This window comes from Leptinotarsa decemlineata, unplaced genomic scaffold (genome assembly GCF_025532065.1).
Source record: "Leptinotarsa decemlineata unplaced genomic scaffold, Ldec_3_MD MMD2_tig00026351_RagTag_RagTag, whole genome shotgun sequence".
NCBI lineage: Eukaryota > Metazoa > Arthropoda > Insecta > Coleoptera > Chrysomelidae > Leptinotarsa > Leptinotarsa decemlineata.
Window position 1 is genome coordinate 41,603 of NW_027412699.1, and position 72,089 is coordinate 113,691.

A 72,089-nucleotide genomic window follows, 5' to 3' on the forward strand; every position below is an offset into this window, starting at 1 on the left:
CTACCATCTTTATCCGTATAGGAATGTGTATAGAGATGTTTTGTGAGAGAGATATATTTCTCATTAGTTTGTGGGATGACATCCACTTTATCTTTGTTTTTATACAATTCCTTCATGAATAAGTGACAATCATATCCACTCAGATTGTGAAAAATGATAGGAATGAAATTTGGTAATTTTGAATTCAAATTACATGATGAATGAGCAGCAGGGGACCTTTTTTTTCCTGTGAGATAACAATGATCCCTCACTTCAACTTCCCCATCATTGAATTGTTCATAAATATTTTTCAAATCATCTTCAGTTTTGCTGACGGATTTCTGGGCTGCATCCACACCCCTATACAATACAAATTTTGACAAATCATCATTGTATGAACATTTAATCAAATAAGCAAATGAATAAGGCTCATGTTTGAATGTCTTGATCGAATACGAGTATTCAGGATTTGGCTCAGTGGTTTGAATCGGCTTAAGTATTGATTCAAAATCAGCATACACTACAAAAGGTACCTTCATTTGTTTCTCGAAGTTTTCAAACATTAGTATATTTTCAGGTACCATTTTCCCATATTTATTGACTTTGAAATTGGTTGATGGTGTTGTAGTACTCAAGTGATTACAATCATTTATCTTATAACGCAATAGTAATTGCTCATTGGAAAAATATAATAAACATCCATCACAAAAATATTTCTTATGTTCATGAGCTGATAATTGGCTTGAAACTTATCTTGAAAGATTTTTGATCCAACAATAATGACTATTACCGAAATCATCTGTGATAAGTAACAAATTGACATGTCTCCTAAGTCTTCTCTGAGAGTAACGTAATGGTCCAATTAATTCATACACTATTTTACCCCTCTCGAATTTACTTTCTAAACCGTACACATTAACTGAAATATCATTCTTGTCCTCAAATTTCACAATATCCTCCAAATTTACCGGAAAATTCATATCTGTTACATCTATGACAGTATTGAAATGTGGATATGATGAAACTTCTGACGTTCTATCGATTGCAGCATGTAGTGCTGATGTGATAGCCCATGCAAAACAATGCTGATCTTCATTACGGACATTAACCACGGCCTTCCAACGCTCTATATATTCAGGTAGCTTCAAATATGAACATCCACTCAGCGGGCTGTATTTATTGATGTTCACCTCCAGAAACATGATTTTTTCACAAGTCCAACCTCAAATACAAATCAAAATTACTGATACATCCAATAACTTGATAGAAATGCTTACCTGAATCACGTTCCTGGAATTCTGTTGTTTAAGCGATAATTTCATTTCGAAATCCATCAAATAAGGAATTCAAATCAGTAGATTGGTCAACTGTTCTATTCTGAGAGTTAAATGATTTGGTTCCCTTCAGTTCTTGCGTTTGCAGAATATAACTCCCAAATACTTCCATATTCACTTTTATGATTTTGAGAACCCTGATAGCTGATTCCAATAATTCAATAACTTTCTGCCTGATTTCGTTAAAGAATAACATGTAATCGGTGGAAACAATGGAAATCTGCACCCTGTATGTAGCAATCCAACGCTTGAAAGCACTATTTATAATTTCAAGACCATCACTGAATTGTACACATGCATTATTCTTATGTTGCAGACTTCTATTGGGAGAATTCACTTGAATCAATGGAATCGTCACATTACAACAATTACAAGTGTACATAGGTGCTGCAGCGTCATCTAATCTCACTCGTTTCACTGATGGACCTCCTTGGCAACTCTGGAGCTGATGACGACGAAGGTTGTCACTACGAGTAAAAGATTTACCGCATTCACAAGAATACATTTTCTATGATATGTTTTCACTAACTCACTCGATGAAAACTGACATAACCAATACTCGCCCGCTTCTTGAATAGCACAGTCCTCGCCGCCTGCGCATCACCATCGGGAGTGTGGGTAGAGTCATGCTTTACGTCACTGCCATCACCACATCGAGGGAGGTAAGAGCACATCGATGGATACGCATTACTCAACCACCCGCCTTGGAGTGCACATCTAGCTCTCCTACCGTTGAACGGTTGCTGCTGGGGTAGAGCGATGCGTTACGTCACAGCCTTCTCTAAATCGAGAGAGGTGAGGGCAGACCGATGAATACGCATTACTCAGCCACACGTCGTGGAGTGAATATCTTGCTCTCTTACCGATGAACGGTTGCTGCTGTGTCGTCACACCACTACTAACTTGATGGAACATTTATTACTTGGAGGATCTTCGAAGTATGTTTGTACATAGACAAGCACATGATGAAACCCTGTACCGTACATTCCCACACACACACACACAGTCTCATATGAAAAAAAAATCACCAGACACTTCAAGGTCACATTGCCTCGACTTCACTAAACAACAACAAAAAAAAGCAATTATTACGTCATAGTTGTGGGGGGAGGCTTAGAACCGGCTCAAATCTCCTACTGTACGAATAGAATAAGAAAAAAATATCCGATTAATTTCATTTGTCGATATAAAAAATCAATAACAATTTACAGTTGTTTTTTTTATTCATAATGCACTTATCTAACCATTTTTAAAATTGAACAATCTTTAAACTTCTTTTCGTATTTTGAGAACGCATCCAATAATTTTAAAACTCCATAGCTTATCGATGAGATTCATATTTTTTTTTATAAATATGAAGAAGTAGAAAGCCAAAGCTTCTCTCAACTAGTACTTGATGCATCAGATTGATGTATGAGTAATTGTTTGTGCAATGGGACAATCCCACGAAGACTGTGGTCGCACATTATAAACGAAGTCTCACGAAAGCTTTCTGATAATCTACAGATTAACTGTCAACAACTGACAGCGGAAACTGTGGATCATTTCTAATCCGAATAAATAACTGTTTAATACCCACAACACAACTTTGACACGGAAACTGTGTTTTGAAACTTTTTTAATTCAAATACTGTAAAGAATTTATAAACGCCCTAAGAAGCCATCTTATGGCGAAACACGTGTTTCGTTTTGAGAATCTGTTAGGTGAATATCTCACTCTGAAGTGATTTTGAATACATAAACTTTGAAACATTTGAAATTTACAAAAAATCAAAGTTGTTAGCATGTGTTAAAAGCGAAAAAATATACGTTTCTGATTCGGTAAAAACATAAAGTTCGTACAACACTTTTTCTTTCTTTGAATTATTTTATTTTTTCATAGTCGAACAATTTTACATGCAAATATATAAATTTTATGTAAGTCCAGTTACTGCGCTGGTGGAAGACGAATCAAAATTCTGTAAAGAATTTACACACGCCCTAAGAAGCCATTGTATGGCGAAACACGTGTTTCGTTTTGAGAATCTGTTAGGTGAATATCTCACAATGAAGTGATTTTGAATACGTAAGCTTTGAAACATTTCAAAATTACAAAAAATTAAAGTTGTTAGCATGTGTCGAAAGCAAAAAAATATACGTTTCTGATTCAGTAAAAACATAAAGTTCGAACAACACTTTTTCTTTCTTTGAAATACTTTATTTTTTCATAGTCGAACAATTTTACATGCAAATATATAAATTTTATGTAAGTCCAGTTACTGCGCTGGTGGAAGACGAATCAAAATTTCACAATCCATGATGATTGTGATGAACAACAGCATGATGAGGCTGTTGTTCTCCTCATAAGAGCTCACTAAGGAAACTTAATCACCTTGATGATTACTTCTGCCATGATTCCAACTAACGAATCGTAGGCATATAATAGTAGTGGTAAGAACACTGACACTATCAGTTGAACACAATCAAAACACTTTTACAACTGGGTCCATGTTCCTGGAATATCTTATATATGCTTGTACAACCCCCTCCTGTGTCATTAGAGTACCTGATTACCAGAACCAACCCTGAGCACAAATACCAACCATAAGATTACAAAAATAGGAGTATATTGAACCCATTCGCAATGCAGCAGAATCGTTCGAAAATTTGGGAGTATCATAGAATGAAAACAATCATATTCAAACATTTCACTACATTACTGAAAATTTTTCACAACACCAAACTGCTATTTTACCACCTCGACACCTTCAAGAGTAAGAGGAAGCTCAGTAAATTAGTATGCCAAACTAGTTCTTTATAGTAGTTTCATTGCTCAGTAACCAACTAGATACGTGCTTTGAGACTTACGCGGGTATAAAAATGAAAAAAACAGTTTCTGATTACCTTATCTTGAAATAACAAAATATATTTTTTCAAATGATAGCTTAACTTATGGTGATTTTGGCAAGAGTTGCAAAACTTTCTTGCATTTCGATTGTTTGAATTTGATAGCTGAAAAAATGTAGGGAAAAAGTTAGTGATGTGCCGATGTGTTAGCGGTTTTATTCAAGTCAGACTCGATTCCTGCTTTAGAACTCGCCTACTCGAATACCAATTTATTTTGATTCGAGTACGCCAGATTCGATTCCGGTACTCGAGTTAGGAAGCATCGATTCGTACTCGCTAACCCGAGTCCAACTGACTCGAGTCTCGTATTCGAATGTGTTAACTCGCTTGTACAAGCGTTTCCAATCGTACTAATAAAATAAGTAGTATAGCTAACGTGGTTCTAGATACAATGGTAACCATGCCATCGAGCTGTCCATCGATAGCGTAAGGGGTGCGGTTGTTTGGGATGAAGAAGTGTGTCAAAAAGGCCTTGTTGGCGAAGAACAATGGTGTTGACAATGTGTTCTTGAGCAACCCTTGTTCTTGTAGATCGTCAATGACCTGAGGGTTGTAAGAGATGGTCAATGACCAGAGGGTGTTGTAAGAAGAGGCCTCGGCTGGTGTAGATAAGCCGTGTCGTATTAGAGACCTTTTGGCTCAGTGAATCGTCTTCGGCCAACCCTCTTCGGCCAACCCTTTTCGGGCAACCCCAGTTCGAAAACCCTCATCAGGCGACCCCTTTTCGTTAAAGCATGTACCCAGGCGTACGCCAATGTGTTTTATTCGATGACTTTGTCGGTGCGCCAGTTGACCTTGAGACAACTTTGTTGCAGTTAATTAGGATATTTTCGTTGCATTTCGTTGGAATACTTGTTGTTTGCCTGATAATAAACCAGATTAGCTGACCTTAAGGTCATATGTATAAGTAAACATCAATACTTTGTTGCACTTAATTAGGATATTTTCGTTGCATTTTGTTGAAATATTTGCTATTTTACTGATAAAAAACCAGATTAGCTGACCTTGAGGTCATATGTATAAGTAAGCATGAATACTTTGTTGCACTTAATTAGGATATTTTCGTTGCATTTTGTTGAAATATTTGTTATTTTACTGATAGAAAACCAGATTAACTGACATTAAGGTCACATGTATAATTAAACTTGAATACTTTGTTGCATTTCGTTGGAATATTTGGTGTTTCACTGATAATTAACCAGATTAGCTGACCTTAAGGGTCATATGTATGATTGAACATGAATATTGTGAAAAAGGAAATACGTAATTTATTAACGTTTATTAATTAGTAGGTATTCACAATGTATGGGTTATTTTCAAAAATTCATCTTTTTTAGACGACAATAAGTATACATAACAAATTTCTGGTAGAGCTAAATATTTTTTGAGATTAATATTTGCATATTCATAAAAATCTTTTACAGTTGTCCACCAGAAACCTCTGTAAGTTATGGATTGTTTATGAAATTGTTCAATGCTATGATGTCCGCACATTAATCGGCTTTTGAATGGAACAATGGGATGAAAGTTTTCGTGTGATCCAATAACGTATCCGCACCTATACTTTTTTCCTTTGTCCTTACATGTTACCGTAGAATCTGAAAAAATGGAAGAATAATTACAAAAATGTTTGAGGAATATTGTTCGTTTATCTTACATAACGGTATTGATTTTTCAGAGTAGAAAGCTGGATATTCATTCAAAATAATCGTATCTAGATGTACTTCCATTAATAAAAAGCTACCATTTTTCCAACTTGTATGGTGTATTGATATAAATAACTTTTGAAGTTAGGATGTTGCAAATTTGTGAAAGTAGAAGAATAATGTACAACAAATACATATTTTTATCGTTGTGCGTGTGTGTGTGTTTCTTTGAAAGCAACTCGATTACTACTACACGTAACAGTTGTATTAGGGATGTTTTATACCATATACGTCACGTGAAATCTGTTCAACTATACATTCTAAACATAATATATTCGGATAATTTGTTTCTCCCCCACATTTAGTACACTTATATTTCACTGGTACAGGCATAATGATGTTAATGATGCTATTGGTTACTTACGAATGACTCCACGATTGTCTGCATAACGTTTATCAATTCTCAGATGCTTCGGTGATTATAATTCAAAAACGGTTTTCTTTTTGCAATTTTCACAATACTGTCTTGTACTTCTTTTCGATACTTCCTTATTGTCTTTTGGAGTATCACACAGTTTTCAAAATAATACGTTTTTAATGGATTCTTTCGTTTTAAGGTTTATATTTTTTTTTCTTTTTTCTCTTTACAGAGTTGTAGTAAAGTTTTTTCCATATCTTCACATGCTTTCAATAAAGTGTCCTCGAATAAATCGCTAAAATTCATCTTTTGATTTTCACTGAAACAGAAAGTGTGCAATGTTGGAGGTCAAAAAATTAAATTCCTCATGTGGTTGTTGAATGAATAATGAACAGTTGAAGCGGTTATGATGGTTATGCTGTCAGTTGTTGTCTCCTCAACTGACTTCTCGAATCCCTCTCTTTCCTTATTCTTTGTCTATAGGACCCAGAATCCCGACGTTGATGACAGGGTGGGCAAAAGTTATATTCTGATGAAAAACTTTCATAAACTCTCAAACATCTCCTGTCATTACACCGATACTTTGAAGGACCATTGACTTGAGGAAGTTCGTTTCCATTAGTGCTACTAATAATATTTTCCTGGATTGCTTTGTTCATATTGCTCTGTAAAATCACAAATCAATCGGAAAAAGAACTCAAGATAGAAACGTTTTTTCCATTGTGTTAAAATATAAGTTGTAAGTTAATCAATTGTAAAAATGAATATTACAAGTGTGGATTAAATTTTGAAACCCCAAGGCAATGTATCACTTGATAAATAATTTACAATTCGTTTGTCTTCGAAAGGAGTTATTGCAACTTTTCTTTGATTTATTGTATATACCTCATGTTTTTTACTACGAATCAGATTTTCCGTTACTTCAAAATGTTCATTTCCGAATAGACAATCGTAGTAATTTTGAAAATTTATTGTTTTGAGAGAGGCTCTGGTGACACCTTTATCTATTTTAATTATCAAATTTTCCCCGTCACTATCCATGTTCTACTTTTATCGCATACATTTCCGACTTTAAGCCAATGAACTCTTTCATAATTCTTCCATTGTTTTCGTCTTTCGTCAAACCTAAAACTTTTTTATTTACCAATGGAATTCCGAATTGTCCTCTTTGATATGTGCAAAAATGTCATCGGTGAAAAAGTGGTAAATCAATGAATCAGTATCTGTATACAACAATTTCGCATTTTCATTGAATTTAGGTTTGATATAATTATAATGAAAGTCATATAAAATAATTTTTGAAATTTCCAAAACACTGAAACCCACATAATTGGGTTTATTCAGTTTTATATTGACTCTTTTCATTTCAATGATTACCATATCATCATCAAAAATGGTCAAACTATGAAAATTCGGTTTTGATATGTGACTTTTTGCTCCGTATCTACCCTCCCACTTAGTACATAATTTAATATCTTTATATTTACGACAGTTTTCTATTGTTTTCCTAAAGATACTATTGTTCATTAACTTATAAAAAATTTTCTCAAATTCATTTTGATGATAAGGGTGGAATCATTTTTTGAGGACATAATGGAAGATCTTTATGAACATTTTGAAGTTCTAAAGGATAATCTAAGTCAACTTCTAATATGTAACCATATTCAGAATCATTAGGTGTATTAAATATATCTTCAGAATAGAAATCAGTATTATTTTTCCATTCTGATAATTCTGATTATTTCTGATATATTCTGATAATGCTGTACCATACAAGTTATTAACATCGTAGTACATGAGATATGATGAGGGTTGATCAGGGTTAACTCGTTTTTCATGTAAATATTATTAGCTTTACCATATCTATTGCTACATTGAGATATTCCTCCTCTTATACCCCTTTCAATAAACATTAGCTCATCTACATCATCTAATAATTCCAAAGTAACCTTTGAAATGTTTAAACAACTTGCATAAGCTAGACCTGGTGCAGTGTAATATTTCAAACATTCCAAATCGTATGTTTTCATACATACTTTTCGAAATTTTTCAAAAACGTCAGCCAAAAGTAATACATCTGTTTTCAAATATAACTCCGTATATTGTTGTGAATTTTGAATTTCAAAAGTATCCCATACTTTAACAGCGTGTGAATACTCATCTTCTGTTACACCACACTTTCTCAATTTATTGAAAAAGCATTCGATCGGTGGTAATTTGTCAATGTTCATTTTATCCCAACTATCAAAATAATCATATGGAAATATACCTTTCTTAGATAAAAGTTTAAATTCCTCTTGATTTTTACAGAAACTTTTTGTGATTACCTTTTCTGAATGATTTAAATATGAACTCAATTTATCTAGACTACTTGCCATGAAACGAAAAGAGTCTAGGAATCGATATGTTATACTTGTATTGTCAATTTGTTTACTAAATGATATATATTTTTCTTTATTTACTAGTAACAATCTGACAGCACCAGAAACCTCTTTCGGTAAAGCTCTAATAATGAAATGGCTATCGTAACCAGATAAATTATGAAAAACAACAGGTATCATATTATCATTCTGATAGTTAATGTTGCAAGGGGTGGAATGGGCTGCTCCACGAAATTTTCCAGATATATGACAATGGTCCTTAAACCTTGATCTGATCCTCTGTGAATGGTTTTAGACAAATATGACAGTTAGTGGCTGAATCGAAATCGTGTTTTTGTTGAGGTGATAGCGGAATCATTGGAACCACATTGGAAAATACTGGATTTAATTCGAAAGCTAGCTGTTGTAAACGTTTGACGAACCAGCTGATACAATCGTTACCAGTATATAATTCGAATTTTTATTTTGAATTGTCGAAAGTACACAATAAGTAAAATGCTACACTACATGGAATATGTTTTTGAAATATTCGAATTTTCTTACTAGGTTTCACATCCTCATATTTTTCCAAAATGCTTTCAATGTCTGAATAAATCACAAACGGTACGGGTTCTTTATTTTTGAAGTCTGTGAAAGATAAATTTTTTTTTTCAGATGGTAGAGTTATTTTGGTTTTATTCATTTTTCTACCGGTAAATATACACTGTGTCCGTAAAGTATGGAACAAATTGATTTTTAGCTAAACAGGTCATTTAAAGAAATAATCCTGAAACACGTCGATTTTTGATGTTAATTTACCGTATTTTAAAATAATAATCTAATATACAGGGTGAATTACCTTCGAGTAATGACGTCACCGTAATTTTTTTTAAATGGAACACCCCCATTTTGTCTCAATTTTCGGATTACTCTAGCTGAGCTGATTCCAAAAATGTATCACATGTTGATTCCAATTGGTACAGGGTGGACAAAAATACAGTAGTTGTGTGTTGTAATAAAGTAACGCGTAACATTCTTTATTAGGTAAATTAACAATATTATCAAAAATACTTATTGTCTAGCGGACAGAATATGCTGGAATAAATGACTTTATATTGAATGTTCGAACTGCAGCCCTTGCTGTATTTGACAGTAACCCAAACAGTGTACAAATTCTTATTGAACCTTGTGTATGGTTTCTTGCGTAATATTGTTTATTTCTGTTCGAATTTTCACTTGTACATCTTCAATATTTGCTGGTTTCTTTTTATAAATAACATTCTTCAGAAGGCTCCACAGAAAATAATCCAAAGGATTTAAATCTGGTGACCTCGCTGGCCATTCAGTGGGTCCACGTCTACCAATCCACCTGTTCGGAAAAATTTCATCTACGTACCTTCTAACATCTACATCATAATGTGGAGGTGCACCATCCTGTTGAAACCATAAACTTTCATCAAAACCTCCAGGATTACGTCTGCTGGGAAATAAATTACGTAAAGTAGGTACGAGATACTCCCTTAAAAACTCAAGGTACTTTGCCTCCTTTAAATTACCTTCGATAAAGTAGGGTCCAATGATTCAATTTCGTACAATTCCAGCCCATACATTTACCTTTTGAGGGTATTGTGTATGATGCTCACGCATCCAGTAGGGGTTTTCTTTTGCCCAGTATCTACAATTCTGACGGTTAACCTCACCATTTAACGTGAAAGTGGACTCATCAGAAAAAATAACGTTTTGTTACAAGAGAGGGTCTCGGTGACATTTATCCATCATTTCTTCGCAAAATTGGAGTCGTCAATCGGGATCATCTTCGTTTAATTCTTGCACAAGTTTGATTTTATAAGGATGCCATTTTTCAAGCTTCAATAGTTTTTGTACCGTTGTTTTGCCAACACCGATTTCGCGACTAACTTTACGAACAGAATTGTGCGCATCTTCTTCAAAACTCAGTAAAACATCTAATGCTGTATCAGCATTTGCAGGGGGACGACCTGATTTGCGTACATTTGCAACCGTACCAGTTTTTCGAAATTTCGTTTTCAGCTTACTGACTGTTGAACGCGTTATAGGTCTTTCTGGATATTTATCATTAAACAAATTGCACACTTCCATCTGAGTTCGCGATCTGTCTCCATACCCAATCATCATGAGTATTTCAATTCTTTGTTTTACACTTAACTCCATTTCTACTTCCAATTGAATCTAAGCAATCATTCGAATATTCACGAATACCAAAAATATTGTAGTACTAAACTGTCACTGAACATCAATAAATTACTAAACAAATAATGATATTTCACAAAAAACTAGACGGCTATGTTTTTTATAAATGTAGATAAGAAATAATTTCTTTCATATTCTGTCTGCTAGACCACAAGTACCAAACATGTTTGGAAACAGCTCATTTTTATTACTCTAAACATGTAGCAAACTACGGGGTGTTACATTTAAACCAATTGCCGCTAGACAATAAGTATTTTTGATAATATTGTTGATTTACCTAATAAAGAATGTTACGCGTTACTTTATTAGCGCACACACAACTACTGTATTTTTGTCCACCCTGTAACAATTGGAATCAACATGTGATACATTTTTGGAATCAGCTCAGCTAGAGTAATCCGAAAATTGAGACAAAATGGGGGTGTTCCATAAAAAAAAAATGACGGTGACGTCATTACTCGAACGTAATTCACCCTGTATATTAGATTATTATTTTAAAATACCATAAATTAACATCAAAAATCGACGTGTTTCAGGATTATTTCTTGAAATGACCTGTTTAGCTAAAAATGACTTTGTTCCATACTTTACGGACACAGTGTATGGTTGTTCAATACTTCCTGTGAATAGAAATGGTTGAGACATTTGGTACAATAAAACTTTTCGTGATTTATGTCACCACTTTGTCCACACAACAACCGCGTCATGTCTTTTATTAGAGCAAAATGATAAATAGTTTTGAAATTATTCACATTTTCATCTAAGTCCATCAATTCCTCTTCATCACATGAATCAACATCATCGAAATCATGTTCGGTTTGAAGTATTAATAAATTAATTGTTGTTAAAAATTCAAGATTACTCAAACGGATAGGAACGATTTCCTTTTTTTCAATACCGAAAACGTTTATTGACATATTATTCATTTTCTCAAAATTTGTTATATCTTTAATTTTGAGTGGAAATTCAATCCCTTCATATTTCAATATATTAGAAAAATGTGGATATGATGATTTTTTACAGACATTAGTTGCACATGGATGAAGAACTGCCACAATAGACCAAAGAAAACAGTACGGATCATTATTTTGAATGTTAAGGACAGCCTTTTTATTTTGAATGAATTTAGGTACTTCAATATATGTGGAAATACCTACATTTATTGGTGTATAGTTATTAAGGTTCACCTTCAATTGTAAAATTTCATAAAGACTCTAACCGCTGTCTTTTGAATGCGCGCTATTTCCATAATTTAGAGGTCATCTTTTATATGATTATGTAAATCATGAACTTTAAACGTCTGTTTATGGCAATGAATTTCTTAATGGAAAAATTACATCACGTAATTGATACATGATAATGCACTCGCAAATCATGAACTTTACACGTGTGTTATGGTAACGCGGTATTGATATTTATTAATAGAAAAATTATATCACGTACTTGATATATGATAATGCACTCGTTTATCATTGCATGAACAACATACGTTCGATGTTATTCATTTTTTTCAGCACAATTTCACAGTATAAATTGACGGATCTATGTCTTTGGAAAATCATTCTAGTTACGAGTGAATCGATACAACAACAAAAATGTCAACTATTCCGACAACTTTAATTATCAATATTACAAATACAAAAATGTTGCCCGTCAATATGGCAATGGTGGTGCTTAAACAATTATTCAGGTAAGTCATTTTCAAATAATATTATTACTTGTGTTTGAACAATTTTTCATATTGTTATAGATATGGTGTGAAGCAGATCGTAAAAAAATCTGAGGACTGTATTTTAGTATATTTAAAATACAGTCCGAAGATGGTTACTTTGACTAAGAAATTTGGTAATTTGCCAGTGAAAGTAACCCGGGCAATGGCTGAAAATGAACAGGAATTGGGGTTTCTGGAAACAGCAGTGAAACGGTTCAATTTCAATATACAAGATGATGATGACGTGGACGCTATTCCATCACCTCCACCACCAAAAAAGTTGAAGGCTTCATCATCATCATCAAAAGAAATTCTACCCCTTCCAACACGATCACTATCTCCTGTCATAATCGAAGATTTTGAAGAAGAAAACTCTCAACACCCTACTTATTTCCAAGAATCCCAAGATTTTTTGTGATTGTGAAAATTTCAATTATTATAGTAAAATAAACAAAATTGAGAAACATATTTTTTTATTTATGCAATGTAGTAAATATCACATGTATAATAAGAATGTGTGAAAAGTAAATATTTCATTTTCTATAAGAACAAGAATTCAGAATTTATTTCTTACAGTGTGAATACCAATATTTCAATAAAAAAACATTTTCTAGTGCACAATTCAAACTGTTATTTAAATGATTCATACAATGGTGTGACTTGAGAAAACTTTTCAAATTTTCTATTGCAGGACATCCTTCTTCATACAAATCGGAAATTTCATTTTGAATGAGTTGACTTAACCATTTTTTCTTTTCACAACCTTTCACACTTATAACAGCATCAAAACCAACACAATTATTGATGAACTCCGAAATTTGTTCGTAGTTGATGGTTGCTACTGTTGTTGAACTTTGCTCATGCTGCCATGACAATCCATGTAGATTATTTGTACACCAGTTCATATGTTTTTTCACATGAGGCATATATTGATTGATGCCTATTGGTAAATTAATCATTCGATGGTACCATACTCCATTTTCAACATTCAAAATTGCAATTGTTATATTTTTCCAAAATATGCTTCAATACATTAAGCCACTTATAGTTACCCTGAAAATTGAATTCTTTATACATCCAAGACTTCATTGTTCTATTAAATCTCTCAATTATTGATGCTTTCTTTCCACTGAACGTACTATAATGATTAACTTTATATTTTTTCATCAACTTCTTAAATTCTGAGTTGAAAAATTCTTTACCTGAATCAGTTTGTAAATTTTATGGTGATTGTTTACGTAAAACTTCTTCCATAGCTTTGGACACAGCATTAGCTGTCTTATTCTTTAAAGGTAGTGCCCAAGCAAACTTCGAAGAACAGTTTATCACAGTTAGAATATATTTATATCCTTTATTCACTTTAGCATATGGTATCATCTCAACTAAATCATCTTAAAAAAGGTCATCGAAAACCTTAATGATTACTCTTCGTCTATTGAAATTGATTCGGGCTTGTTTATGAAGTTCTTCAATAATATCCCTTTTAACATCAGTTTGAAAGTTCATGGTATGACAGTCAGAAGAAAACTCAAGAATATTGATGAAATTTTATTAATACATACACTATATCTGTCATACATTTTTCATAAAACAATGGTACTCATTTTCTAATTCCTGGATCCTTTGGATTTTTGTTTCGATATATTTGATTTGGTGGTTTTGCTCTCCTCTTCTGAAGAATTCTGGAAGCTTTGATAATCAAACGGTTTGCTTCGGAAGACACTTTATGCTCTTCCATATCAGGACAAAGTTCTCTGATCAAGTTTTTGGTATACTGTTCAATGTCAATTTGATCATATTGTTGTGTATTCATGTTTGAGATAAAACGTTATTAGTAACTAGAAATCCAATGAATCTATTTATACTTTTCTGTTATCAAAACAAGGAATAAGATTAAAATTTTCCAAGCTCTTCTTCTTCTTCTCGAAATCTTTGGTCGAAAATTTTTTGTCTATGTGATTTTTCTAGAATTGGATCCATAAAAGCTGAACTGCTCCGAATACGTCGCTGGAAGCGTGTTCGATCAATGGCAAAAAATTCCCAATAAGTTTTTCTTGCATTTCTATAGGCGAAACTCCAAGCAAATATGTAATGAACTTCATTTTTCTTTTCATCGAAAGTTATTCTATTATTACTACTCATCATAACTCACTCTAGAATTGTTTCACAGAATTTGTTAGTGGAGTGTATCTGACTAAACGATCGTGTAAAATCAAACAAAATGCTGATGTATTTGCAGGAATATTTTCACTGGCTTCGAAGTCGAGTCTTATATCTTGCACTCCTACCTTTAAGCTATCATTTTGTCTACTGCAATCAATAACAAATAGAATCGCGATATCGTGAAACTTAGTCAATGTAAGACACGGCTCTCCAGAAGTTTTATAATAGTTGGATTCTTGAAATTGGGCGAAGAGCTCGTAAAGTAATGCAAACTGGTTTTTCTTGAAGTTCAAATTCATATTATCGTAAGGGTATACATCTGAGTTGAGGTGGAGTTTGATGTTGGTAATATTACAATGATCGAAATGACTAATATTTTTCTTGATCTGATTTTTCCTCTGAGTCTGAAAAGCTACAATGATGAATCGAGGTTTTTCCAATTGATTAGATGCTTTCACATTCCAAGAATGAGTCATTGTTTGTTGTAAAAGTGGATATTCGTGTAGTTCCCAGCTCCTGAATGCAATTTCTAAGTCACGTCCTTTTTCAATGTACTTGAGTAATCGCAATTTTTCTGTATCGGAAACTTGAACATGAGGAATTCTCCAGAGAATTTTAGTTAAATTAACTTTAGATTTTTCATTATCCTTTGTTGATATTACAGAATTTACGTCACTACTTGTTCTAATGAGTACCAATTCTTGGCGAATGTTTACGATTATTTTCTTGAAATCTTCACAGAAACCCAAAAGGTGTTTCAGGGGGATGTAGACATTGAAGTATCCATTCGAATTGAATACTTTTGGATATTCCAAATGATTCCAACAGGCATTATTATTTCTGTCACATTCGCTACTTGTATAAGAGATGTATCCTTTAATAGATGATGTTATACCTGGGTTCCTCACCCTGTCCACTACCGTGCCTCCTATCTCATATCTTATCTGATCGAACAGAAATGCCATACCATTATTCACAAAATTTAATGTTATACTAGGTTTATTTTCAGCATCAGTTAATCGTCCTTCGATATAAAGGTAACTTTGGGATGGCAATGTATAAATATCTTGAGTTTGAATAATAGGAATTCTAATTTCATCAGAATTATTGAATGTCGTATTTGCATAAGGTGGATGACTATGCATCTCGTAATTAGTTATAGAATCATCCATCAATACAGGTTCACCAATATTCAATGTATTAAAGCTCATTTTTGCGTTTTTTTTCCTCCTTTTTCCACTATCTAGTATTTTTGTTTTTCTGCTACTTCTGCTGCTGCTGCTTCTGCCACCGCAAGAACACTTGAAAAATAATAAAATTTGTCTGAATCTTGAACTGATGTTGACTTTGAGGTTACACCAAAACTCGTAAAAAGTAGCCGTTTTGACACTTTGACACTTAAAGTACTCGAAAACCAAGTGCAAGAAGAAACTGTCGATTTTCTGATGTTAACCATTTAACAGCACTTCCTATAGTGACACATTCTCCAGGATCCTTATCAATTATACTATGTGCTGTTGTTGATGTTGTTGGAAAAGTTGTAATATTATATAAAAATACCATCAGAGCTGCTTTTTGAGATGAAGTCTTACTGTTATCGTTTCCTGTTGGAAATTGACTAAATTACCCTCTTGTTAATTTATTTTAAGGAAAACCTCATCGATATGTCTAGTGTTGATTGGTAAATAGATAACATTTGCAACTTTTTCAATAATTCGAAATCCACTTGGTACGGTGGGGTAGAACATATGTAACAAATGTACGGCACTGTCATTATTGAATGAATTCGTTATTGAATTGCATTCAACACAAATCAAATTCACTTTGGAGATATTGATTGGAAAAACCGATATATGTTTTCTATTCGGTTGTAATTTTTTTTTCTCGAATCCTAATAGAGGTGCCAATGAGTTAGGTTTTTCTAAATGAATTGGTTTATTGGAAATGATTTCATATCTCAAAGTATTTCGATTTGCATACAATTTCAGATCGATACTACTCTCAGAATTTTCCTCTTCTTTGGTTATGATATTTGAAGTTTTCGCTTTGAGTTCTTGTTTCGTACTTTCTTTCGATTTCACTTCATTCAATTGCCTCATAATTTCACTCTCTATATCAGATATTTCATATGAACCAGGAGGAATCTTAATTTTTGTAGACCCAATATAAAAAATATTATTAGTCTCATCCACATTCGGTATTGTATTGAATGTTACAAAGTCAATCAATCCTAAAACATAATTCTTTGTATCGTCCAGTATGATAGGAGGATTAATTTTAGACGAGAGAATCGAATCTCGGCCTGATAAGGTGAACGTATATGAACACATGTTAAAGGTTATCTGTAGAATGAAGAGAAAACATTGATTGCATACATGTTTATTGAGAAAGAAATTTCAAACATAGTTGTCCGCAATTAACAGAATTATATGATTGATATACAGTATGATTATTGTAATAAACTCACTTCAGGTTCATTTATAAGGAACGGAATGAAACGACTTCGTAGAAAAACTTCCTCTATTCAGAATAACTCAAATTGATCTACCTTGTTTCAATTACATGATCCTCGTCGTAATCCTTCCCTATCTCAATGTTACATAATGTTTTAATAACATAAGATCGGCATACATCGAAAAGAGCTGTCCTGGCACGTATTAGGTGTTCTAATTAGAATATTGTTTATTTCTCAATTTGTTATTGTTCCACATTATTTGCTATACCAGTACATCTCCCCCCGATGACGAAAAAAAAAATTTTAAACAATATTTTTTTTTTTTTCATTCAATAAACAATTTTGTCCTATTTTTGTGTATTTCTACCAGCTTATTATCTATTCTAACTACAACATTTGGATCTTTATCTTCTACTATAATATAAGGACCTTTGAAGATAGGATCATACTTATTTGAAGATGTGTTCCTTACTAATATCTTATCACCTATCCTAACATTAACAGGATTAATTTTAATATCTAGTTTTTGTTTTCGTAACGATTTTGATACCATTAAATTATTTCTCGCGTCATTCCAAGCTGTTTGCAATCTAAATTTTAACTGAATTGGGTAATCATCGAAATTATATACAGGGTCGACTTGTGTAGCAATGCTCGATGGTACTCGACTCATTTTGCCGAAAACCAATTCGTATGGACTATACCGAGTTTCCGTATGCACTGTATTATTATATGCAAAACACCAATATGGTATCCATGAGCTCCAGGTGTCTGGATGCTCTGATGCATGTATGCGTAAATAATCACCTAGATTTTTATGTGTGTTTTCCAATGCTCCAATGGTTTCGTGATGATACGCCGTTGAATTCAGCTGTTCGATTTTTAGCAGTTTGCACGACTCTTTGAAGGTCGACGCTAGAAATTCAGTGCCTCTGTCTGTCACAACTTGTTCTGGAATACCAAATCGTAAAATAAAATTTTCTACGAATGATTTCGCGACTGTTACTGCCTCTTTATTTTCTAATGGATACCCTTCTACGAATTTTGTTAACTCACATTGCAACGTCAAAATGTATCGGTTATTTTCCCTGTCTTGGTCTAAAGGGCCCACCAAGTCAAGAAAAACTTTCTGAAACGCTGAGGTAGCCGTTGTGGTTATTTTCATTGGTTGCCGATGCGGTCTTGAGTACTTATATCTCTGACAGTCATCACAACGTTTTACAAAATTTTCGATATCCTTTCGGAGACCAGACCAAAAGTAAAGTTTTCTAATATTGTTATACATGCGATTAATTCCAGCATGCCCTCCCGTTGGTAACATGTGGTAATCGTTCAAAATTAATTGCTGGGTTTCCTTCCTAGTTATGTGTTGCTGAGCTTTTATTATATTTATTTTTATACCTGCCTTTCGAATTTCATTGGGAATTTCCAAAATGTTTTTTAATAACGATGCGCATCTATCTTCTTTTACTATAACTAATTCTGGAATTCCATATTCTTGGCAAATTTCCTTCAGGTCTCTCAACGATGCACCGAATGCAGTCGCTGATCGAGATTCATCCTGATTCATATAAATAGTATTTGCCTTTTCATCATATAATATATTCCCTTTTATTTTACACTCAGAACGTTTTTTTCTTTGAAACTCAACTTTCGACAAAGGATACAACTGAACAAATTCTTTAGGTGGTTTCAATAATTCTACGACACCAGGATGATCAGGCCTGTTATCGAAAGAGATATTGGACTTTTCCCGTGAATTGTTGCCCAATTTCTTCGTTTGTGCCCTTGTCACGACATTCATGACTTGACAGGAATTAACTGACATTTCTTTCAGTTCGTCGGAGTCAATTTTTATACGACTTAATGCATCAGCCGTTACATTATCTTTTCCTTTAACATAACTTATTGTAAAATCATATTCTTCTAGTGTTAACCTAAATTTCGTTAGTCTACTTGAAGGATTCGTCATACCGAAAAGATATAATAATGGTTTATGGTCTGTAAGGATAATGAACTTTTTCCCGTAAAGATAAGGACGAAATTTTTTCACACTCCAACAAATAGCAAGTAATTCTTTCTCTATCACACAATAGTTGACTTCAGCTTTATTCAGCGATCTGCTGGCGAACGCCACCGGCTTATCATCTGAATTTGACAGAACTGCTCCGATAGCCAAATTTGAGGCATCGGTACGTAATTTAAAAACGTTTGATTCCGAAAAATCAGGATATGCGAGAATTGGTGGTTGTACCAGCGCCTGCTTTAGCGTTTCGAATGCTTTTTGACATTCTTCGCTCCAAGCGAATACTACACCCTTTTTTGACAATCTGTTAAGCGGTGCTGCGATATCCGCGAAATTCTGAATGAACTTCCTATAATAGTTCGCAAATGCTACAAACCGTTTAGTTTCATTCGAGTCTTTTGGAACCGGAAATTGCTGTATAACACGTATTTTTTCAAAATCTGGAGATATTCCTTCAGATGAAATCACGTGACCCAGATACAATATCTGTTTTTTCAAGAATTCGCATTTGTAAGGATTTAGTTTTAAATTGACCTGTCTCAATCGCTGCAAAGTTTTTACCAAATTCCGATTATGAACTTCCAAATTATTCCCGAAAACTATCAAATCGTCCAAATAAATGAAACATCTCTCATAATTTAACCCTGACATTGCTATGGTCATCGCTCGAGAGAAAGCACTTGGACTCAGTTTCAACCCCATCGGTAATCTCGTCATTTGATACTGACCTTTATCGGTTGTGAAACTTGTGTAAGCTCTAGATGTTGCATCCAATTCAACCTGATAATAGCCCTGAGATAAGTCAAGATGTGAGAAGTACATCGCTCCGGAGAGTGAGTCTAAAATTTCATCTATGCAAGGTAATGGAAATTTGTCATCCTCAATGCGTTTATTCAACAGACGGTAATCGATAACTATCCTCCATTGTTTATTACCCTTACTATCCTCTTTTTTCGGTACTATTAACAATGGTGCCGACCATTCGGACCTTGTTTCCTCTATAATTCCTTCTGACAGCATGTTGTCAATTTGTTTATTTATTTCCGCTTTCTGCGAATGCGGTAACCGGTATGGTTTTACGTATACCGGAATGGCATCCTTTTTTAAATGTATGGTCTGTTTACAGACATTTGTCACCGTCAGTGGGTCATTTTCAAAGCGAAATACGTCCGCATATTTTGCACAGATTTTATCAATAGCTATTTTTTCCTGCTTATTAAGACCTTTGGTATTTATGGAGTTGAGTAACTTATCTATACGCTCAACTGAAAAGTGTGTGTTTCCAAAAGTATGAACATCAAATTCTGAAATATTTTCAGTTTTGGGCCTAAAATTTTTCAAGTGTACCTCTTTATCCGTAATATTCAGAATTTTAACAGGTATAATGTGGTTGTGAGGCTTTGCGATAATTCCCGCCGTATAAACACCTTCTGAAATTTCTTCTGGTATGATAATACAATCATCTGAGTTATGTACTTGCAAATATTTAATAATTTCGCACCTTGGTGGAATCGTTATATAATTTTCATACTTGGATTGCAGTGGAATCGACAGTTTCCGATTGTTTATATATATAGAGAATGTGCATAATTCGTAGTTTAATATTGCAGAGTGCTTGACAAAGAAATCTGACCCAATAACACCATTCATATCACTACCAAAGTCATTCACCACATGAAATTCGTGACCTATCTTAACGTCAGATAGTTCTAATGTAATATTAGCCGAGCCTTGCGTGAAGACAAAACCCGCTATGCCGTTTATTTTGATTCTATTTGTCGTATCAACAAACTGATTTTTATTTATACATGATGTAAAAATAACGCTTACCGAAGCACCCGTATCCAATAAAAATTTCAACTCACTTTTTCCGTTTTTCATACATACATAATTAAGACCATTCATACTTAAAACCTTATAATCACCTACATTCTCACTGACTCGACCGAAAAAACTGATTAGCTTGCGGGGAAGGGTTGTTTAATTCAGCATCCTGAGCGTTTTCCATAAAAAACCCTCTTCGAGATGGACTGAAAGTTTGGTTGTTGTGATTATTCCAACGCCCTCTAAAATTTCCGCGAAAATGTCCCTGGTTTCGACCCCTAAAATTATTTTTACTATGCAAACTACTTCCTCTGATCTTATTCGATTGTGAGTTATTGAATTGTCCGGTACTGAAATTTGGTCTTCCCCTATTATTCTGCTGAAATCCTCGACTCGTACGGTTGAAATTATTAAGTTTTGAGTTCCCTCGCATGTGAAACACCTGCGAAGAAGAGGTTGCACCTCCCGTACATTCCTCATCTACAGCTCCCGTTATAGCATCTTTCAAAGCGCTATAGTTCCTAGCTTTTATGACAGTTCCCAGATCGTGACTTCGCAGTCCGTTCGCGAAAGCATGAATTGCCAGTTTTTCGTTCGCAACTTTAAGAATTTTCATTGCCTCGACATTTCCATCGGCTTGCGCTATTGTCAAATCGACCAGTAATTCCTCGATTGATTTACCAAATTCATTCACTGATTTATGTTTTTGTTTTGCGTTATGTAATTCAACTGATAAACTTGCGGCAGAATGCTTTGTCAACAAGTGTGTTTTGATGTCTTTAATTAAATCAGTATTAGACGGATATGACGACTCTAATCTCATCTTTGCACTTTGTGACAATCTAGTTTTAAGGACATAGTTTGTTAGTGTTATTTTTCCATTATCGTCTAAAAGACTATCGTATAATTCAATGGCATCTATTAACTGTTTTACAGATTCCTCCGAATTGTCGGTTATAGGCAATAAGCTTGACGCTATTCTGAGATCAAATTTTTCACCCATTATTGTAAAACTTCTAGTAATTTCTGTAATATTAGCTAATCTAGTCTCTAAGGTATTTCGAATATCGACTAATAATTTGTTTGAAGATTCAACATATAACTTAACTTTTTGAATTATATCTGCATCTTTAGGGCCCGCATTGAATTTATTTTTCACTTCATTTAACTCTGATTCAATCCTATTTAATTCTTCAAACTTGCGATTTATAGCTTTTAGATCGACTCGCCTCTCTTTGCTATCTTTATTTAAATTCCTATTAAAAACTTTGAGTTCTTCAAACGAGTATCTAAATAAGTCTATGATGCTCATTTGCTACGCTAAAGACGAAAATAAATCGATATATTGATACACAAACTTATACTAAATAAATACGACCTTAAAATGTCTTTCCATGTGTCATCCAATTTCCACTCTACTTGTTGTTGGTTTTCACTTTGGAATGCGTGAACCACCCATGAAATTCGTTTTCTTCTCACTCCTTACGCCTATACCAACTCCTGACTCCTCGTTATCTCTCTTCTTATCTTCTTTTCTAATGATTTCTGGCACCTCTTTATTAGAAATGCGCCGAGTGCCAAAATGAAACAGGCGAAAGCTACTATGCCTAGTACTTCGGAAACGGAGAACCCATTGCTAGCTGAAACTCCACCACTGTTCCCGGCTTGGCTTATGATTACTTCTTCTTTACTCTCTGTGGATCCCATGTTGGAAGATGTCAAATGCAACTCGTCTCTATTTCTCAGTATCTACCCGTTAATAACATACGTGGTAATCCTGGAATCATCCTGGCAGGATCGCCATGTAATAAACTCACTTCAGGTTCATTTATAAGGAACGGAATGAAACGACTTCGTAGAAAAACTTCCTCTATTCAGAATAACTCAAATTGATCTACCTTGTTTCAATTACATGATCCTCGTCGTAATCCTTCCCTATCTCAATGTTACATAATGTTTTAATAACATAAGATCGGCATACATCGAAAAGAGCTGTCCTGGCACGTATTAGGTGTTCTAATTAGAATATTGTTTATTTCTCAATTTGTTATTGTTCCACATTATTTGCTATACCAGTACATTATAATTAATGAGACAAGGTCCATCTGAATTGAAGTATATTAAAGCTTCCAGAGGTGGTCTCAGATTACCATAACTATCAAAATAAATTATATGAGAACCATTTTTGCGGTAGGCAGTCCAATGAGTCCCAGGTCCAGATTGTTTATCGAGATTTATTATTCCTCTTTCTTTTTTTTGGATTTTTTTCGGTAAATTATCTCTCATATAGACAGATCTGAAGAATGGAATTTTTAAATCTTTTGCATACTTTATCAAGTCGATATTGGATAACGGACGATTATGAGGAATTTTTTCCATGTTTCGCCTCTCCCTCTCAAACGGTGGTACGATTCAAAAACAACCCCAAACCAGTTTTGTAAGGTCTTAAATAAAATCCTTTCCCTAATGCAATAGATTCCATAGTTTTATTATGACGTTGAGCTTCTTCTAACTGATTTTTTGCAGATTTAGCATCAGTTACAGCTTTGGCAATTCCAGCTGCTCCCCCTGTTAGGGCACCGAGTGCACTCAACCCAGCAAAAATTGGAATCAAAGGAAGTATTCCACCTGTTTTGGGTATTCTCACAACACGTGTTGGTTTAATATTCAATTTTTTGCAGATTTCAAAGCTACCGTCACAGCTTCTCCTAAAGTCTTTGGTTTTTTACTGATGATCTGTTTTTTTATTTTTCGTGTCGCTGTCATGAAACACATCCCCTTTTTATTCCTACATTTCTTCACATTTTTTTTCTTCCTAGAGATATTTTTCCTCTCATTTTTAGATTGTTTTCTTTTACATTTTTTGACAACCATCTCGTTATGAATTACTCGATACACTGACAGATTCACCCTATTACAGTTAATATTTATATAGATATTATTTTCTTATTATCAACATTTTCAAACTCTTCTTCCAAATTTCGTTTTTTAGGATTCTGCTGCTGCTGCTGAGACATTTGTTCATTTATTCCTTCAATTGAGCCATTTTTCTGAATATCTGACTCGATTTGTTGCTCTAAATTTTTTCTTTTCGCAGATAATTTGGGTTTATTTTCTCTTGAGTTGATTATTCTCATTTTTTTATCTAGGATAACAGGTATATCGTTGAGGAATTTTCTTTTAGTAGCACGCTTCAAGTCTTCTATTATATCAATATCCATAGGTTCATCTTCTTCTTTGTTATCGATAATAGGTCGTTTTCGTCTCAGTGACGGCGGCGGCAGACGTTTAGTCTTAGATTTTTTCTTATCAACTCAAATAATTTTATTTCCATTGCTACTGTTGAGAAGTTTTAAACACTCTTCAATATTCTTCGTTACATCTGTTAGTCGTTTATTCATTCCACTCAATAATTGAATACATTTTCTCTTGATATTAGCAGTTAAAGGTGTACGATTACGACGTTGCATATTAGATCTTTTCGCGTATAAGTTTGAAAGTTGACTGATTAAAATTCAGTTACCTCAAGTATTTTATTGGAAATAGATATGCAAGGTATTGAAGTTATTCCACAAAAAATTGCTCTACCAATCGAGAATAATATATTTGAAACAGAGGAAACATTCAAAAAGCATGGTATGCTATTCCCCTTACAATAAGGTGTATAATTGTTGGACCTTCAAACTGCGGTAAAACAAATTTAATGGTGAATATGTTGGAGCATGAAAATGGATTGAAATTTGAAAATATATATGTGTATTCTAAATCACTTAATCAACCTAAATATAGGTACTTGGAGCACCTGCTTAAACCAATAAAAGGAATTGGATATTACGCATTCAGTGCCAGTGAAAATATAATGCATCCGTCTGAAGCTAATCCCAATTCGATTTTTATTTTTGATGATGTCGCTTGTGATAATCAGGAAGTTATAAGAGAAGACTTCAGTATGGCGAGACATGCTGCTGTCAATCCATTTTATTTGAATCAAAGTTATGCAAAAATACCCGAATTCGAGACAATGCCAATTGTTTAATCGCTTTCAAACAAGATGATCTAAACTTGCGACACATCTATACCGATCATGTAGGAATTGACATGACCTTCGATACCTTCAAGGTGATTTGTTCTTTATGTTGGAGAGAACCTTATGGCTTTATTACTATTTTTAAAGATTGTTGTCTCAATAGGGGTCGTTACCGCAAAGGACTCGATCACTTCATACACATTCAAGAATAAAAATGGAAACAAACCTCATTATCAGATTAATACCAGTTCAGACCTGTTGTAAACCAGTTCAAACCTGATAAAACCTGTTCATAACCGGTTCAAACCGGATCAAAACCAGTTCAGCAGACCTGATAGAAGCAGATAAAGTGTCGGTTCAACCTATTCAAAAACCTGATCTATTCAAAACCTGATATAGACCAGTTTGACAATAAAAAGTGAAGACATAGAATTGAAAAAAAGACTCATTAATAAACGGAAAATTGTTAAAAGTAAATTGGAATTTTTGAAACATGGTGAATTACTACATGAAAGTATGTTCAATCCAATTACAAAACACCTGAAAAATATAGAGAATAAATTGCAAGACAAAATTCCTAAATTAGATGTTTCCCAAGATTCCTCGTCGATTATCAATGAAACTACTTACAAATTCAGAACCATAAATAGAAAATGTTTCACATTCTGATGATGATGAACCAAGTGAAATCAAGCAATCTATTGTAGAAAATATTCAGTCTGAAGATGAAGAAGAAGAAAGTCAATCATCTGGAGTTAATCGTCTGAAAGATATTACACAAACTTCATATATTGATTATTTAAATCAATATGATCCTCTTCCAATCACAAATATGGTGTACGACTTGATGAAAATACTGAAAAACTATCAATCGGTGATTCAAGACTGCACATTGATGGTCCAGATGTAATCGTTAAAAATAGAAGATATAAGGGTACACCCGGTCTATATGAATTCCTTTTCAAAAATAATCCTGAAAATTTCACCGAACAAGATCAACAAAATTATAAACAAATTGTTTTGAAAACGAATGCTCACCGGCGGCATTACCAACCAAATAAACAAATTGACGGTAGTAAATTGCAAAAATATAAAAATATACTAGCTCCAATAACTGGTATATCGGGAGAAGGTATGTTTATGGAAGAAAATAACAATAAAATAGATTATATTAGATGGGATGACCCAAACGAACTCTGCGACAGATTACGTTTACTACTACCCTCAAGGCAGGCAGGTCATTCAGGTCATCAAAATGAAATAAATTCCATTATTGAAGAACTGCGAGAAGCTAACATAATTGCATGAGAATTCAACAGAATTGATTAGAGAGAATGGGAGTCGAAGCACGTATGTATTTGATACACAAAAGAAATTTCGAAACTTTTGGAAGTAGAATCGAAACTTTTCATAATTGGACATATGAATTTCCAAAAGATAAACTTGCTGATGCTGGTTTCATTTATACTGGTAAAGGTGATATTGTTGCGTGTCCGCAAGGTGGAAAAGAAACTCAAGAAAAAGGAGAAGAAAAACCACCCAAAGACAACGTTCCCACAAATTCAAGTAATATTTGAAAAATATGTTTAGGAAAAGAAATGAATATATTATTTGTACCATGTAAACATATAGCATGCTGCATTGATTGTTCTATCAGATGTGATAATTGTCCAGTTTGTAGATCATATATTGAATCATTTATAAAAATTTTTATTACATAAAAATAAAACATAAAAAACGTAGCAATGTTATTTTCATTATTACACCCTACTTGTTATTGTAACTCGAATGAAACCTTGTATTCATGAGGAATTACGTATTTTCCAATTCATTTACAAAAAATATCCATATTTAATCATACATATGACCTTAAGGTCAGCTAATCTGGTTTATTATCAGGCAAACAACAAGTATTTCAACGAAATGCAACAAAAATATCCTAATTATCAGCAACAAAGTTGTCTCAAGGTCAACTGGCGCACCGACAAAGTCATCGAATAAAACACATTGGCGTACGCCTGGGTACATGGTTTAACGAAAAGGGGTCGCCTGATGAGAGTGTCCGAACAGGGGTTGGCCGAAGACGATTCACTGAGCCAAAAGGTCTCTAATACGACACGGCTAATCTACACCAGCCGAGGCCTCTTCTTACAACACCCTCTGGTCATTGACCATCACAACCCTCTGGTCATTGACGATCTACAAGAACAAGGGTTGCTCAAGAACACATTGTCAACACCATTGTTCTTCGCCAACAAGGCCTTTTTGACACACTTCTTCACCTCAAACAACCGCACCCCTTACGCTCTCGATGAACGGCTCGATGGCATGGTTACCATTGTATCTAGAACCACGTTAGCTATACTACTAAAATCCTATTAATACGACATTTTTGGCTTTGGTACGATGTATAGTCGCCAGCACGTCAAGCTATACAAATATGTCAAATTTCTGTAATCGATTTTGAACTTTATAGCGAAATAATAAGGTTGGTTTCCGTTTGGGAAAATTTGATGGGCTGCCCACCGTACTATCGTATATAAAAAATCAATAACAATTTACAGTTGTTTTTTTTTCATAATGCACTTATCTAACCATTTTTAAACTTGAACAATCTATAAACTTCTTTTAATATTTTGAGAACGCATCCAATAATTTTAAAATTTCATTGCTTATCGATGAGATTCATATTTTCTTTTATAAATATGAAGAAGTAGAAAGGCAAAGCTTCTCTCAACTAGTACTTGATGTATCAGATTGATGTATGAGTAATTTTTTGTGCAATGGGACAATCCCACGAAGACTGTGGTCGCATATTATAAACGAAGTCTCACGAAAGCTTTCTGATAATCCACAGATTAACTGTCAACAACAACTGACAGCATAAACTTTGGATCATTTCTAATCCGAATAAATAACTGTTTAATACCCACAACATAACTTTGACATGGAAACTGTTTTTTGAAATTTTTGTGAAGTCTTCATCGTTTAGGTTTGATTTTTCAACTCGGTATATTTCTGAAAATACTATAGACGAGAATCGATATCACTATCAAGCCTCTAACAGGTCGTAGTGGTCGATCCCTTTCAAGAATCACGACTTTGAATAACTCGATAGTTGAGAGCCGATTATACTTATTTCGACCAAGTATTTTTTCATCCTGTTTCACCAGAAAAATATCCCTCCAGTAATGATAATGAAGAGAATGAATACGAGTCATCATTATCTAGGTTATCCGATTCATTTTATTTGTCGATATAAAAAATCAATAAAAATCTACAGTTGTTTTTTTTCATTCATTATGCACTCATCCAACCACTATAGTTACTCGACCCTTTTTGATGATAAAAAAAATATCGAGAGTAAGCTTATAAACTTCATGTGAAATCTTCATCGTTTAGGTTTGATTTGTCAACTCGGTATATTTCTGAAAAAACTAATTACGAGAATCGATATCACTATCAAGCCTCTGAAAGGTCGTCAGTGATCGATCCCTTTCAAAAATCACGACTTTGAATAACCTGATATCGATAGCCGATAACACTTACTCCGAACTAGTATTTTTCTCATCCTGTTTCACCAGAAAAATATCTCCTCAGGAATAATAATGAAGAGAATGAAAACGTGTCAGGTTATCCAATTAATTTTATTTGTTCATATAAAAAATCAATGACAATTTACAGTTGTTTTTTCTATTCATAATGCACTTATCTAACCATTTTTAAACTTGAACAATCATTAAACTTCTTTTCGTATTTTGAGAACGCATCCAATAATTTTAAAACTTCATAGCTTATCGATGAGATTAACATTTTCTTGTATAAATATGAAGAAGTAGAAAGCCAAAGCTTCTCTCAACTAGTACTTAATGCACCAGAATAATGTATGAGTAATTGTTTGTGCAATGTGACAATCCCACGAAGACTGTCGTCTCACATTATAAACGAAGTCTCACGAAAGCTTTCTGATAATCCACAGAATAACTGTGAACAACAACTGACAGCGGAAACTGTGGATCATTTCTAATTCGAATAAATAACTGTTCAATACCCACAACATAACTTTGACACGGAAATTGTGCTTTGAAACTTTTTTGATTCAAATACTGTACTGTAAGAAGCCATTGAATAGCGAAACACGTGTTTCGTTTTGAGAATCTGTTAGGTGAATATCTCACAATGAAGTGATTTTGAATACGTAAGCTTTGAAACATTTCAAAATTACAAAAAATTAAAGAACAACACTTTTTCTCTCTTTGAATTACTTTATTTTTTCATAGTCGAACAATTTTACATGCAAATATATAAATTTTATGTAAGTCCAGTTACTGCGCTGGTGAAAGACGAATCAAAATTTCACAATCCATGATGAGGCTGTTGTTCTCCTTATAAGAGCACACTAAGGAAACTTAATCACCTTGATGATAACTTCTGCCATGATTACACCTAACGAATCGTAGGAATATAGTAGTAGAGGTAAGAACACTGACACTATCAGTTGAACACAATCATCACTTCCATGATCCTGGAATATCTTATATATGCTTGTACAACCCCCTTCTGTGTCACTAGAGTACCTGTTGAGTACCTGATTACCAGAACCAACCCTGAGCACAAATACCAACCATAAGATTACAAAAATAGGACTATATTGAACCCATTCGCAATGCGGCAGAATCGTTCGAAAATTTGGGAGTATCAAAATGTTATTTGAGTTGCTCATAGAATGGAAACAATCACATTCAAACATTTCACTACATTACTGAAAATTGTATGGCGAAATACGTGTTTCGTTTTGAGAATCTGTTAGGTGAATATCTCACAATGAAGTGATTTTGAATACATAAGCTTTGAAACATTTGAAATTTACAAACGTATTTATCGTAAACACTTTAAGTCGCACATACTTGTTACGACCTGTTAGCGATAGAGTGAAAGTCTGCAGCATTCGATCGTGGGATAGTCGGCAATAAGCGATCAAACGCAACATGTTACGTTTATCGCAGATCGCAAACACTAAAAATGGAAGATTTCACTGAAAAATTAATAGAACACGTGAAAAAACATGTGTTGTATGATATGTCACATGCTGACTACAAGAATGTACGCATTAAAAATGAAGTAGCTTTTTTTTCGGACACTTGATGGTCATGTGCTTTCCATCTATACTTCCTAAACAATTGGGAAAGTGCCACAAGTTTTCATAACCCAAAATTGATTTATCCCATAACTCTTTTGTGGGCTCTGCCAAATAAATTGGCTGCAATCTATACCATATAGCTTCGCAAACTTCTTCCACAATTATGGCAACGATTGGAAATCCTAATCGAAAGCTGCGACCAATTGTTTTATATGAATCGGCAATAGCTAAAAACTTCGAAAAAAAAAGTAGGTTTTAGAATTTGGTTTTCTTTGATTACTATAACAATATGTTTTTTTAAATTTAGTTTGATAATGAAAATAGGCTCATGTTGATTAGGAAATGTTTTATTTGCAGGCGAGGACTTGAAGAAAAGCGGGTGAAAATTCGGCAAAGAACAATTCATATGATGTTGACAAAATTTTTCACGTTTTGAATAAAAGGCACTCGGATGTTGAAAATAACTGCGACAGCATATATTTAACTTTTCAAGGATATGCTGCAAGGGTTAAAAAACTGCCTAATCGACGCCAGACTATAATGAAATATAAAATCGCCAAAATCATAATGGAAGAGGAACTGGCTCAAGAAGCGAAAACTCAGACGGAAAGTCGACCGGGTACATGTTTTTCTAACAATTCCACTGCTTCATCTAATACATCTAATATTATGCCATATAACAACTCATCGTTAAACTCGTCCAATATACGTGAGACTGATAACAATTCTTTTGCTGCAACGTGGTATGAAGATTTTTACCATACCATCGTGTGAAATCCATACATATTTTTTATAACACGTTATTCTTTTCAACTGAATAAAAAATTAAAGTATTACGAAATAATTATTTTATTACCTCAATGTGACTGCTAGTCGTTCTGTTGCCCCAATCGGTTCTCTAAATGTAGTTTGCTCTTTTGTAATGTCGTTCTTGATAAGATTCAATATTTCATCAAAACATTCACAGTCCATTCTAAAATATGTGTAGCATCGATTGCATCTTTCCGGAGTTCAGGGTATATCTTATGAAATTTGCCTTCTTCTTTACGTGTTTTGTTAATTTCGTGCACCCAAACATTCCGCCTAGTTATCAATAGCCTATAATATGTATGATATTTATAATATAATATGTATATTTGACCAATTTTTGCTTACCGTTGTCCTTCATTATCATCTTCATCCAATAATATTACAAGAAGCAGTGCTTCTTCTTCCAAGTCACACATTTTTGATAATGCGTCGATTGTAGGTCGATATCGCATATATGTTTGCTTTCTAACGCAATCGCTATCGCCATTGCTATCGTGATCGCGTGTATGTGTGTTCTCCGCTTTACAATCGTTGCAACTTTCCAAACTGCGTCGCAGGTATGGATGGAAAACACATATTGTTGTAGGTTCCAATAAACAGCGGCAGTGAATTTTTCAATTACAAAGGGTTTTTTTAGTATTGTTTTATTCGCCGTAGTCGACGCATATTACAATTTTATTTATGATAATTTGGGATGCCAACTATCGCCTCAGCAGGGCTCGAAGAATATCGGAAAATGTCTTCGGCTTAATATTGCACAGGAACGAAATAATCTCAGGGTTTTTAGAATGAAAGACTGTGGCTTCTGCTGCGCTGGCTGGGATTCTTTATTGGGAATAAATTTTTCTTTGTTTTGATGATGACTTCACAGATTAGACTATTTTCGATCTACAACTATAAATGACCATCGATAATATTTCACATACATAAAACAATGAAAATAATCATAACAAGAGATAGTCTTATGAACTACTCACCTATAAATGACCGTGGCGACCACTATAAATCATTCAACAACAATTTATGAATTGGATAAAGCCTAAATGGTTCATATATTTTGCGAATCGAGATCAGTCGTTGATTTGCTTTACCATGATATTAGCAAGGTCATCATCTTTCAGCGAACGAAAATTCGAGAGCCTATTCCTTTTTTATAAATTTGCAACACAAAAACGCGCATTCCGATATCGCGAATAATTTTCAATCCAGTGTGCGAATTGTAGGCAACCCGTGATGTCTCTGCATGCATCACCGGTTATCACCCTTAAAATAGTTAGAACTGATACAATAATTTGAACACAAACTCATATGAATTCAACGGAGTCTAGTTCATTACGCAACAACTGACAATAATAAATTAGCTCATCAACTCAAATTAAAACTTTCCTCAACGACAGACATATAAGGATAACTCAATTTTAATAGAAACAAGAATATATAGTAAATAAGTTCCAGTTCATCTTTGCCCCCAGGCTTCAGGAACATCAAACGTCATGGACCTGAAGACGATAGCTTATATTTTTTCAAATGAGATGCATGAAATGTGCCTCTTTCTTTTTTATTGTTTATATTTTCCAGAACATACGTGGCAGCACTTACCCTCTTCCTACTTCCTAGTTTCAGCTTTGAGGGCTGACGAAGTGTTGTTGGCTTTTAATAGTACGGTGTCTCCGATTTGGAAGTCAAAATATGGTTTACCTGGGTTTCGAAGTGCTCTACGAGCTGCTTTTCTTCTCAGAGTGGCTTCTGCAAGAACCAATTTATTTTCAACTTCCTCAGCGGTTTGAGTGACAGAAGCTTGGCTATCTGGCAGGATTATTACCCTAGGAACACCTAGTTGTAATTCGTTTGGGGAATAGCCAGTGGACTCGTGCACAATATTATTCAAAAATTCGGCGAGTTGAGGAACTTCCCAAGCCCACCGCGCATGATTTTCATGACAGTAAGTCCTGAACAACCGTCCCAATTCCCGAAGTACCCTTTCGCTAGGATTCCCAGACGGATGACGCACTGAACAGTGGACCAATTGAATACCTGCAGACTTTAAAGTGGTTTGCCATATTAGTGAGGTGAACTGCGTACCATTGTCATGCAGTATTCTTTTAATCGGACCATATCGGGGTAGATAGTCTTTCATAACTCGATTCAACATTGCTCTTGATGTTGCCTTTTTTAGAGCATATAAGGCCACATGTTTCGTGAAAAGATTGTAGATGACAAACAAGTATGTTACTCCACCTCTACTTCGGATTAGGGGACCATAGAGGTCCATTGCAATTATGTCATCTTTACCTGTAGGGATGATGGGGACTTGTGCTGGTTGGGGTAGTTTCGAAATTTTGCTCTTTTCGCAAATATCACAGGCAGTGGCCAGTTTTTTAATCTGACGATGCATGTTTGTCCACCATACTTCATCCCTCATCATTATCCATGTTTTGTGCACCCCGAAATGACCTAAAGCCTCGTGATACATTCTAATAAAGAGTTCTACCAAGTGTTTGGGAACGCATAACAAAAAATGGTGAAGGTCATGAACCTGTTCATATAAAATTCCATTCCTCATTACAAAAAGTTCCTGTAATCGCATATCGTTAGGTAAATTATTTATTATAGTTTTCAATTTAACATCCTGAAGTTGATGTTCCATTATATCGGAGATAATCTTCTGAAAAGTGGGTGGTAATTTGAAACAAGAAAATATCTGAAAACATTTGTCTTCAGGAGACGGATATCGAACACAGGCATACCGTGACAGATCGTCAGCCTCAACGTTGTCAATACCAGAGATATGTTCAACAGTGAAATGGAATTCTTGCAGGACTAGCGCCCATCTAGTGATCCTGGGAGATAATAACCTACAAGAATTTATATAAGTCAAAGCCCTACAATTAGTATGTAGAACAAATTTAGTACCCAGTAAGTACATTCGCCACTTTTGAATGGACCAAAGGGCTGCCAAAACTTCTTTTTCAAAAATTCCGTAATTCCTTTCTCTTGATAATAATAGACGGGAGGCATAGGCGACTACACATTGTGTTCCATCTTTTTCCTGATAAAGTATGGCCGCTATTCCCAAATCACTGGCATTTGATTGGACATGTCACACCAATCGGGGGTCAGGATGATGGAGAAGAGTATTTTTGACCATTTTCGCTTTGATGTTCTGGAAAGCATTCTCTTGGTGTTCACCCCAATACCAAGGGTGTTCTTTCTTGAGGAGTAGGGTGAGGGGAGCCACCATATCTGCAAAACCGTAAGCAAACATTCTGTCGTATTGACAGAATCCCAAAAATTTTTGTAGCTCCTTACGATTGGTGGGACGTTTGTAATCCCCTAGGGATTGAACACGTTGCGGGTCAGGACGCACGCCATTTGGAATTATGACATATCCCAGGTAAGGCATCTCTTGTCGGAAAAATTTACATTTTTCCAACTTGAGAGTGAGACCTGCCTCTCTCAATTTAGAAAAAATTATATTCAAATGTTGAAGATGTTGCTGTTCATTTTCACTCATGACTAAAATGTCATCTAAGTAGGTAACAAGAAAATCTTTGAGATTATTTTCGAAAATCATATCGATACAACGCGAAAATGAAGAGCATGCAGTTGCTAAACCAAAAGGTAGTCGACAAAAACGGTATGTTCTAGTACCTACCATGAAGCCGAAATATTGTCTATCTTCATACTTTATGGGTACTTGCCAGTATCCATGGGTGAGATCAAGGGTACTTAAAATTTTCTTACCATGTAAGAGTTTCACAATCTCCTCAATTGGACGGGGTAACTCATAATCGGGCTCCAGAACAGTGTTAAATCGCCTCGCGTCCAGACACATTCGGACAGAACCGTCTTTCTTTTTTGTTGTCATAATGGGAGAAATATATTTTGAAGTGGCCCTTTCGATCACCCCCCAGGATTCCATTTGCGCTATTGCTGAATCGATTGCATCCCTGGGATGGGATAAGGTCTAACAAAAAACTCAGAATACTCTTTCAATCTTATTGAATGTTCATAACTTTTTACACAACCCGGTATATTTGAAAAAAGTTCCGAATTCTGCCTAAGTATATCATGAAAAATATTTTTATAACTTGAATTAATATGACTCTGTTGAATTATGAGTGAAAAATCGTTAGCTTCACGCTCATTCAGAATTTGTGATGTTTGATGAATACTTTTATTAACAAGAGCGTTCAGTTCAAATGATTCCTCAACTCCTTGATGCTCGAAAAGTGATTCAGGGATTGTAAAAACTTTAGAGTCTTGCATTAGGCAGACGGTTTTCATTGACGAGTCCAGTTTAGCATGATGAATTCTTAAAAAATCACAACCGATGATAACTGGGAAAGAAAGCCCGGTAATAATTAAAAACTCATTTATGAAGCTTTTGTCCTTTGTCATTTTTCCAGCTCTGAAATTAATCTGTGCTTGGCAAGATACTTTTCTGGCTTTAGTTTTGAATGCTCGAATAACCTTGATGCCGTTACAAAAAAAATGAGGTATAATATTATGATATTGTTTCAGCTGTGACCACACTTCATCAGATAATGCAGACACGACTGCCACTGTCAATGAGTGCAGAAAAAGTCAGTCCATACACGTGTATGTCAATGACAGGCGATCTATCTTCTGATAAAGTGTGCTCAAAATTGTATTCTACTAGTAATTCATTTCTTGGATTATTAGCGATATTAAAATCGGCTCTTTGTACAATAGCCTCAACATTTGAGCCTAATGTTGGGAATCTCGCTCGTTTTCCTGTTCTTCTTCATAAACTTCCAAATTTGCTATTTTTGTTTTATTATTGTTATTCGAAGAAAATTTTTGTTGATTTTGGTATTTATTTTTAGAATGAAAATTATCATTTTGATTTGATCGAGTATTTGTATACTCAGAATTAAAAGGAATTTGTTGTCTTTTTCTAGAAGAATTTTTATAGAATTCATCTGCGTGACGCAACCTCTTGAGGGCTTCATTAAGCGTTGACGCTCCGTATAAAGCACCAGCAACGTTGGGTGGAAAATGAGGCGCTATTATGGCAATTAGCTATTGCTGTGTATAAGGGGGTTGTAAAAATTGAGCTTTAGCCACCCAATGGTTGAAGTGGTCTACGAAGCAGAAACTTTAATTTATTTTGCTGCCTGGCATTCCAAAATTGATCCAGAAAAACTTTCTTGAATTCTAAATACGTATTACAGGTACTGGAGAGAGCATTCCACCATAATTTTGCAGAATTTATGAAGGAATTATTTAATACAAGCTTTATTTTATTAAATGGCACAACTGGCAAATCAACGCCCCCTTCCAGATATCTTAAAAAATCCGAGTGCAAGTCGGTATTTTCATCAAAAGTTGGTGAAATTTTGGCTAAATCACTGAAAAAAAATTGTTCTGTGGTATTACTTTACGTATAGTGGTCAAGTGGTGTTACATCATTTGCATTATTGGTATGTACAGGGTTATTTGTAAAACCATAATTTTGTGAATTTTCTATTACATATGCAACGATTTTACTAACTAAATTATTCAAATCTACATTATTCACACTTAGTAAGGGGGTTGGAAGAAATGATTGATATGGGGGTGGCTGATAGTTTGGAACGAAGGCATTTTTGAAACATTGTTTGCCGTTGCCCCCTGATGATAACACCTTTCTGCAAAATCAGTTGTTTTCTGACCAGTCGGTGCACCCTGACTAATATCTGCTCTCTGACAAATTTTTGCCCCTTTACTTAAATCTACTTCCGGAAAATTAGTTATTCCCTGACTTGATTCAGAAAAATATAATTCTGTGGTATCCGTTGTCTGTTGATTTGTTCTTTCCCCCTGTATAAAGTTTGCCCCCTGATTGAGAGAAAGTTTTGAAAAATCACTTCTTTCGTTGCTAGAACACGCATTCCGTGATGATGATTCAATTACTGGAGAAGCGATTGGTGATATGTCAGCTCTTTCCCTACCTAGTACTAGTTTTTCCTTATAATTTGTTATTGGCGTTCTATTCAAAGTTCCAGATGTCCTTGGAATCGCTCCTGTTGAGTTCGTAACTGGTGGATATTCCACGTTCAAATTTTCTAACAATAAATTAGGAACAGTCCTACCTTGATCTTCGATGTTCCTTGGGGTACCTGAATCTCTTTGGGGCAATCCTTTGTCTAGGAGAGAATAGTTCAATGATTTCCTTGGTCTTAGGGTTCTCTCAGTCGGTTCCTTATCCATAATTCTTCCTCAGTTTATCCCAGCACACAAAACAGCTCCTCGATTGGGCGACAAGTTGCACAAGAACGAAATAATCTCAGGGTTTTTAGAATAAAAGACTGTGGCTTCTGCTGCACTGGCTGGGATTCTTTATTGGGAATAAATTTTTCTTTGTTTTGATGATGACTTCACAGATTAGACTATTTTCGATCTACAACTGTAAATGACCATCGATAATATTTCACATACATAAAACAATGAAAATAATCATAACAAGAGATAGTCTTATGAACTACTCACCTATAAATGACCGTGGCGACCACTATAAATCATTCAACAACAATTTATGAATTGGATAAAGCCTAAATGGTTCATATATTTTGCGAATCGAGATCAGTCGTTGATTTGCTTTACCATGAAATTAGCAAGGTCATCATCTTTCAGCGAACGAAAATTCGAGAGCCTATTCTTTTTTTATAAATTTGCAACACAAAAACGCGCATTCCGATATCGCGAATAATTTTCAATCCAGTGTGCGAATTGTAGGCAACTCGTGATGTCTCTGCATGCATCACCGGTTATCACCCTTAAAATAGTTAGAACTGATACAATAATTTGAACACAAACTCCTATGAATTCAACGGAGTCTAGTTCATTACGCAACAACTGACAATAATAAATTAGCTCATCAACTCAAATTGAAACTTTCCTCAACGACAGACATATAAGGATAATTCAATTTTAATAGAAATATAGTAAAAAAATTCCAGTTCAAAATGTAACGTATTTCGAATATTCCGCAAACCATTGCAATTGGTACCCCAAACCTCCTGCAAGGTAACGTTAGTAGGATGTTACTTGCACAATTTTCTTAGAAAAAGTGCATCTAAGAACATTTATAATCCCCCTGAAACATTTGATTCTGACTACTCTGATGCAAGGAATGATAATGGAACTCCTCCTGGCTTGGCAGATTTACCCAGAATACCCAGAAAGAGTGCAGTGCAAGCCCACCAAGTGAGAAACACATTAAGATACTATTTTATGACACCTGAAGGAGAAGTTCCTTGGCAATACGAAATATGTTAAAATTTATCGTTTGACCACATTAATTTAGAAATAACTCATAAGGATGAGTAGTTTTGTTTTTTGCAATTTCCTGAGTCTTTTCAGTTGTCATGCAATTGTTCAACGTTTATTAATAAAAACCTTTTACAAACTGAAGTTTAGAAAAAGTGTTCGAAATGAAGCAGAAAAAAAGTTTTTCGTAACCCTTATTAACACTCTACGTAAAACTAAATATTGTATATACCACCGAAAGTCTTGGATTTTCCTAGTATTTTTAAAAATAATCGAATTGAATTTCGAAAATATGATGAGTTTTATCCTTTGTTTTACTTCCAAATTATGTGCTTCACAACCTTTTGTAATTTATATGCATGTATGATACGATAAATATAAAAAATGAAGTTCTTAAAGTCTATACGTTCCTCTGAATCCAACATCTCCCTGGGCTCATTTTTGTCTAGTAAGAATTTCATTGCTTCAAAAGCAAACCATTTACTTTTATACACATCTTACGTACCAGAGCCAGATTTATTGGTGTCCTTTATTTTTTTACTTCTCTCACCAATTGACAAATTCTTTGTTCTACCGCTTGTTTCTTGACGTGAAATTCTTTAGCAATTTCCATAGGGGCATCATGTCTCAAGTTTCTGTTCTTATAGTTTTTGGTTTTAGAATCCCAAAAATTTGTTTTTACTTGGTGTGCCTCAATACAGGCTATGACCGACGAAAACACACGGCTACGATGTCACTAAGGCAAGAATTCATTGAGTACTAACGGTTTGTCGAATATCGAAAACACGTCCACACACTAAAGTCGATCGACTGCTCTTTCATGTTTACCAAAAATCGATGGAAAACAAATCGACATGTCGATCGACAAAGTCGCGTGTCACGTACACACCAAGGCGACAACGTCGATGGAGAGAGTCGATCGACAGTATCGACTCAGTGAGGACGCAGCTTAAGGGTTGCGAATATGAAGCAAAATTGATTGCTGTGAATGGTGAGTTTAGTGTTGAGTTTCTATTTTGAAATATTGAAATTGATACATGTCAGAAAATTCTAAATTTGGATAATTTCAATGATGTCGTGACATTATAACGGAATGCTCATATTTTTCTTATATATTTTCAGCAAAAAACTGAGTTGAAACTAATCCAGGAAGAAGAAATTGAAAAATACATGTACCTACAGAAAAATGCAATGTCGAATACAGTTTCATAGATTTTTCTATTGGCATCGATTATGTTGATTAACAGTTCATCGAATTCATTCATCAACAAGTTTGATAACTTTATCTATTTCCAATGAAAATTGTGAACAGAATTGTGGAGATTATGAACAAGAAAATGATAATTGTGAACAAGAGAAAACAGATATATCAGGTATGAAGGTATGTTTCGTTGAGTGTTGGTATCAATTAAATATTCATTTTTCTAGGCTCCTGTGATAAAAAGGAATATGAGGCTGAAAGACCATTAGGTTACTGTGATCATGAAATAAAACATGAGGTAAGGTTTCTCTAATAAAAATACCCACACAGGATCGTAGAAAACATAAAATAATAACACTTTTCAATAAAATATACAACCAAGAGGCTCCATTCACAGGATACATGCTTCTTGAGAGCCAGATTATATAATATAAGATTCAAAAGAATGGAAGTTATTAGGTAGGTATTTTTATATAGTTGGTCGAAAAACTCATCAGATATAAACCAAAAAAGTTCTAGATTCCATTGAGAACTTGTGGAAACTGGTGATTCGATTCCACGCCAAGATAATAAGTATCAAACTTTCAACAACATCTAAATGTTCATTCGTCTGTTTATCTGTTTTTGAGCAGAATCGAAAGAAGTGAATCAGTATCTTAGCTCTTCGAAATTTAAGAATCATGGATAATGGTTTTGAGGTCTTGAGTGAAAAAGATAACATTAGGAAACCATTTTTTTCATTGAAAATATCACATTTTTTCCGTTTTTGATATTTGTAGTATCTACAATTGTCTTCGGGTGACGATTGTAGATACTAACAATCGAAACGTCGTGATCTAACGTGACTTTTCTTTTTTCATTCCTTTATTTTTATTTATTCAATTGTTATATTTTTACTTGTAGGTTATTTCACTATTATTTCATTTCAGGTTTATTTTTGCTTAATATAATTGTTATTTTCAGCTATTCATTTTTAATTATTCTTTTTTAGTTGTTTCAGGGATTTCAAATCATTTTATATAGTAGACAATGGAAGTCCGAACTAGTGAAATTCATCATGAAACATTGTCAATCACCTTCAAACAAACATCTGATTTAGAACAAGCAAAAAGAATCAGGAAGAAAAGTACACTTTTATCTTCCTCAGACTCGGATTCTGAAGACGATATGTATTGTGTGAAACAAATGCCAGTTTTTCAACCAAAGGCTAGTCAAAATAGGAAAGGTAACATACTAATCGTGTTAATAGCTCAAAGAATGAAAGCACATGTGGATTATCATTTCTTTCACATAAGAGTACAAGGTTATCCACTGAAGAGGTCCTCCCCTATTTTTTGTTATTTTTTGATTCAACTTCGTCATATTGTTTATTTATTTTTACTCAAAAGCAATGAGAATTTAGAGGTAGACCTTTTCGATGACTAATTGTCAGTAGTGTAACAAAGAGACTTCTGGACCACTTGGGAGTGGGGGTAACCTATCTTTCGAATGACTTATTGTGTGACGAAAATTGTCTAATACCACATTTGCTTTGTCACCAATTGAACCATCATCCAGATACCAGCCGTTGAATTCAGTGGATATTTTAGTTATAATATGATGAATAGAAAGACAGAACAATAGTGGTCCAAGTGGATCTCCCTGCTGTACTCCTTGTTCGGACATTATAATTTCGTTACCAAATATTAAGAAAGAAGGTTCACTGTAACATTGTTCAATAAAAGGATATATGTCTGGTATGGCGTTAGCCACCGAATGTAACATGAAATTCCTGTCTATAGTATTGAATGCATTCTTAAAATCAAGTTTCAGAAAAACTTTTTCAACTGGGTTAGGATTTTCATTAATATAACATCGTGCAGCATGGGCTACTGCCTCGCAACCACCATTTGTTCCGAATCCAAATTGTTGGGGACGAAATAGATTTCCAAGACTTTCTCGTAAATTGAAACAAGCAAGTTTCGCTACTAAACGTCGATAAAAATTTCCAACAGCTATAGGACGTAGACCGCCAGTCTTTTTCTTTAACGCACATAAAGAAGCACCATATAAAATAGGACGTATGTCTTGATTGACCTTTCCAGAAAGAAGCATATTGCAAAGGTTCGTTAAAGAATTCAAAAGATGTTCGCCACAACTACCGGAACTATAACTTAGCATATCTTGAATATGGGACGGTCGCAATGAATCAAGACCTCCACAAGAACCGGTGCGAAAAGATCTCACTGCTCTGAGAACATCTACGCTCGTAACTTCCAGAGGACTATGGGAAGTTGTATATTGTCCAGAATTGTATAAACTATTAGAAGCAAGATGTTTACTTCGTAATTCTTCCAATGTTGCAGCATCAAATTCAGCAGGACTATCAGTAGAACAGAGAAATCTAACAGCTGCTGTTATATCACCGTCAGAAACTTTCGAGAGTACTTGTTTTTTGAGGATGTCATTATAATTTGTATGTTTATCAGAAATTTTGGCATAACAATTAGTCGATCTCGTAATGTTATTATTGAAACTATTCAAATTTTTCTTCACTATTGTTGTGATTGAAATTTTTCGATTATCTTTAGTTCTCTGAATACTAAAACTTTTATAAGCTTTCTATTTATTATTTGTACTTATCTATTTATTTTTTGATTTTCATGGAATTATTTTCCAGCAGCTTGACTGCATCAACCTTTTCAGTTTATATATATATATATATATATATATATATATATATATATGAAATCTAGTTTTCACGGATAGGAATATGCTGAACTGGTTTTCCGGGTATTTGATCCGTGTATGTGATATCTCTAATTCCACCGACGTTTCGACAAACTCTCATTTGTCATTATCTAGGTGTGCTGTTACGTGTTCAGAAGTTTGTTGACCCTGATCAACACACTTCTTACTATACTGGTAAAATGGTATTCGTTACGTGTTCAGAGATAGAGCGTCCATAAATTCTCTACTACCTACTACTTAAATGTTGTTGAGTTTTACCTGAGTTCTTCCTCTTCTTAGTTGACCTTATCCCCCCTTAAGGTATCGAATATGAAATCTGAAGTTTTCACGGATAGGAATATGCTGAACTGGTTTTTCGGGTATTTGATCCGTGTATGTGATATTATTTCTAATTTCACCGACGATTCGACAAAATCTCATTTGTCATTATCTAGGTGTGCTATTACGTGTTCAGAAGTTTTGTTGACCCTGCTCAACTCACTTCTTACTATACTGGTAAAACGGTATTCGTTACGTGTTCAGACATAGAGCGTCCATAAACTCTCTACTACCTACTACTTAAATATTGTTGAGTTTTACCTGAGTTCTTCTTCTTCTTAGTTGACCTCATCTCCCCGTTAAGGTATCGAATATGAAATCTGAAGTTTTCACGGATAGGAATATGCTGAACTGGTTTTCCGGGTATTTGATCCGTATTTGTGATGTTATCTCTAATTTCACCGACGTTTCGACAAAATCTCATTTGTCATTATCTAGGTGTGCTGTTACGTGTTCAGAAGTTTCGTTGACCTTGCTCAACTCACTTGCTCAAAAGGCAGAACAGCTATTAGATGAATGAAAAATGACGGTGCGGCGTTAATCACAAACACTAACCAAAGAGGAATTACCAAAGTTACTATTTAAGTTATACACGACCTGACATCTTTGTTCTTTTGGGCAATCGTGGTACAGTTCATAAATGGAATTTTAAATTAACGGGTGTACAAGGAAGTTTTAAGTGTATTTAGGGTACCTAGTTAATAAAGATGGCCTTAGTACCGATCCGACTGAAGTTTAGTCAATGTTGAATTGTCCCACTCTGAGAAATGTTGAGGATTTCCGTAGATTCATAGATATGCTATCATGGTAACGTCGTTTTATACATGATGTTATGATGATGTCGGATGTCCCCTATTACTGAATCAACTAAGAAAAATGTAAACTTTTCATGGAGTGTTGAATGCGATAGGGCGTTTAACGATAATAAACAATATTTGGTATCGTCCCCAATTTTAACGTGCCTTGATTATTCGAAAGAATTCATTCTTCATTGCGATGCATCTCAAATTGGACTAGGTTGCGTCCTGAGTAAAATTTTTGAAGATGGCGATAAAGTAATGTCTTATGCGAGTCGGTCTTTAACTCCACAAATACCAAAGTATTCTACAAGAGAGCTTGAATGTTTAGCCGTGCTATTTGGAATAGGAAAGTATCGAGCCAATTTTGAAGGTACTCGTTTTAAAGTAACTACCGACCATTATTCATTGTTATGGCTTCTCAAGTTACAGAATCCGTCGGGTAGGTTGGCCCGTTGGGGTTTGAGGTTGCAAGGTTATGATTTCCAAATCTTCCACCAGAAAGAAATGTCACATGTGGTGCCAGATGCATTGTTACGAGCGATAGCGTATGTTAATGTTGAGCCACGTACAGGTGATAGATGGTTTGAGAACCTAAAAGTAAATATTAGGTCAAATCCAACTAAATATCCTAAGTTCAAAATTCATGATGACAAAATACTCAGGTTTGTCAATTTTGGTGCACCGACGTATGATGAAGAATCGGACTGAAAGTTAGTTATCCCAAAATCATTACGGCCATCAGTATTTCTGGAATGTCACGACGATCATCTGTCAGGCCACTTAGGCATTTTTAAAACTTATAAACGGATCAGTAGTAGGTTTTATTGGCCGGGAATGCACTCAGATATCGTTAAGTATGTAAGAGCTTGTGAGGTGTGTAAAGCCAATAAAGCTGACCAACAGTTACCTTACGGGAAGATGAGTAGGAGAGTCGTTTCTCGTCCTTGGGAAGTAATTTGTAGCGATATCATGGGACCCTTACCGTTAACGCGAAACGAAAATAGTCATATTTTGGTAATTGCGAATTGTTTCACCAAGTACGCTCTACTATTTTCCCTTAGAACAGCGACCAGCTCGACAGTCGTAAAACATATCGAAGAAGATATTTTTCATTTCCATGGAGTTCCAGGAAGGATAATTTGTGATAGTGACAGGCAATAATATATATATTATGTTGTTTATTGACCTTCTCCATTCATAACCAAGGTGACATAAAGTGAACAAGATCCAATTTCAACGCTGATACTACAGAATCGACACCTGCATATATGCAGTTCTTCAAGACGACACAATGACTCTCCTTATTTTATTTTTAGAACATGTAAACAATTATTCTTCTATAAATACCGTCCTGAGAGTTATGGAACGCGTGTGACCTCAATGTCCTCTAGAAACGCCCACCACAACGACTTCCTGGACGGATGCTGTATCAGCCCCATTTTGATAAGCATTTGTATGAAACTGTTTGTGATGACGCTTCTCGTCACTCTTTACTTGTCCTTTGTACTACACTGAATAAAGTAATTTGTCATTTTCCAATTTCCAAGTTTTTCAACTCCTTTTTAAAAAGTGTTTTCGCCAAGCCACGACGAAAACTGGCACAGTCGGTGGGATTTTGTCAAACGAAGTTTCTATCGAAGTGATTTCGGTTCGTATCAACGATTCATTGGCAAACACCAACTTGAAAGCTGAGATTCTGGAAAACTTGCCGGAAGAGGACAAGAATTGCCAACTCCGACTTCAAGAAGACCAGGGACTACAGATAAGCATCGCTGGAAATCCTATTGGCAACCTAGAATTAAAAAAAAAACAATAAACCAGAAGAAAGACTTCACGAAGAAATGAAAGCAACGATGCTACTACTGTAAGTCAATTTTAAGTAGACCCAACCTATCCAATTTCCAAAAATTGCCTTCACCCAATAAGTGATAATATTATATTGTAATTTTCGATTTTCATCCAATTCGCGCGAACAAATTTTATGAACATTCAAAACGATTTAAATGATTTAAGTAGATTATTAGAAAACTCATTCAAAGGAAAAGACAAAATGCCTAAAACAAACTTTCAATCATTGAGACTATTCATTGACACAATACCTCAATATAAAGGAAATCCCCATACTTTATGAATATTTTGTGAAAATTTAATTGCAACTTTTCGAAGTGAGACCGATCAGACATTATACAAATTTATACTAAGAGCTATTATTGGTAAATTAACTGAAAGAGCCCTAACACTCATTGGTTCTCGCATAGAATTGAAGACGAGGACAGATATTAAAGCTGCATTACAATTAAGTTTTGGAGATCAAAGAAATCTTGATTGCCTTATTCGAGATCTAATTTCTTTAACACCACATAAAAACAAATCACCTTATGATTTTGGAATGAAATGCCACGATTCAAGAAGCCTTATTGATTCGAAAATCAATAACTCCTTAATTCAACAACAAGAAAAAATATTACAAATTAACAACTATGACGATTTAGCTTTAAAAACATTTATTAGAAATTTACCAGGATACCTACAAAATAATGTTAGAATTAGAAACCCAGATTCACTAGAAAAAGCAACGTCTCTAGTTATCGGAGAAGAGAATTTCTTATTTTCAGAAACCACAATACCCTATGAATAATCGAAGTAATTAAAGACCACCTCAATATAATTTTATGAAACCTAATTTTTAACCTTTCCATCAACCAAATAATAGTCAAAGAATTCCTTTTCAATGGAAACCGAGTAATAATTTTCCAACACAAAAACACCCATTCTTTATAAATCAATAAAGTCAAAGAATGAGAAATTCCCAACAACCTAGTCAAATAAAGACAAATTATGAACCATAACCTATGGACACATCCTCAGGTAACACAAAAATAAATCCACAAAACAAATACCATGCAAACGAATTATTCAACCAAGAACTTTCTAATTTTGATGAATATGACCCACAAAATTATTATCTCGAAAACCAAGAAGAATATGAAAACTTTTGTTACCAACAAGAATACGAAAAATTACCAATACCCTTATACAGGGTGTCCCTGGACTTCCTCTTTTCCTCTCGGGAATGTATAGATGGGGTCAAAATATCACCAGTACTTCATATAACTTTTTTTCCTAAAATCCTTCGTTACCAAGTAACGGGCCCTCGAAGTTACAAAATGAAAAATGTTTTTCTTTGATAACTTTTCAAGTGAATATTCAAAATCATCCAAATTTTGGTAATTGACTAAACAAATGAATTCCTTCTATGAGCTTTCATGCAGGAGTCAGTTGTTTTGCTACAAAGTCAGGAACGGACTACCCCCGATGGTCCACACCCCAAAACTTTGAAATGACAGATATTTTTCAATATTTTTCAACAAGTTAAGGTTACTTGAACAATTTTATGAATAAAAGTACTCGTGTGGAAAGTCGATCGGAGCAACGAGTCTTGATAAAAATGTAGTTTCACTCGACGACATCAAACCCGCTCGTCCACCATTATTTGAAATGAATAATTATCAAAGCAGAAATAATAATGATAACGTTAATTCAACAACATTTATCCTGAGATGTCTACCATTATTCGAAAATATTAGTTTTTAAGGAAAATGGAAATGATAGGTAAAATGTTCATAACGAATTTTTATAATGCAAACACGTTTAACTAACGAAACTCAAGAGCCTCAAGAGCAAACAGAAATGAAAAATCCGCTACAGAAACTGCTCGATATGACCACCTTCTCTCTCTATACATTTTCTTAGTGTGCGAAGACACCCTCTCTGTACTTGAAATAGCATTCCAGGGTCGTTTCGTATGGCTTCACAATGTAATGTTATTCTATTGAACAATGCATCTCTTGTGTGAATAGGTGTAGCGTAAACAAGGCTTTTTAGATGCCCCCACAGAAAGAAATCCAATGGATTTAAATCCGGAGACCGCGATGGCCATGAATATGGCCCATCTCTACCAATCCATCTATTGTGGAAAATATGGTTCAGATGGTCACGCACAATCAAACTAAAATGAGGAGGAGCGCCATCATGCATAAACCACATATCTCTTCGGGTTTGCAATGGAACATGTTCCAAAAGTCCATTCTAATCGTTCTGAATGAACTCCAAATAACGTTCTCCATTCAATCGGTCCTGTAGAACGAATGGTCCTATAAGATGGTTTCCTATGATACCAGCCCAAACATTCACGTTGAATTTCCGTTGGTGTTTGGTTTGCAATATCCCATGGGGATTTTCTTCGGCCAATATATGGAGATTATGAGAGTTGATAACTCCATCTCTACTGAAACCTGCTTCATCAGTGAATAAAACTCGATTAATAAAAGTCATATGCTCTCTTTGCCTATCCATGAACCAATTGGCATATTCCAGTCGTGCTGGAAAATCTTAAGGTGTCATGGCATGTACCTTCTGGAAGTGAAATGGGTGGAGCAGTTGTTCCCTAATTATTCTATGAATAGTGGACTTGGATGTATGGAACTGTTCTGATAGATTTCTGATGCTCATTGAAGGATCATCAGCGACGGCTTCCAAAATATTTTCCTCCAATACAACGGTACGTACAGTCCTAGGAGCGCCCTCACCACCTCGTTTTGGCAAAACTGTACCTACAATAATATCGAAATAAAACAACGTGCTCAAATTAATTATCAATTATTACATACCTGTCTCCCTCAAGCTGCGATCGACACGCTCGAATGTTTCTCTTGACGGTACCGTTCGATTGGGAAAATGCTCAGAATACAGACGACGAGCTTCTGCAGCATTACAAAATGCTCGTCCATAAAATACATGCATATCTGCATATTCATTGAATGTAAACTGTTCGGCCATATCAAAAAAATTCAAAATATCCTATAGAATATTGACAATACAATGATAGTCATATGACAACGCACCACTCAACAAAACAAAATCGCATTCCAGTTTCTCATTTTTTATCAAAACTTTCTAAAACATCTGTGAAAGAAATGGAACATAATCATTCCCTGGATATTTTTCACCTGATCATGTGCAGCCGTTTTTGTAGTTCATTCGTTTGCTTTTTATTAGTATAGTAAATATTTTTTCCGATGTGCGTTTTTTCAGCTAAATTTAGATTCGTGTTAAAGAATTTCTCCCATGAAATTATAATAATCAGTGAAACTCCTCAACAGTTTAGCTGTGAAGAAGAATTTGAAACATTCGAATGTTGAGTTTCATGAGATTCAGATAACTGATCAACACGAAACGTGATTATTCCACACGTATTATGTACATACAAAATATGGAATGAATTCGATATTTCATAGTAGAGTAGCTTGTTAGTTTAAAAACACCACGAATCTACAGAACTTGATATTTCTTTTGAAAAAATATCTGCTATCACAATTGTGACACAATTGTTGTTGAATTAATGTTATCATTATTATTTCTGCTTTGATAATTATTCATTTCAAATAATGGTGGACGAGCGGGTTTGATGTCGTCGAGTAGAACTACATTTTCATCAAGACTCTCGTTGCTCCGATCGACTTTCCACACGAGTACTTTTATTCATAAAATTGTCCAAGTAACCTTATTTTGTTGAAAAATATTGAAAAATATCTGTCATTTCAAAGTTTTGGGGTGTGGACCATCGGGGGTAGTCCGTTCCTGACTTTGTAGCAAAACAACTGACTCCTGCATGAAAGCTCATCGACGTAATTCATTTGTTTAGTCAAATACCAAAATTTGGATGATTTTGAATATTCACTTGAAAAGTTATCAAAGATAACTGGATAGTTCCAGAAAATTCAGACAAAAAAATGGAAATTATTAATAGATTACCGTAAACTCAATGAACGAACATAGATGATAAATACCCTTTACCAAACATTAACGTTATTCTCCACAAATTAGGGCAAAGTCATTATTTTACCACACTAGATTTAGCAAAAGGTTTTCACCAAATAGAAATGCACCCTGATGACATACAAAAAACTGCTTTTTCAACGGAAAACGGACATTACGAATATAAAAGAATGCCTTTTGGATTGAAGAATGTCCCCAGTATCTTTCAACGAGTAATGGACAATATATTACGAGGTTTACAAAATGAAACATGCTCAGTATATTTAGACGACATAGTTAGTTTCAGTACATCTTTACAAAAACATTTAGATCGCCTACAAAACGTATTTAAGAGTCTAAGACAAGCCAATTTTAAAATCCAATTAGACAAATCAGAATTTTTGTGAAAAGAAACCAGTTATTTAGGACATGTAATAACGCCAGACGGAGTAAAACCAAACTCTGATAAGATTGAAGCTAATAAAAAATTTCCAATCCCAAAAACACATAGAGAAATTAAAAGTTTCTTAGAACTTGTAGGATACTACAGAAAATTTATCAAAGATTTTGCAAAAATAGCGAAACCATCAATTTCATGTCTAAAAAAAGATTCAAAAGTAGTACACGATACAAAATTCATAACACCATTTAATATTTCACAGGAATATTACACAGGAAGATCAACTAATTAGTTTCGACGTGGAAAGCCTTTACACCAACGTTCCGGTCGAAGAAGCACTCCAAATCATACAGAGAAAGCTATCCGAAGACGGGAACCTGAAAGAGAGAATTAATCTACCTATAGAAGTAATTATGGAATTACTAGGATTGTGTGTACGAAACTGTTATTTCCAACTGAAGGACGAATTCTTTACACAAGATGAGGGACTGCCAATGGGATCGCCACTTTCACCAGTCATAGCCAACATATATATGGAGTGGTTTGAAACTCTGGCCATTGAAGAAGCCCACAAGAATCCTCGAGTCTGGTTGAGACATGTTGACGACACCTTCATAATATGGAACCATGGGAATACTGAACTAGACGCCTTCCTGAAACACATCAACAGCGTGAGACCTTCCATCACTTTCACATTGTAGAAGGAAATCCACAATGAATTGCCATTCTTAGACGTTTTGGTGAAGAGGACCGACACTAAGTGGGAAACATCAGTATACCGAAAACCCACTCATACGGGACAGTATCTGAACCACGAATCCAACCACCATCAATCGACAAAAAGAGGAATCATCAAGACTCCTCTGATCTATCTCTGTTTCAAAATGTGACCTGAGCACTAGCAAGATTACTTTTCGAATTTCTTGATACTCGATTCCATGTACTGGATTGTCTGAGGATATCATTTGCCGTAAAGATTGAGTTCCGCAATTCACTATCTCTTCTAGAAACTTTGGAAAAGGTTCGTGTCTGAATTTATCAATATCCATTGTGATTCCACTGCTACTGGTCTCGAATGAGTTATTGACTGAATGCCGCACTGATCGATAATGAATGTACTCTGGAATATCCTGCATTTATACATATTCAAGAAGGGGCGTGGCTGGATGCTCATCAAGAACAATTACTTTCTATTTAATGATGTGATTGTTTCACTTCATTGCCCAACAATTTCCTGTCAATATGTCGAGAAGAGATGAATACTTTAAAGAAATGAAAATTACCTAAGCATTATGTATTTGTAATATTGATGTTTTCAATTTTGATTGATTAACGTGGTGAAGATAAGGAGAAAATGGTTGACTGCCTCATTTTTTCATGACATGTATTTGAATTGAATTTTGAAATTTCTATTCCAGAAATTACAGCTATATTGCTGAGATTATCATTCACAATAAAGTATTCGACTTTATCAGCCATAGATCGTTTTTGGGGTGCGTTATATTCACAAGGAGTTATCCAGACTCCCTGTTGGACATCGTTGAATCTGTTGTATAGTTTGAAATTCAACTTCAATATTCTGCATGATGATTTTCAATCACCCAACTCAGATTACTTGCTCAATTTTTCGACTTTGAACAAATTTGGGTATACTGAGATGCTTTTTTTCGATTCTGTGGTTTATGATGATTCATCGGAATATAACGCTGCAAATGATACAACCGCTGCATCAATTTCCATTTATCAACATGGTGAACTTGAAACATAATAATACTCGTGATCTGATAACTACGGAATCGGAATTTCTGATATATAACTCAGCATCTCTCATTTAACCATACAAAATCATCAATTTACTGAAAGCCGCCATAGAATCCCCATATTGTGCTATATTAAACTTGACTCGGTAATATTATCAGCGTTCCCCTTCGGAATTTTCTGAAATAGTTATACGAAGAGATTCTCATGAAAGTTTGCACTAGGCTGACAAATCCCTTCGGTCTTTTTTCCACTCCATATGCGAGGATATGACATGTTTTGCAGCTTTTCGTAATTCTCGATTTCAACTAAATCGGCTTGTTTTCCTGAGAACATGCAGTTCTTAAAAACTGAGAGATCATCTACACATTTTTCGTTCATTGGATTCCTCATTTCATAATAAAATCAATAATTTCATTCGTGTCCGGGTATAAATTGGTTGAATATTGAAATGTTATGAAAGAAATTCTGCCAACTCCATAGAATAGACATTTAATGAAATAAGTTTCGATTTCTATATCACGAAACCGATTCAACAAAAGGAAATATTTCATATTCATAATTCATTCAGTAAATAAATTCATGGATGGAGCCGTTACTACGTGGTAGATCATCTTGGTAAAATCTGATATGAAATTTCCTAAGATTTTCACCATTTTCATTTGTTATTAATATCCGTATAGAACTGAACTGCAGTAAAGTTACTAACAAATGAAAGTGCTAAAAAACATTGAAGTTTTCAATTCCATTCATCAATCATTTGATATTCAAAATCTAGACATTGTAAAATTCGATGAACTGTTTTCCACAAGTCTGTTTCATGTGAGGGCAAAATTATCTACATATCGTGAAAATTTGTACTCAATTCACTTTTGAATATTCATGAAATTCTTGGATTGTTCTACAGGAAGAAAAAACATAAACAGGGAGAAAAAATTAAGATATATTTTCTGATCCAGAACAAAATAACTGTAAGCATTGGATGAAATTGGAACATTTAATGAAATAGAACTAGTAAATAAAAACGCAATAAACAATCACTTCATAGCTTTTCTCATTTTGGTGTAAACCTTCAGCAATTTTCCAACAGCTGCCTTAGTACCCTCATACTCCATTTAGGTAGTGTTCAACAGTGTGCGCCATTTGTTACTACATGAAACGGCTTCCTGAATACAGTTCTCCAGAATTTTCGTTGATGCTCGCAAACTCCTCTGATCTATCCCTGTTTCAAAATGTGACCTGAGCACTAGCAAGATTACTTTTCGAATTTCTTGATACCCGATTCCATGTACTGGTTTGTCTGAGGACATCATTTGCCGTAAAGATTGAGTTCCGCAATTCACTATCTCTTCTAGAAACTTTGGAAAAGGTTCGTGTCTGAATTTATCAATATCCATTGTGATTCCACTGCTACTGGTCTCGAATGAGTTATTGACTGAATGCCGCACTGATCGATTATGGATGTACTCTGGAATATCCTGCATTTATACATATTCAAGAAGGGGCGTGGCTGGATGCTCATCAAGAACAATTACTTTCTATTTAATGATGTGATTGTTTCACTTAATTGCCCAACAATTTCCTGTCAATATGTCCAGAAGAGATGAATACTTTGAAAAAATGAAAATTACCTAAACATTATGTATTTGTAATATTGATGTTTTCAATTTTGATTGATTAACGTGGTGAAGATAAGTAGAAAATGGTTGAGTTGAGGAAGGTGATTGAACATTTTAAGACCGTTGTAAATAATGGAATCTTTAACTAGCGACGAAGAAGGCAGCGGTAATTTAAAGCTGAATCTTTGCCTGGTTTGATACATTGGCGCGTCCAAGTTGTTAAACAATACCCTATTTTTGAAGACAAGGCAGATTCTCTCGTATATAAATAGGGAGACCACAGTTAGGATTTTGTTAGAGGCAAAAAGAGGTCGACAAGAGTCCCTAGGCTTGGCTTTGCATATGCATCGTATTGCACGTTTCTGTATTAGTAATACTGATTGAAGGCATGTGGTAGAACACACACCCCAAAAGCAAATACCATAACGGAGGTGTGGTTCAAAAAGGGAATGATAAACCATTCTAGCTTCTGCAGATCCGAGCTCAAATGCAGTTACTCGTATGGCATAACATCCAGAGGAGAGCTTCGATTTCAAAGTATCTACATGATTGTTGAATTTTAAACTATTGTCAATGAACAAGCCAAGGAATTTAGAAGCTGGTACGTTATTTATTTGAATATTATTTAGATGTACGGCTGGAATCTGGCAACGATAGGACACTACTTTTGTTTTTGATAAATTCAAGCTCAAGAGATTTGAGTCAAACCAGTCCTTCACTATCGTGATGTCATTCTCAATAACTTCATACAACGTATGGTTGTTAGGAGCATGCCATAAAATTGTAGTATCATCAGCAAATAAAGTGAATTTTCCTTGGATGTTTATAGACGATAGGTCATTGATGTAAATTAAAAATAAAAGTGGGCCCAGTACCGAACCTTGTGGGACGCCGCAAGTAATTTTACCTTCATTTGAGTATGAAGTGGTTTTGACCATCTGGGTGCGATCTGCTAAGTATGACTCAAACCATTTAAGACTTATTCCAGTTATACCGTATCTACTGAGTTTCCGCAAAAGAATTTTATGATTCACACAAACAAATGCTTTGGCTATATCACAGAAGACGGCAGCTACTATTTCTTTGTCATTTATGTTGGAATAAACATTGTAAAGAAATGAAAATATGGCATCGGAAGTGTTTTTTTGCTTTTGGAAACCAAACTGGCAATCACTTATTATTTTGTTTCCATTCAGAAAGCACAGGAGTCTTGTTTTAATTAGTTTTTCTATCAATTTAGCCTTTGCAGAGATTAGAGAAATTGGACGAAGACTTGATGGACCATTGATGTTTTCTCCCTTTGGCAGTGCTAACACAATCGACTTCTTCAAAAAAACTGGAAAGATTCCTTCTCTAAATGAATTTTTTATTAGACTGACTAATATATCGAGTATTCTTATCGGAATATTTTCTAGGATTTTTATAGAGATTTCGTCTGAGCCTGTGGCGTTTTTGTTTTTAATGGAAAATAATGTTTCATGCTGTTCGGTAATATTTGTATCATATAATATAAAGGTATTCGTAACTTCGATATTCACATAGTCTAAGGGGTCACGGGCTGCTTTTATATTTTTCGTCAAGTCCTCCGCAATAGAGCAATAGAAGTCATTAAGTTCAGTAGGAAAAAACGGAATGTCTACAAATTTTTTGTGTCTCTTGCCAGTAAGTTCATTAATGATACACCAAGTTTCTTTTGATTTATTCGAAGCTTTATCCATTATACTTTTATAATATTTGCTTTTTGCTAGTTTAACTACTTTTCTGTAAATGGTGCGATAGCGGAGGAAGTAATTAAGAAAAAATGGAGCAGATGTAAGTTTTCTCGGATAATGTAATACCCTCATGTTTTTTGCCGAAACCCTAATACCTCTTGTCAACCAAATTTTGTTTTTGTGTCTAAAATTGATTTTTTGAACCGGAAAGCTTTTATGAAATATATAAAGTGATTTATTATAAAATTCAAGGAAAGGGTCTTCAGAAAATTCTATATGATTCCATTCAGAGCTTAGACACAAGTTAGTGAACTTGTTATAATTAGCAGAACTATACAATCGTCCTAATTTAAATTTCGATTTTCTCACATTAACATTGAGATACACCTTAGAATAAACTACTTCGTGATCTGACAATCCAGAAGAAAGAACATCACAAGAAACTAGCTCGGAGTCTAAATTAGCACAGAAATGATCTATGGTGGACTCGGTAAATTGAAACACACGTGTAAGAGATTTCACATGCATTACCAAGTTATAAGTTTGCAATAAATTAATTGAGAACTGTGTTGCTTTTGAATTTTGTTCTGTGTAATTAATATTTAAGTCTCCAGTTAAAATAATTTTTGCTTTAGAAGGTAATTCAGAGAGAATAGATTCCAGTCCGTTAAGTAATTGAAAAGGATCACTAGAAGGTGATCTGTAAAAACACAGTATGTAAATATTCATTTTAGAAGAGTAAGTTATCGAAAATTCATTCACTTTCTCTTCAAGAAAATTATTAAATTTATCTACTGCAACTAATTTGATTTGATCCTGTATTGACTCTTTTACTAAAATAATAGTTCCTCCATGTGAAGAGGACGTTCTACAGAATTTGGCTTTACCAGTATAGTTTGGAATATAAACTATTTCATCTATTTTTAGCCAATGTTCGACAAGTATCACTATATCGGGAAATGATAAATTATCTAATAAAATAAAAAGTTCGGAGCATTTATTTCTCAGAGATTGAACATTCAAGAATAGGAAAGATAAATCTTGTATGTTGGAGGTTTTAGGATAGTGATAGAAATTAGACATTGACTTAGCTAGATTGTCATGAATTGGAAGTTTTGCATCTCTAAAAAAGAAACAGAATCTGCTACAGAAGGCAAACTAGCCAATGTAATAGAGCCGGAATCCGTCTTAGAATTGTCACCTAAATCAGATGTGTCTGATTCTTGGTTACATTGGACAAAGTGTAACGATGGAGTAATTTTCACAGTTTTCAAAGCAAGATATTTTCTATGTAAAGTTATGTAGCTCACGATTTCACTGAGGATGGTTGCCTTACTTCCATTAGTCTTAAAATCTATCCAATATTGAACTGAAATATTTTTATTGGTCTGTGTAAAATTATATATTCGATTGTTCATTATTTCTCCGAGCTTATGGTCAATGTCATTATATAGTTCTAGAACTACTAAAATGTTAATGAACTTGCTCAATGGTAGTATTTGTCTTAGAGCCCGATTTAGTTGGCGATTATTACTAACATTTTTACTGTTGCACATAATAATGAGAAAATCATTTGAACCAAGGTGCACGGTATCTTGAAATATGTTTGAAGTGTATGCAGCTAACTCTTCATTGGGATTATATTTTTCTGTCACACTGTAACTATTGAGGTCAATCATTGTTTTAAGGCATGCAGAAAAATGTTTTGAGTACTCATCCCCTAAAATCAGTATTTTACTTTTTTCAACCGAAGAAATTGAATGACTCTTTTTCGCTTCGTTGTCCAAGCTTATGCTACGAGAATTTGATAGATCACTTGATGCATTCACTGGGGGACTAGAGACAATTCATCTTTTCTGGATTTGATGGCAAGGAATTGATCTTATCCGCAGGTCCCATTTCATTGTGTGGATAGCTCAAATCAGCTTGGCCTAGGCCGAGATCATCTGTTGAACTGGTGAGCAAATTAACGTTTTCTGGAATGGTTGACTAAATTTTAAAATTATCTACACAACCCATTACATTGTTTGAACAGTTTGTATCAGATTGGCTTTGCCCTTGAGAAACTATTCACAAGAAGTTATCCAGACTCCCTGTTGGACATCGTTGAATCTGTTGTATAGTTTGAAATTCAACTTCAATATTCTGCATGATGATTTTCAATCACCCAACTCAGACTACTTGCTCAATTTTTCGACCTTCAACAAATTTGTGTATACTGAGATGCTTTTTTTCGATTCTGTGGATTATTATGATTCATCGGAATATATCGCTGAAAATGATACAACCGCTGCAACAATTTCCATTTATTAACATGCTGAACTTGAAACATAATAATACTAGTGATCTGATAACTACGGAATCGGAATTCCTGATATATAACTCAGCATCTCTCATTTAACCATACAAAATCATCAATTTACTCAAAGCCGCCTTGGAATCCCCATATTGTGCTATATGAAACTTGCCTCGGTAATATTATCAGCGTTCGCCTTTGGAATTTTCTGAAATAGTTATACGAAGAGATTCTCATGAAAGTTTGCACTAGGCTGACAAATCCCTTCGGTCTTTTTTCTACACCATATGCGAGGATATGACATGTTTTGCAGCTTTTCGTAATTCTCGATTTTCAACTAAATCAGCTTGTTTTCCTGAGAACATGCAGTTCTTAAAAACTGAGAGATCATCTATACATTTTTCGTTCATTTGATTCTTCATTTCATAATAAAATCAATGATTTCATTCGTGTCCGGGTATAAATTGGTTGAATATTGAAATGTTATGAAAGAAATTCTGCCAACTCAATAGAATAGACATTTAATGAAATAAGTTTCAATTTCTACATCACGAAACCGATTCAACAAGTGTAAATATTCCATATTCATAATTCATTCAGAAAATAAATTCATGGATGGAGCCGTTACTACGTGGTAGATCATCTTGGTAAAATCTGATATGAAATTTCCTAAGATTTTCACCATTTTCATTTGTTATTAATATCCGTATAGAACTGAACTGCAGTAAAATTACTTACAAATGAAAGTGCTAAAAAACATTGAAGTTTTCAATTCCATTCATCAATCATTTGATATTCAAAATCTAGAAATTGTAAAATTCGATGAACTGTTTTCCACAAGTCTGTTTCATGTGAGGGCAAAATTATCCACATATTGTGAAAATTTGTAATCAATTCACTTTTGAATATTCATGAAATTCTTGGATTGTTCTACATGAAGAAAAAACATAAACAGGGAGAAAAACTTGAGATAAATTTTCTGATCCAGAACAAAATAACTGTAAGCATTGGATGAAATTGAAACATTTAATGAAATAGAATTAGTAAAAAAAACGCAATGAACAATCACTTTATAGCTTTTCTCATTTTGGTGTAAACCTTCAGCAATTTTCCAACAGCTGCCTTAGTACTCTCATACTCCATTTTGTAGTCAGCATTTCTGGTAATGTTCAACAGTGTTCGCTTTTTGTTACTACATGAAACAGCTTCCTGAATACGGTTCTCCAGAATTTTCGTTGATGCTCGCAAACTTCTCTGATCTATCTCTGTTTCAAAATGTGACCTGAGCACTAGCAAAATTACTTTTTCGAATTTCTTGATACTCGATTCCATGTACTGGTTTGTCTGAGGACATCATTTGACGTAAAGATTGAGTTCCGCAATTCACTATCTCTTCTAGAAACTTTGGAAAAGGTTCGTGTCTGAATTTATCAATATCCATTGTGATTCCACTGCTACTGGTCTCGAATGAGTTATTGACTGAATGCCGCACTGATCGATAATGAATGTATTCTGGAATATCCTGCTTTTATACATATTCAAGAAGGGGAGTGGCTGGATGCTCATCAAGAACAATTACTTTCTATTTAATGATGTGATTGTTTCACTTCATTGCCCAACAATTTCCTGTCAATATGTCGAGAAGAGATGAATACTTTAAAAAAAATGAAAATTACCTAAGCATTATGTATTTGTATTATTGATGTTTTCAATTTTGATTGATTAACGTGGTGAAGATAAGGAGAAAATGGTTGACTGCCTCATTTTTTCATGACATGTATTTGAATTGAATTTTGAAATTTCTATTCCGGAAATTATAGCTATATTGCTGAGATTACCATTCACAATAAAGTATTCGACTTTATCAGCTATAGATCGTTTTGGAGGTGCGTTATATTCACAAGGAGTTATCCAGACTCCCTGTTGGACATCGTTGACACTGTTGTATAGTTTGAAATTCAACTTCAATATTCTGCATGATGATTTTCAATCACCCAACTCAGATTACTTGCTCAATTTTTCGACTTTGAACAAATTTGGGTATACTGAGATGCTTTTTTTCGATTCTGTGGATTATGATGATTCATCGGAATATAACGCTGCAAATGATACAACCGCTGCATCAATTTCCATTTATCATCATGCTGAACGTGAAACATAATAATACTCGTGATCTGATAACTACGGAATCGGAATTTCTGATATATAACTCAGCATCTCTCATGTAACCATACAAAATCATCAATTTACTCGAAGCCACCATAGAATCCCCATATTGTGCTATATGAAACTTGCCTCGGTAATATCATCAGCGTTCCCCTTCGGAATTTTCTGAAATAGTTATACGAAGAGATTCTCATGAAAGTTTGCACTAGGCTGACAAATCCCTTCGGTCTTTTTTCTACTCCATATGCGAGTATATGACATGTTTTGCAGCTTTTCGTAATTCTCGATTTTCAACTAAATCGGCTTGTTTTCCTGAGAACATGCAGTTCTTGAAAACTGAGAGATCATCTACACATTTTTCGTTTATTTGATTCCTCATTTCATCCGTGTCCGGGTATAAATTGGTTGAATATTGAAATGTTATGAAAGAAATTCTGCCAACTCAATAGAATAGACATTTAATGAAATAAGTTTCAATTTCTACATCACGAAACCGATTCAACAAGTGTAAATATTCCATATTCATAATTCATTCAGTAAATAAATTCATGGATGGAGCCGTTACTACGTGGTAGATCATCTTGGTAAATTCTGATATGAAATTTCCTAAGATTTTCACCATTTTCATTTGTTATTAATATCCGTATAGAACTGAACTGAAGTAATGTTACTTACAAATGAAAGTGCTAAAAAACATTGAAGTTTTCAATTCCATTCATCAATCATTTGATATTCAAAATCTAGAAATTGTAAAATTCGATGAACTGTTTTCCACAAGTCTGTTTCATGTGAGGGCAAAATTATCTACATATTGTAAAAATTTGTACTCAATTCACTTTTGAATATTCATGAAATTCTTGGATTGTTCTACAGGAAGAAAAAACATAAACAGGGAGAAAAAATTAAGATATATTTTCTGATCCAGAACAAAATAACTGTAAGCATTGGATGAAATTGAAACATTTAATGAAATAGAACTAGTAAATAAAAACGCAATGAACAATCACTTCATAGCTTTTCTCATTTTGGTGTAAACCTTCAGCAATTTTCCAACAGCTGCCTTAGTACCCTCATACTCCATTTTGTAGTCAGCATTTCTGGTAGTGTTCAACAGTGTGCGCCTTTTGTTACTACATGAAACAGCTTCCTGAATACAGTTCTCCAGAATTTTCGTTGATGCTCGCAAACTCCTCTGATCTATCCCTGTTTCAAAATGTGACCTGAGCACTAGCAAAATTACTTTTCGGATTTCTTGATACTCGATTCCATGTACTGGTTTGTCTGAGGACATCATTTGCCGTAAAGATTGAGTTCCGCAATTCACTATCTCTTCTAGAAACTTTAGAAAAGGTTCGTGTCTGAATTTATCAATATCCATTGTGATTCCACTGCTACTGGTCTCGAATGAGTTATTGACTGAATGCCGCACTGAACGATAATGAATGTACTCTGGAATATCCTGCATTTATACATATTCAAGAAGGAGCGTGGCTGGATGCTCATCAAGAACAATTACTTTCTATTTAATGATGTGATTGTTTCACTTCATTGCCCAACAATTTCCTGTCAATATGTCGAGAAGAGATGAATACTTTAAAAAAATGAAAATTACCTAAGTATTTTGTATTTGTAATATCGATGTTTTTAAAACAGAACACACTTTTGAGTTGACAATCGTTTTCATTTTTGATTGATTGAATAGTTATACGAAAGATAATTATACGAAGAGATTCTCATGAAAGTTTGCACGAGGCTGACAAATACCTTCGGTCTTTTTTCTACTCCATATGCGAGGATATGACATGTTTTGCAGCTTTTCGTAATTCTCGATTTTCAACTAAATCGGCTTGTTTTCCTGAGAACATGCAGTTCTTGAAAACTGAGAGATCATCTACACATTTTTCGTTCATTTGATTCCTCATTTCATCCGTGTCCGGGTATAAATAGGTTGAATATTGAAATGTTATGAAAGAAATTCTGCCAACTCAATAGAATAGACATTCAATGAAATAAGTTTCAATTTCTACATCACGAAACCGATTCAACAAAAGTAAATATTCCATATTCATGATTCATTCAGTAAATTAATTCATGGATGGAGCCGTTACTACATGGTAGATCATCTTGGTAAAATCTGATATGAAATTTCCTAAGATTTTCACCATTTTCATTTGTTATTAATATCCGTATAGAACTGAACTGCAGTAGAGTTACTTACAAATGAAAGTGCTAAAAAACATTGAAGTTTTCAATTCCATTCATCAATCATTTGATATTCAAAATCTAGAAATTGTAAAATTCGATGAACTGTTTTCCACAAGTCTGTTTCATGTGAGGGCAAAATTATCTACATATTGTGAAAATTTGTACTCAATTCACTTTTGAATATTCTTGAAATTCTTGGATTGTTCTACAGGAAGAAAAAACATAAACAGGGAGAAAAAATTAAGATATATTTTTTGATCCAGAACAAAATAACTAAGCATTGGATGAAATTGAAACATTTAATGAGATAGAACTAGTAAATAAAAACGCAATGAACAATCACTTCATAGCTTTTCTCATTTTGGTGTAAACCTTCAGCAATTTTCCAACAGCTGCCTTAGTACCCTCATACTCCATTTTGTAGTCAGCATTTCTGGTAGTGTTCAACAGTGTGCGCCATTTGTTACTACATGAAACGGCTTCCTGAATACAGTTCTCCAGAATTTTCGTTGATGCTCGCAAACTCCTCTGATCTTTCTCTGTTTCAATATGTGACCTGAGCACTAGCATGATTACTTTTCGGATTTCTTGATACTCGATTCCATGTACTGGTTTGTCTGAGGACATCATTTGCCGTAAAGATTGAGTTCCGCAATTCACTATCTCTTCTAGAAACTTTGGAAAAGGTTCGTGTCTGAATTTATCAATATCCATTGTGATTCCACTGCTACTGGTCTCGAATGAGTTATTGACTGAATGCCGCACTGATCGATAATGAATGTACTCTGGAATATCCTGCATTTATACATATTCAAGAAGGGGCGTGGCTGGATGCTCATCAAGAACAATTACTTTCTATTCAATGATGTGATTGTTTCACTTCATTGCCCAACAATTTCCTGTCAATATGTCGAGAAGAGATGAATACTTTAAAAAAATGAAAATTACCTAAGCATTTTGTATTTGTAATATCGATGTTTTTAAAAAAGAACACACTTTTGAGTTGACAATTGTTTTCAATTTTGATTGATTAATGTGGTGAAGATAAGGAGAAAATGGTTGACTGCCTCATTTTTTCATGACATGTATTTGAATTGAATTTTGAAATTTTTATTCCAGAAATTACAGCTATATTGCTGAGATTATCATTCACAATAAAGTATTCGACTTTTTCAGCTATAGATCGTTTTGGGGGTGCGTTATATTCACAAGGAGTTATCCAGACTCCCTGTTGGACATCGTTGACACTGTTGTATAGTTTGAAATTCAACTTCAATATTCTGCATGATGATTTTCAATCACCCAACTCAGATTACTTGCTCAATTTTTCGACTTTGAACAAATTTGGGTACACTGAGATGCTTTTTTTCGATTCTGTGGATTATGATGATTCACCGGAATATAACGCTGCAAATGATACAACCGCTGCATCAATTTCCATTTATCAACATGCTGAACTTGAAACATAATAATACTCGTGATCTGATAACTACGGAATCGGAATTTCTGATATATAACTCAGCATCTCTCATTCAACCATACAAAATCATCAATTTACTCAAAACTTGCCTCGGTAATATTATCAGCGTTCCCCTTCGGAATTTTCTGAAATAGTTATACGAAGAGATTCTCATGAAAGTTTGCACTAGGCTGACAAATCCTTTCAGTCTTTTTTCTACTCCATATGCGAGGATATGACATGTTTTGCAGCTTTTCGTAATTCTCGATTTTCAACTAAATCGGCTTGTTTTCCTGAGAACATGCAGTTCTTAAAAACTGAGAGATCATCTACACATTGTTCGTTCATTGGATTCCTCATTTCATAATAAAATCAATAATTTCATATGTGTCCGGGTATAAATTGGTTGAATATTGAAATGTTATGAAAGAAATTCTGCCAACTCAATAGAATAGACATTTAATGAAATAAGTTTCAATTTCTATATCACGAAACCGATACAACAAAAGGAAATATTTCATATTCATAATTCATTCAGTAAATAAATTCATGAATGGAGCCGTTACTACGTGGTAGATCATCTTGGTAAAATCTGATATGAAATTTCCTAAGATATTCACCATTTTCATTTGTTATTAATATCCTTATAGAACTGAACTGCAGTAAAGTTACTTACAAATGAAAGTGCTAAAAAACATTGAAGTTTTCAATTCCATTCATCAATCATTTGATATTCAAAATCTAGAAATTGTAAAATTCGATGAACTGTTTTCCACAAGTCTGTTTCATGTGAGGGCAAAATTATCTACATATTGTGAAAATTTGTACTCAATTCACTTTTGAATATTCATGAAATTCTTGGATTGTTCTACAGGAAGAAAAAACATAAACAGGGAGAAAAAATTAAGATATATTTTCCGATTCAGAACAAAATAACTAAGCATTGAATGAAATTGAAACATTTAATGAAATAGAACTAGTAAATAAAAACGCAATGTACAATCACTTCATAGCTTTTCTCATTTTGGTGTAAACCTTCAGCAATTTTCCAACAGCTGCCCTAGTACCCTCATACTCCATTTTGTAGTTAGCATTTCTGGTAGTGTTCAACAGTGTGCGCCATTTGTTACTACATGAAACGGCTTCCTGAATACAGTTCTCCAGAATTTTCGTTGATGCTCGCAAACTCCTCTGATCTATCTCTGTTTCAAAATGTGACCTGAGCACTAGCAAGATTACTTTTCGAATTTCTTGATACTCGATTCCATGTACTGGTTTGTCTGAGGACATCATTTGCCGTAAAGATTGAGTTCCGCAATTCACTATCTCTTCTAGAAACTTTGGAAAAGGTTCGTGTCTGAATTTATCAATATCCATTGTGATTCCACTGCTACTGGTCTCGAATGAGTTATTGACTGAATGCCGCACTGATCGATAATGAATGTACTCTGGAATATCCTGCATTTATACATATTCAAGAAGGGGCGTGGCTGGATGCTCATCAAGAACAATTACTTTCTATTTAATGATGTGATTGTTTCACTTCATGCCCAACAATTTCCTGTCAATATGTCGAGAAGAGATGAATACTTTAAAAAAATGAAAATTACCTAAGCATTATGTATTTGAAATATTGATGTTTTCAATTTTGATTGATTAACGTGGTGAAGATAAGGAGAAAATGGTTGACTGCCTCATTTTTTCATGACATGTATTTGAATTGAATTTTGAAATTTCTATTCCAGAAATTACAGCTATATTGCTGAGATTATCATTTACAATAAAGTATTCGACTTTATCAGCTATAGATCGTTTTGGGGGTGCGTTATATTCACAAGGAGTTATCCGGACTCCCTGTTGGACATCGTTGACACTGTTGTATAGTTTGAAATTCAACTTCAATATTCTGCATGATGATTTTCAATCACCCAACTCAGATTACTTGCTCAATTTTTCGACTTTGAACGAATTTGGGTATACAGAGATGCTTTTTTTCGATTCTGTGGTTTATGATGATTCATCGGAATATAACGCTGCAAATGATACAACCGCTGCATCAATTTCCATTTATCAACATGCTGAACTTGAAACATAAAAATACTCGTGATCTGATAACTACGGAATCGGAATTTCTGATATATAACTCAGCATCTCTCATTTAATCATACAAAATCATCAATTTACTCGAAGCCACCATAGAATCCCCATATTGTGCTATATGAAACTTGCCTCGGTAATATCATCAGCGTTCCCCTTCGGAATTTTCTGAAATAGTTATACGAAGAGATCCTCATGAAAGTTTGCACTAGGCTGACAAATCCCTTCGGTCTTTTTTCTACTCCATATGCGAGGATATGACATGTTTTGCAGCTTTTCGTAATTCTCGATTTTCAACTAAATCGGCTTGTTTTCCTGAGAACATGCAGTTCTTAAAAACTGAGAGATCATCTACACATTTTTCGTTTATTTGATTCCTCATTTCATCCGTGTCCGGGTATAAATTGGTTGAATATTGAAAGGTTATGAAAGAAATTCTGCCAACTCAATAGAATAGACACTTAATGAAATAAGTTTCAATTTCTACATCACGAAACCGATTCAACAAAAGTAAATATTCCATATTCATGATTCATTCAGTAAATAAATTCATGGATGGAGCCGTTACTACGTGGTAGATCATCTTGGTAAAATCTGATATGAATTTTCCTAAGATTTTCACCATTTTCATTTGTTATTAATATCCGTATAGAACTGAACTGCAGTAAAGTTACTTTCAAATGAAAGTGCTAAAAAACATTGAAGTTTTCAATTCCATTCATCAATCATTTGATACTCAAAATCTAGAAATTGTAAAATTCGATGAACTGTTTTCCACAAGTCTGTTTCATGTGAGGGCAAAATTATCTACATATTGTGAAAATTTGTACTCAATTCACTTTTGAATATTCATGAAATTCTTGGATTGTTCTACAGGAAAAAAAACATAAACAGGGAGAAAAAATTAAGATATATTTTCTGATCCAGAACAAAATAACTGTAAGCATTGGATGAAATTGAAACATTTAATGAAATAGAACTAGTAAATAAAAACGCAATGAACAATCACTTCATAGCTTTTCTCATTTTGGTGTAAACCTTCAGCAATTTTCCAACAGCTGCCTTAGTACCCTCATACTCCATTTTGTTGTCAGCATTTCTGGTAGTGTTCAACAGTGTGCGCCTTTTGTTACTACATGAAACAGCTTCCTGAATACAGTTCTCCAGAATTTTCGTTGATGCTCGCAAACTCCTCTGATCTATCTCTGTTTCAAAATGTGACCTGAGCACTAGCAAAATTACTTTTCGAATTTCTTGATACTCGATTCCATGTACTAGTTTTTCTGAGGACATCATTTGCCGTAAAGATTGAGTTCCGCAATTCACTATCTCTTCTAGAAACTTTGGAAAAGGTTCGTGTCTGAATTTATCAATATCCATTGTGATTCCACTGCTACTGGTCTCGAATGAGTTATTGACTGAATGCCGCACTGATCGATAATGAATGTACTCTGGAATATCCTGCATTTATACATATTCAAGAAGGGGCGTGGCTGGATGCTCATCAAGAACAATTACTTTCTATTTAATGATGTGATTGTTTCACTTCATTGCCATTCCCCACACACATTCGATCATTCAGAGTTGAGATCTCGTAGAGGTAACACCTACTGAAAGTGAAGTGAAGTAAGATAAAGTGAATACGTTCTGTGTTGCGTGGAAGCTAAACACAAAGAGACTAGTTCTTTTTAAAACTAAGTGTGCGTAAGCACACACAGAAAGAACTCGAAATTCCTGTTCAGGCTTTTTAGGACCCTACCGACAACAACATGGAGGAGGAAAATAAAAAGTTAAAAGAGGAAAACGAAGAATTGAAAAAAGACATCGTAAGCTGGCAGGAGAAATACCTCACGGAGTTCGCCAGATGCAAGGAGGCAATAGAAGAGTTAAGGGATAGGATTGATAAGTTGACTGCAGAGAATGCAGAACTAAAAGAATCCAAAACAAAGAAGAAAGAAAAACCAAAGAAGGAGGAAGAAGAAAAACAGACAAACACCATGAAAAATCAACAGCAAGAGACCGGAAAGGAAAAAGAGTGCAGAAAAGCGAAGGACACAGCGGACAACGAGGAAAAAAACAAGATCCTGACAACAGCCCCCGAGAAGGAGAAAGAGAAAACTACCAAGAGGACAAGAGAACAGGTAATAACAACCGAGACAGAAACGGAAGACGAAGGTTTCCAAAAAGTGGAAACTAAGAAAAGCCGTAAAGCCAAGAAGAGAACGACAAATGATCTAGAAAAAATTAAAATGGACGCGGAAACAACGTCCATGGACATGGAAACGACGTCCATAACGGAAACGGAAGCAACAAAACCAAGAGTGCCAACCGATAAAAGAAAAACCCCGGAGGTCCCAGTCTGGCCAACCCCCAGGTCAACCGAGGACAGGCCAAACGAACAAGGCGCATCAGCAAGCGCGGATACGAATCCGAGACAGACAAACCCCATGTCACCACCACCGATAGTTGTCCACGACAGCAAACGGTGGAACGAGATTTCCAGAGGTCTCGAACCCCGTAAAATCGGGTAAAATAAGGCAAGACTTACTAGAGATGGAATATACATCTACACGAACAACGAAGAAGAGTGGCGCAAAGCCACAAGATACATGGAGGAATTCCGCCTGGAATTCCACACGTTCACCCTGAAAAAAGAAATCCCACTCCACGCAGTAATCCGGGGGATACCGGAGAACGTGGAGGAAGCGGACGTCGCGGCAGATCTTACCAAACAAGGGTTCGAGGTTCTGGAATGTCATAGAATGACGTCCAGAAAAACTAGACAAATACTGCCGCTATTCCTGGTCAAAGTGCCTAAAGACCAGGACAAAATCTACGCATTAAGAACATGCGTAAATTTGATCGTGCGGGCGGAGCCGCAAAGAATTAACAAAAGAGAAATAAGGCAATGCCACCGATGCCAGTACTTCGGGCATGCACAGAGATGTTGCCACGCAACCGCACGTTGCGTAAAATGCGGTGAGCAACATGAGACTAGAGAATGCCAAAAACAAAGGGAAGAGCCGGCCAAATGCGCAAACTGCCTGGGTGCGCATCCGGCAAGTTACAGGGGGTGCAGAATGTTCCCCAAACCAAGACCCTCGCAATCAACAGGAAACAGGCCTCGACAAACGGAGAGTCAGAGGCCCCGGCAACAAACAGCTCAAAGAAAGCCAGCACCGAAGGCACAACAAACCGGAGGAAGCGAGCTGATCCAAATCCTAGGAAATCTGACGACTGAGCAGCAAAAGATCGCGCAAGCGGTCTTAGCCGCCTTAATTCAAACACCCGGTCGACAGTAATGCCCGCACGAATCCCGGGAAGCTCACTAGTAGGATCGTGGAACATCAACGGTTTCACAGAGAGAAGAAACGAGCTACTGGAGCTACTGTCGCGCCTAGAAATAGACGTCATGGCGCTCCAGGAGACACGGATAAGAAGCGAAAAGAGCTACCGCATCCCAGGATACAACATGTACAGGACAGACAGGCCAGGGGGGCGCAACGCCGCGGGAGGCGTTGCGCTATTAGTTAAAACAGACCTAGCGCAAAACGAAGAAAGAAGACCGGAAACCCAAATCGGCGAAGTAGTAGCGGTCAGAGTCAACGTGAGACGCTACGAGCAGCTGAAAATATCGTCGGTATACCTACCTCCGCAAGGTAGAAGAATAGAAAGAACCGACATGGCAGAATTATTCCCAGATCACCATCTCACAGTGGCCATCGGCGACTTCAACGCAAAGTCGCCAGACTGGAACTGTAGGTTCGCAAACACAAGAGGCAGAGATATAGTAAGATTACTAGACGAATTTGAGGACATTGAGGTAGTAGCATCAAACAGCCCAACGTACTACCCGCAAGCAGACGCAGTCCCAAGCACTCTTGACATCGCGCTAGTACAAAACATCGACACTACGGAGATGGAAGTACTAGAGGAAGGGTCGTCAGACCACAACCCCATCCTATTCACAATAGGAAGGGGAGAAGTGGAAACAGACAACCCAACGAAGCGAATCATAGACTGGACAAGATTCCAGCGAACCATACACGACGCGCTGGGTGAGATACCACGCATCGAAACAAAAATAGATCTGGAGAACGCCACGGACCAGCTTCAGCAGGCGATCACACAAACAACGGAAAGAAGCGCGAGGGAAGTCCCAGCCACGCGCTTTAACTTCCAAGAGCACCTTCCACCAGAAACGATGGAACTAATCAGAATAAGAAGACGCCTGAAAAGACAGTACCAAAGAACACGTGCACCGATGGACAAAAGGTGCATGAATAGAGCAAACAGGATACTGAAAGAAGAGCTGAAAGCGATCCGAGAAAGACAATGGACCACCCGTCTGGAAGAACTGGCCACAGAAGATAGATCTGCGTGGCAAATGCAGAAGAAACTTAGGAACGGACCGCGACAACCCTGCCCACCAATACACAGCGAGCAAGGAATTGTCTACACTGACCAGGAGAAGGCGGAAGCATTCGCGGACAACTTCGAAAGGCAGTGCAAAGAGAATGACGTCCCGCTCACAGACGAGGTAGAGGAAATAGAAAACCAGGTGGAAAGAACGGTACGGAGGCTCAACCGACGAACAGATAATGCGCAACCCCTGGCCCCGACATCGCCTGAGGAAGTGAAGGACATTCTGAGGCACCCTATCACTCGGAAAGCACCAGGCCCAGATAATATAACAAATAGAGCACTGAAAGTGCTACCACGAAAGGGTATAGCAGCCATAACCAACATCATAAATGCTATACTCAGACTGCAACACTTCCCGTACCAGTTCAAAGAGGCAACGGTAATCCACATACCAAAGCCCAAGAAGAACCACCTGTTTCCAGCGAACCACCGGCCAATAAGCTTACTGCCATCCATGAGCAAAGTGGCGGAACGCGTCATCCTGAAGAGACTGGAAGAACAAACCAGAGAGTTAGGGATCCTCCCCGACGAACAATTCGGTTTTAGATCTGAACACTCAACAGAGCTACAAGTCCTGAGGGTAGTGGAATTTGCGACAGAAGGCTTCAACCTTGGCAAAGGACACAACACCGGAGCTATCTTCCTAGACGTCTCCAAGGCGTTCGACAGAGTTTGGCATGACGGGCTACTAGCCAAGATGAGCGATTTCGGATACTCCAAACCAATGGTAAGATTAATCCAGTCTTTTCTAGCTGACAGGCGATGCCGCTGCAGAGTAGGAGACGAATTATCAACAGTTCGACTACTGGAGGCAGGAGTCCCGAAAGGTGCAGTCCTTTCGCCACACCTCTACTCCGTATACAAGGCAGACGTGCCCAAGCCAGAGAACAACTTTAACAAGTTGGCACTCTACGCGGACGACACGGCCCTGCTGGCGAGATCTAGAAGTCAAGTACTCGTTACAAGATATCTACAACAACAGGCAGACAGATTAGAGGAGTGGGCTAACCTGTGGAAGATCAGTATCAACCCTGACAAGAGTCAGGCGATACTGTTCACCCGCAGGTTCGTACAACCGGAAGGCAACGTCATCTTCAACGGACAAGAGATTCCGTGGACAAACAAAGCAACATATCTCGGGGTCATCCTAGACAAGAAGTTAACATTCCAGGAACACGTACAACAGAGAATTGGAATGGCCAAACAGGCCAGAAGACGCCTGGCGCCGATAATAGGAAGAAGTTGTAACATGGCACTGAAAGTCAAGCTACTGATGATCAGAACGATCCTAATGCCGATAATTCTGTATGCATGCACTGCCTGGGGCCAGTGCGCGCAGACACACAGAAAGAAGATCCAAGCATTTATGAACACGAGCGTAAGGGCCGCCGTAAATGCACCGTATTACATCCCAAACAGATTCATATACAGAGATCTAGGACTGGACACGCAGTATGTGGACGTGTATATGAGAGAACATGCAGAAAGCACGTTCGATAGAATCAGATCGCACTTAAATCCAGCGTTTCGCGATCTACACGATGCGTTGAACATGGATGACCCCAGGTTCCGAGAAAGGGACAAACATCCAAGGCCGACCAGACAAAATCAGAGACCGCCCCCACGAGTCGCCGTCAGGCGGTTCAGGCAAGTATAAAAATCTTAAGTGTATTAACCATATACTCTCTTACAGGAAAACCGCGATTCAATTTCAAAATCACATTTCTCAGCTTCACTGGGAAACGCCCGACTATCACAACTATGGCCGCCGTTAGCTTTGGGGGCCCCCATGCAAAAATTCAATTAGGAATACCGCGACAAACAAGAGCCAAATAAAATTCAAACCGAGAAGTTAGATAGGGAAATAAAAGCACCTAAAGGCTGGTTTCCAACCAAAAGAGGTTAGATATCAATCTTGCTGAAGTGCCAGCAGCTGGATTGAGGACCGTTTCCTTAAGAAACGGGGGTGGAAGGAAAGGGTCGCCAGGTCCAAACCTGCGGAAGCAATTCCGTAAGGAGGGAGCTTGCGACCTGGGCACACAACCCGGTAGGGGGACTTCATTGCCCAACAATTTCCTGTCAATATGTCGAGAAGAGATGAATACTTTAAAAAAATGAAAATTACCTAAGCATTTTGTATTTGTAATATCGATGTTTTTAAAACAGAACACACTTTTGAGTTGACAATTGTTTTCAATTTTGATTGATTAACGTGGTGAAGATAAGAAGAAAATGGTTGACTGCCTTATTTTTTCATGTCATGTATTTGAACTGAATTTTGAAATTTCTATTCCAGAAATTACAGTTTTATTGCTGAGATTATCATTCACAATAAAGTATTCGACTTTATCAGCTATAGATCGTTTTGGGGGTGCGTTATATTCACAAGGGGTTATCCAGACTCCCTGTTGGACATCGTTGACACTGTTGTATAGTTTAAAATTCAACTTCAATATTCTGCATGATGATTTTCAATCACCCAACTCAGATTACTTGCTCAATTTTTCGACTTTGAACAAATTTGGGTATACTGAGATGTTTTTTTTTCGATTCTGTGGATAATGATTATTCATCGGAATATAACGCTGCAAATGATACAACCGCTGCATCAATTTCCATTTATCATCATGCTGAACGTGAAACATAATAATACTCGTGATCTGATAACTATGGAATCGGAATTTCAGATATATAACTCAGCATCTCTCATTTAACCATACAAAATCATCAATTTACTCAAAGCCGCCATAGAATTCCCATATTGTGCTATATGAAACTTGCCTCGGTAATATTATCAGCGTTC

General features: G+C 35.3%; 1 protein-coding gene and 1 long non-coding RNA gene across 2 annotated transcripts; one reads left to right on the forward strand and one right to left on the reverse strand.

Moving 5' to 3' along the window:
* Nucleotides 1–5,543: 5,543 nt before the first annotated feature.
* Nucleotides 5,544–7,283, reverse strand: LOC141486258 (uncharacterized). The gene is made up of 2 exons (XR_012467730.1): nt 6,270–7,283; nt 5,544–5,797 (listed from the first exon to the last, which is right to left on the reverse strand). It is a non-coding gene; the product is annotated as an uncharacterized lncRNA (long non-coding RNA).
* Nucleotides 7,284–12,315: 5,032 nt separating this feature from the next.
* Nucleotides 12,316–13,027, forward strand: LOC141486257 (uncharacterized). Its single transcript, XM_074183995.1, has 2 exons — nt 12,316–12,542; nt 12,603–13,027. The coding sequence occupies exons 1-2, from the start codon at nt 12,448–12,450 to the stop codon at nt 12,979–12,981; spliced, it is 474 nt and encodes a 157-aa protein (XP_074040096.1). The 5' UTR covers nt 12,316–12,447; the 3' UTR covers nt 12,982–13,027.
* Nucleotides 13,028–72,089: the final 59,062 nt, after the last annotated feature.

What these genes read in the sequence shown, in the direction of transcription:
- LOC141486257 (XM_074183995.1), top strand. Translation starts at nt 12,448, where the DNA reads ATGTCAACTATTCCGACAACTTTAATTATCAATATTACAAATACAAAA. An exon ending in GTGCTTAAACAATTATTCAG is followed by an intron (nt 12,543 to 12,602) that starts GTAAGTCATTTT and finishes ATATTGTTATAG; the next exon opens with ATATGGTGTGAAGCAGATCG.